At 37.8% G+C, this 60,948-nt stretch overlaps 3 protein-coding genes and 1 pseudogene across 3 annotated transcripts in view; 1 reads left to right on the top strand and 3 right to left on the bottom strand.

Annotated features, from left to right (window-relative positions):
* Positions 1-6,706: 6,706 nt before the first annotated feature.
* LOC128204408 (NXPE family member 3-like) lies at positions 6,707-12,169 on the bottom strand. The gene is made up of 5 exons (XM_052905825.1): positions 11,971-12,169; positions 11,231-11,508; positions 8,653-8,915; positions 7,977-8,140; positions 6,707-6,744 (listed from the first exon to the last, which is right to left on the bottom strand). Exons 1-5 carry the CDS (start codon positions 12,167-12,169, stop codon positions 6,707-6,709), a joined length of 942 nt encoding a protein of 313 aa, XP_052761785.1.
* Positions 12,170-13,517: 1,348 nt separating this feature from the next.
* LOC128204407 (uncharacterized) lies at positions 13,518-14,322 on the bottom strand (annotated as a pseudogene).
* Positions 14,323-32,169: 17,847 nt separating this feature from the next.
* On the top strand, positions 32,170-40,524 carry LOC128204406 (uncharacterized). The gene is made up of 6 exons (XM_052905824.1): positions 32,170-32,247; positions 35,242-35,420; positions 35,693-35,825; positions 36,351-36,533; positions 38,418-38,585; positions 39,491-40,524. The coding sequence occupies exons 1-6, from the start codon at positions 32,241-32,243 to the stop codon at positions 40,522-40,524; spliced, it is 1,704 nt and encodes a 567-aa protein (XP_052761784.1). The 5' UTR covers positions 32,170-32,240.
* Positions 40,525-53,443: 12,919 nt separating this feature from the next.
* Positions 53,444-60,948, bottom strand: part of LOC128205688 (C-type lectin-like) — an 8,399-nt gene continuing 894 nt past the window's right edge. Inside the window, exons 2-6 of the mRNA XM_052907544.1 lie at positions 60,617-60,717; positions 59,565-59,652; positions 58,262-58,363; positions 53,759-53,885; positions 53,444-53,484 (exon numbers count right to left, since the gene is read on the bottom strand). Of these exons, the coding sequence (XP_052763504.1) occupies positions 53,454-53,484; positions 53,759-53,885; positions 58,262-58,363; positions 59,565-59,652; positions 60,617-60,717 (449 nt within the window). The 3' untranslated portion in view covers positions 53,444-53,453. The remainder of the gene's footprint in view (positions 53,485-53,758; positions 53,886-58,261; positions 58,364-59,564; positions 59,653-60,616; positions 60,718-60,948) is intronic.

Below are 60,948 nucleotides of genomic sequence, written 5' to 3'. Positions count from 1 at the left end.
GAGTTTATTGTCAAATAATAACATAATGCGAGTTAATTGTAAAAGGATAATATAATACATGTATATTGTTGTTTTATTTTCAGCTCGTCTTCCTTCTAAGAATCTGCAAGAGATAACAAGTGCAACCAATAAAAACACTCGGAAAAAAGGAGATAGACAGATTGGAGACATGTTTTCTGAGACGAGAAAACTATTGCGGGACTTTTACAGCAGCCACAATACCAAACTCGGGCGGCTGCTGGGCGAGCAGTTCAATTACAATAGAGATGAACAAGGGATGTCTTTTTAGATTTCTTGAAGACACGCGTTTATAGTGTATTAACGGGTTTACATTATTCCTTATTTTTAAGGATTGGTTTATTATTTTTATTATTGTTAATTATTCAACATTACTTGTTGTTTTTTCTACTCGTATGGGCCAATGACAGTTGAGGACATTTTAGGAGTTTTTTGTGTTCAATAATTTCACGTGAGCGATTCCGACGAATGCAACAACAAGTTTCATTATGTATATTTTCAGTCTATTTCCCCACCAATGCTTACTTGTTTAACACGTGTCAGTAATCAAGGTATCATATACTGGGTGTTTGAATTTTTCTGTTGGCTAATGACAATCAAGGATTTTTCAAATTATCTATTCATTAAATTTACGTAGTTTGATTCACTGAAATGTATCAACTAAGTTACAGTCTAAATTTGACAGAAAATAGAGCATTACGGCGCTAAGCCGTAACTCATACGTAGTGTCCAATAAACATTTCAACTTTTCGATGTTTAGGCGCTAAACAATCACTGATCCAATATATATTTAAAACAAAACCACAAAAAGCTGGTGAAAGCTAAAAAACAGAAGAAAAAGGGACTATTTACCGAGTTTCCGCAAAACACCTTGCGCAAGGGTCCAGATGAACCTATCTTACACGAGCGGCTATGGTAGATGCTTTTTCTCCCACCTCAGTTAAACAAAATTAAGTAAAAATGTGTTTTTTGCTTGAACCTTTTTTGTGCTTAGTGAAAATAATTGCGTATGGATATGCGACAATTCGTGGTTGTCATGGATATGCGCGCAGTGATTCAGATTACGTTAATAGTCAAATCGGTCTTTAAATAGTTCGAAGGAGAGTGAAGCATTATTTATTGAAAGGCGCGTGAGAACTGTTTTATGGTGACATTTGAAGCGATAATAATTAATTAGCGTTCTAAATATTGGCACAAGACAAAGTTTCCATGATGCTACAGACGACAGTCTTCAACAAGGGAGGCAATTACAACAGTGTGGTGACCATTAAAAAGGAGTTCCATACGGGCATTTTATCTTCGCCCGTGGGCAAGATAAAAATTTCTAACATGGTTAAATTATTGGATCTACTTATCTGGGGTGGGAGAAAGATACTTCTTTAGTTCCTCCATGGAAGAAGAGATTACACAGAAAATAACATGCATATACATATTCATAATTATAAGTGTGATCACATATCGCGGGCTTAGCGCAAAACGGTTGTAACTGACATTTTGAAAATTGTTCAGGAGAGCATAAAAACTGATTTATTTTCCTAGTTTCTATCATTTTCAACTTGTTTTTTTTTAATTATAGTTTAAAATCTGTGTACTTTTCATGAAAAAATCACAATAACACCTTGCATTCAATTTTTAAAAGAGATATTTGTAAAACAGTCAGTTACAACCGTTTTGCACATAAAATTGAGGAATTTTCTAGATTTATTTTCGCGCAAAAGGGTTGTAACAGTCAGTTACAACTGTTTTGCCTGAAAAATTGAAGATATTTTTAAATACATTTTGCGCAAAACGGTTGTAACTGAATCTTTTTTATTAAAATTTCTTTGATAGCTTTAAGATATATGACTTTTAAGCACCATTTATTACTTGCAATGTAAATTATACTTAAATACATCAACTGAGGATAAAAGCTATGATTGTTTCCACTCTTTTAGGAAAATTGGGTTGTGTATAGAACGTCTTATATTCTATGTATATTTTTGTTAATATACCTAAAACAAACAGGGGTTTGGGTAAAATTTTAGTTTAATATCACATTTATTATAAATAAAACCAATAATAAATTATTATATATGAAAGACAATTAAATAATTAATTTCTTTAAACAACAACAATATATACTGCAATTATCTTGAACATCATGTTTGAAGTTAAAAATCAGCTTTAATTCAACCTGTTATTGATGAATAACAGCATTTTGTTAATATAATTGTGAAGTGAATAGCAATTTCATTAACTAATTAAGATATGCATGTATATTTCTTATATCTAGTTTTTAAGTTAAAATGATATCAAGAAACATTTTTACAAATCACCATAGCATACTAATGACATCAGCTCTTATAATGACCATCATGGTGTTCAAAATATACAAGAACTTGAAATTTAAATAATCATTTAGCACAATCATAGATAATAAATGAAAGCTTTTTTAAAATTGACAACGACCAAATCCGGTACCAAAACATCATATCCCGATGAAATCATTTAAGGGGTAAGATATTTCCAAAGCTCATAAATATCAGACTTCCATCTTCCAGTACTGCTTTGATTTCCTTCTTCTTGGCTTATGAATATCAGAATGACTTTCCATCTACTCTTAAACAAATCACCAACCCCAGCACAATTTCTGTGTTAGCTCATGAAGATCAGAATTACTTTGGTCTAATCGAAAGAAATTATTAACCCAAGCATGATTTCCATCTACTTGGCTTATGAATATCAGAATACTTTCCAACTACTCTTAAACAAATCATCAACCCCAGCACATTTTCTATGTTAGCTCATGAATATCAGAATTACTTCCATCTACTCATAAGAAATTATTAACCACAGCATGATTCCCATCTACTTGGCTTATGAATATCAGAATGACTTCAATCTACTTTAAACAAACCATTAACACCAGCATGATTACCATCGACATGGCTCATGGATATCAGAACCACTACCATCAACTCTAAACAAATCTTTTCAACCTAGCATGATTTCCATCTGGTAAATGGCTCATGAATATCAGAATTACTTCCATCTACTCCAAAGAAATTATTAACCCCAGCATGATTTCCATCTGCTTGACTTATGAATATCAGAATATTTTCCATCTACTTTTAAACCAATCATCAACCCCAGCACAATTTCCATGTTAGCTCATGAATATCAGAATTACTTCCATCTGGTACTCTAAACAAATCAATTACCCTAGCACAATTCCAATCATCTTGGCTCATGATATTCAGAAAGCCTTTCATCTCCTAATTAAGTCATTAACCCCAAGGTGATTTACATCTACTCTAAACAAATTATTAACCTTAGCATGATTTCATCTACTTGGCTCATGAATATCAGAATAACTTCCATCTACTCTTAAACAAATAATAAACCCCAACACAATTTCATTCTACCTGGCTCATGAATATCAAAATGTCTTCAATCTTCTCGAAACAAATCATTAACCCCACCATGATTTCCATCTACTTGGCTTATGCATACCAGAATAATTTCCTTTTACTTGGCTCATGTCTTCAATCTTCTCAAATAATTACCCCCTGCATGATTTCCATCAAGTTGGCTCATGAATATCAGAATGACTTCTATCTACTCTTAAATAAATCATTAACCCCAGCATGATTTCCATCTACTTGGCTCATGAATATCGGAATACTTTCCATCTACCCTTAAACAAATCATTAACCCCAGCATGTTTTCCATTTACTTTGCTCATGAATATCAGAATACTTTCCATCTACTCTGAAACAAATCATTAACCCCAGCATGTTTTCCATCTCCTTTGCTCATGAATATCAGAATGACTTCTATCTACTCTTAAACAAATCATTAACCCCAGTATGATTTCCATCTACTTGGCTCATGAATATCAGAATACTTTCCATCTACTCTTAAACAAATCATAAACCCCAGCATGTTTTCCATCTAATTGGCTCATGAATTTCAGAATAACTTCCATCCACTCGAAAACAATCATTAACCCCAACATGATTTCCATTTACTTAGTTTATGACTATTAGAACGATCAATAGAGCGGCATGCCTCACTGGACATTACGATCATCAACATTATAAAAGCGGTATGTCATAAGGGACATTACGATCATCAACATTATAAGAGCGGCATGTCTTACTGGACATTACGTTCACAAACATCAACAGAGCGGCATGTTTCACTGGAAATTACGTTCATACACATTATAAGAGCGGTATGTCTTACTGGACATTACGTTCGTAAACATCAATAGAGCGGCATGTTTCGCTCGACATTATGATCATCAACATTATAGGAGGGGTATGTCTTACTGGACATTACGTTCATAAACATCAATAGAGCGGCATGTTTCGCTCGACATTACGATCATCAACATTATAGGAGGGGTATGTCTAACTGTTCATTACGTTCATAAACATCAATAGAGCGGCATGTCTCACTGGACACTGCGTTCATCAGCAATACTGGAGTGATATGCTATAAATATCAAAAGAACGGTATGTCTCACTCGACATTACGATCATCAACATTATAAGAGCGGCATGTCTTACTGGACACTACGTTCATAATTATTACTCGAGCGGTATGTCTTACTTGTTCATCAACACTGTCATTGGAACATAACTTATAAAACAATCCATGGTAAATGTTCTATTAGGAATAAAACATGTGTTTTAAGTTGTCAATGATTTTAAATGGTTTTGAAAGTGTTGTGGAACAGCATAAGAATTGAATAGCAGAAAGCCTGAAAGGAAGAAAAATGAGACACACCAAATTGGTTTTAAATTGCATATGTTATGGAAAATAACGAGTAACTGATATCAAAAAGCAAACCTTTTCTCACGTGTTTTCGTAATAAGACGGAAATTTTTCTATTCTTCAAATACTTCTTAGTTTTACATCGTTCAATTTTGACGTTCATTTCATTGAGGACAGCAAGGGTCGATCAAGTCTAAGCGCATTTTCATAAGAATCTCGGCTTGAATGGTCCAAGCCATTTCGAGGCAATATTTAACATTTCTCAGCGGATAAAGTAAAACATAACGTTTCGACCAAAAAATCCTTGTTTCACTGCTAATTGACCGGCGCCTAATGTAAAAAGTCCGGTACGGTTCCAGGTTGAATTCGGTACGAAATCACGGAATGTGTCATTTACGGTAAAACTAATTTCACTTTGCTTCCATCGATAATTTTGTTTAAATACCTTAACGCTTTGCTTCTAAAACTGTTTGCCTACCAGGGTTTCGTCGGCCATTTTTCATTTCGTGAAAATGACGTCATGGTGCACATGCTCGACTTCCATGGGCTATATGCCATAATCGTCCTCACGTGCCGTGATAATCTCACGGGTGGAAACGATAATCAATTTTGCAAAAACGAATTTCTATAGTTAAATGTTACTATATATATATATAGTAGCATGTGTATTGTAAGAGCATCATGCCTTACTGAGCACTTACAAATAAGGTTCTCGTGCTTGCAAGAACGAAAATAAATGTATTCAGATCAAAGGAAGATAACTCTGGATGTCCCCATCTCGTTACTGAACGTTTCCTGAACCGTGTGCTCTACATAGAAAGATCCCCGCCTTCGTATTATTACCTGAGTCTGATAAGGACTTTAGTTTCATCAAACACTTCGACAAACCTGTTTCAAAAATAATGTTTTGATAGTGCTCCGTCAGTCGGCCGTTTTGTGAAAAAAATGTTGAAGTGTTTTAAGAAACTAAACTCACAATCAAACTGTGGTAAAATACTGAAGGCGGGGCTCCGTAAGCGGCGTAGACTGCGCTATGTTTCATTTAAAATGGTTAAGAAATAGGAAAGTTATTTTTGTTTAATGTCTTTATTCGAAATGTTAGCTAAATGTTGCCTTCCGACGTAGCATTTAGGACGCAATCTGTCACGTGATATACACACACTGACTACCGAACGTTACCTGAACCGTGTTGGCTTTTAAGGAAGGTCGACAGAAGTCACAATTTTATATTTTAAGTTGGTCAATATAACAATTGAACCTTCAATTCAACAATATCAAATGCATATGAGCTTACTTGCAAACATTTAAACCATTTTGCATGTACCACTATAAATTATATATTAAGTATTTTATTTCAACGCACATCCGAGTCAGTAAAATATTAATACAGTGCAAATTTCCAGGCATAACAAAATGTAATTTCTTTTAAAATGCAATTTACATATATGTAACAGTATATTCAATTTTGCATCTAGAAAACATTAATGCATAAGAATAGGCAAGCTAATCATTAAATGATATGTAAAAATAAAAAATATTGCCTTAAAGCTGTACTCTCACAGATATACCATTTTTACAACTTTTTTATTTTTTGTCTTGGAAAAAGCAATTGTTTGCGTAAATATCTGCACACCAAGGATATAAGATTGCTGACAAAAAATCAGATCGTAGTTTTTAATATTTCTGTTCGAAAATTAATGTTTTATGGCTTACTAACTGTTTAAGAAAAACTACATAAAACATAATTTTTTGAACTTCAATATAAAAATCTGCGATCTAATTTGTTTTATCAGCAGTCTTATATAACTGGTTTCCATGGATTTTCGCAAAAAATAGCTCGTTCCAAGACAAAAAATAAAGAAGTTGTCAAAACGTTCAATCTGTGATAGTGCAGCTTTAAAATATATTATGAAATATTTTGATATTACTACATAACCGTGGAAGAGTAGTGTCGCTTCGATCGGCCTAAAGAAAATGAATAAAATGTAACTTCCAACATTTTAATGGGAGTTGTGTCCCTTTCGCCGGCCTAAAGTCGACAATAAAATACTAACAGTATGAGTGCCGCTAGCTACATATCGAGTACCCGGCTTCATCAATGAAACCGTTATACTTAAAATGTCATATGCATGCATATGAAAACATTTGGTCCACCATGGCTAGTACCACATATGGTGGTGGATGATTCGGTTTCAATTGAAGAGCGTCCGAACTGTCCCTGTTATTGAGAAAGACAACCTTGTCATGGAGCCCACGGAATGTTTGATATAATATGTTTGTATACAGGAATCCGAAGAAGTCGTCTAGCCTTGCCCCTCCCCATGGGGTATCGAGGAAAGTGTGTGGTGCTTTAAGAAATACCTTGGCCTTTGGATTTCGGTTCAATAACTTTTCGACACTTCTTTTTATTATTGCCATCCTTTTTTGGAAAACACCATGATGGTATGGCACCATGTGCATAAACAAATGAATCACAACAAATGTTTCTTCATTGTCAGGAATATCATCAATATGGCGGGCAATCGAGTACAAAGTATAGCTGTTCTCGTCATCGTCTGCAAATATCGGTTGAGAGGGTATAAACCAGCTAGCACTGAAATTCAGTTGCTTGTTCCTGCATGTTGCTGGCTTGAGCCATTTTACTTTAGTCCAATCCTCACTCGTCGGTTGACATTCGAGGTTTTTTAGTACGTAGTTTAAATACCATTGGCGTAATGTTGAGTCTCCTAGTAGGTACATCGTCTTGTTTTGTATGCATCCCGGAATTTGAGTCCTGTTTATTCCTGAAATCGAAATATAATTTGATGTGAATCAATATCGTAAATCCTGGCAAATACTATGTTTATTCTTAACGGGATCATCAAAATGACCATATCACGTGGTTTTACGTAATTTGTTAACAGAATGAAGATGTTTATTTCGAACAATTTCCAGCAGCACATGAATGTTTTTTCTCTAACCATTATTGCCCAAATAAATGGCCAATGCTACACAACCCATTCTCGTTCACCAGAGTGATGATGCTTTGCGTACCACAGATACCATTATCAAACCCCTGATGATTGAGAATTAGCGCAGGGCAAATAGAAATTTATATGAGTACAAGTATGCGTCCAATGCCATTAAATAAGGTAGTTCAAAAATGAACGAGCCTAGGGTGTTGTAAACCGTGTAACCGTTGTAAGATCTAAACATACCTGCACATTGTCTCAGATGCCAAATTCCGTTGAAGAAGTATCCCGTGGGCTGTCGTTCTCTCCAGAGTTCACGGAAGTTCCTGCGGGAACAAGGATTCTTGGCCTCCATCTGCCGATTTCCCGCTACTTGAAGGGCAATGGCTTTTGAGATGGGAACAACACCTCTAAACAAGAAAGGCTTCACTAGTTGCATAATACTGTGCGACAATAACATGGCTAGATAACAGTAAACTATTTTCTCAAATCTTATTTGAAATACCAAAGAAATAAGATTTGTTCTATAATATAATAATTGTGGGTTATCCGATATGACCGAATTGAAGGCATCGATACCATAATCAGCTGATTCTGAGACAAAAACTAAACGAAAATACAAAATTGTCCATATGTGAGGGTGCAGCTTCCAAAATTGTGACGCTATGATTTTTTTTAATCATTTCACGAAAGCGTTTTGTTTACACGTTCAACCCCAAGCCAAATAACGTGATAAAAAATTGTTTTAAAACCTTATTACATGAGAAGATATATTTATTAGCTTCATCGTTCTTAGATCCAATTGAGACCAATATTAAATACCAGCCATGGTCTATTATTTGTAGTATCGTGCAAATATGAATTTAAAACACGTGCTTTTAATACATAATATTTTACTAATAAGTCCTCTACGTAAGCGTACCTTGAGATAATCGTGTCTTCTACTTTGGTGATAGGCAAGGGTGGAAATGCCTGTGTTTTGACCGCATGCCAGTCTTCACACAGCAAATGAATGTCACGTGGTCGCCCACAGTACCATGGCATCCCAGAATTGATGTATGTAAAGTTGCAAAAAGCACTGTAGTTCTTCAGTTTCAATAAATGTGAAATATTTGGATGGCAGTCAGTTGTTTCTTGATATGTCCTACTGCTAAATGTGGCCTGAATAACCCTCGTTGAAAGTATCTACAAAATAAGTAACAAAGGACAGGAGTATTGACTGCTAATATTGAACGTTTTTAACAGTATTTAACACAAAATAATACAAGTAGGCTAAACATTCAATTTGAAACATTCTATGCATTTTTGATAACTGACAAAGTTAATATTAAAAAATTATGGGCAATATTTAATAAATGCTCAACAAATTTACTTGGCAGTTGTTCCAATAAAAGATCAAAAGGTCAAAATTTCTTAAAATATCCTAGTAAATTGCACCAGTCAATTGAAACCACGGCCCCCAGGTCCGGGGAATGGTGGTGACTTTGACTTTCGGTCCAGTCAAGCCCGTGTAAAATCCGGGAACGAACTCCTGTAAAAAAAAAGGCCAAATGCCCCGCACACCTTAGGTAAGGCCCATTGACCGATATTTTGGTGCGAAGACAAAACCACCGCATTCACCTGGCACTGCGGGGCCACCTGGAAGGTAAACACATGGCCCATTTCCCCGGCTATCTCCGGTATACCCTCGGACCTAAGGGGGGGGGGCGGGTACAAATGACTGGTGCATTACTTTAGTATTAATATATTAAATTACTTTAATTCAAAATGAAGAAAAACAGTACCACATTAAATTTATCAAGTAAACTCCTTGCTCAGTTTTTGTTCAAGTATAGTCCGAAAATTTGTATTTACATCTAAAAGTCTGCAATTCCATGCACGGCAATTGAATGGAAAACATATCTTTATCCAAGAAGAAGATGATGAGTTATTGCATGTTTACATTTTAATACATTCTTAAACATGCTGTTCGTCGCATTCATTGTTGTCTGAAGTATTTCGGACCTTATTTGTAAAGACTAATTTAAAAAAATAAAACGTTAATGCCTCTTAAATTTTTCTGGTTTTAACTGTAAAATAATTCGTTTGTAATCATTGGCATATAAGTTGTAACTTTGTTATCAAATGTAACATAAACTAGTCGAAAAAATGAAAATATTAATGGTATATACAGTAGCATTAATTTGACAAAACTGTTGCGCGGTATACACATTTTGTTATTTTGGGTACTATTTTAACCTTTGAAGGATAGATGTTTTCACTGAAATATTAATGTAATTGCTCTATATGTTTCTACTAGCGGATCCGGGGGGTGTATCCGGAGGGCGTATCCGGCGTGCGCAACCCCTAAAATCGCCAAAGTTCAAAGTTCACTTTTTTATTTTAATATACGGTATAACAATTAATGAAATATTCCGAAATGCACCATTCGGACAATAAAGAGGTTAAAGTTTTCTTGGAGAGTACCAAACCCCACTGCCGACACTTTTAAACAAATAAATTTTGGTTCTGAAGGAGGGGCGCAAGTCAAAAGGTAACGTCCCTAACTTACGCCTCCTCTAATGTCAAATCCTGGGACCGCTCCTGGCTCCATGTTCTCAACATCTCTTAAGCTTAACAGGCTTAAGAAGCTTATTTTAATAAGTCTAAGTACTTACTTAAATTGAATTTGATGAATGAATTGCGGTTTGTTGTGATAAATATCAAGATAAATGATATCTAAAGAATGAATTCTCTTTAAGATGTTAATATTACCCAATAATTGAAAAACAAAATTAGTGAGCTTACATGTAGTTTAATCTCGTTTCAATGGACTTAAGAAGTTTCGAAATATTTGGGCCTGGTTTCTTAAACGTTTCTGTCGACGTGTTCGCTTTAAAGTGACACACTTATTTAAAATCAATACACACATATGTATAACATAACTTTTGAATGATATACCTTCAACGTCTTACTAATTAATGCATTTATAAAAGAATAATAATTACTCATAACGAGATTATAACGGCTGAAAACGCAAAAATATTAAATGATTGGATAATGCTAAAAAATTTACTGCGATCTACTATCGTCTCATCAATCAGAAAAACGTTGTTGTCTGCACCTTCCTTTCATATTCAACTCGGTATCCTGAGAACCACTCATTCCGACGTGTATTCATCCTTTTTCGTATATTAAAACAAGTGTATGAATTGTGGTAAATCTTTTTTGGAGTAACCATGCAACTTTAAGTGAGAAGGTCAAAAAACAAGTTTTAAAGAGGTCTAATGCTAATAATTCATATCTTTATTTGTAAATATAAACCAAATCACACGTCAAAATAGAGTATTTTTTCTATGACTATAGATTTGATTCATTCCCGAGGTTTATATTTTACTAACCTTCTCTTCCACGGTTGATTGTATCGAATGGGACTTCATTATAACATAGTTTGTATATGTATCTGAAATGAGACACAAATAGACACAAAAGTCATTATTACAAAGTAGTAACCAACTCACCTCTCTCCTTATTCTATATAGAGCAGCTATGGCTTGCCTGCTGTAAACCAGACTAGCAGACAAGTTTGATTTGCCAGCCCATAGTGCCTCTATTTCCGCCGTGTAGCTTCCGTTACCGTTGTCAAGCACGTAACCAGTGACAGCCGTATTTGTAAGGTCACTTCTGGTAAGGGTGACTTTGACCAACTCGCCTCCACTAGACTTCCGGTTCCCAGCATGGTCGTAAAGCTCTATCTGTACTTTGATTTTGTCGCCAAGTGTATACACTTCTTTCCTGTCTTAAATCATAGTAAATCATATCAAAAAAGAGTTTCAAGAATACATGTACATTATATAAATATTACTGCCTTGGTGGTAACAGTGCATATTGTCAACATGAGGAAAATGCTGTAGACCGAGACGAAGCCGAGGTTAACAGCGTTTTCCGAAGGTTGACAATATGCACTGTCGCCCTCAATGCAGGCAATGTCTATTTGATTATACCGAACAAAAACTTTGATAATTCGATTAATATTAACATGTAAATCAAGAGAGAAAACAATCTTAAAACTGTAAATTTCATGACGTCAGAGGGCAAGAGTGTGGTAGTTGACGATAGTGTGGGATGATAGTCGAAAATATTGCCCTGGCATATTTGCACTCTATAAATTAATTAATTGATCTCGAAGAAATACTGATATCTGTTTTGGTTTATTTCAATTAAATGCAATTTGACGCCTTACAAATTAAGTATGATTTACCAATTATTGTAAATGTTGATTTTTCTGCTGAAGACACATGAGTCAACTCGTTTGTGGGTTCATCTGATATTGTGTCCTCCTCAGTCAAAAGGTGTGGGAAAGGCAAAAAGTCATCTTCGTTTGTGTTTACATCTGATAATGTATCCTCCTCAGTCATAGAACATATGGAAGGAATAACACCCCCGTCATGGGAGTCCATAACACTGTGCACTTGGAACCGTTCGGTCCTGTTTTAATACAAAATACACATTAATGGGCCTACCATTAAAGAATAAAGATGCACTCTCACTCCCAAATAAAATGCACCACAATTAATAAAATGGTTTTTAATTACCGAAAATGATGAAAACATAACAAAAACAATGGTTCTTATGAAAGATACAGTGATTAATTGGAAAGAAAGGTACAGGAGACAGGGTACCTTATGTGAAGATCGTTGATCACTGTAACTTTTAGGGCACACCAGTATTTATGCTTTTTCAGCTATTTAAACACGGTTACAACCTTGTAATCAATAATTACTATGTTCGATAAATGCATTCTTTAGTAATTAGTTAAAGGTTTATCACTCAACATGTATGTTTGTTGTACATGAGTATTTATTGATTAAAAAACGAGTGTCACTTTAATATTTTGCTTGAATGGAACTATATAATATACTGATGTTTCCTCACATGTGGTCTAAAGGAATATTATCATATCCTTTGAAACTTATCACAGAGTAACGGAATATATACTATCAAATAAATGGACTATATTTGGTTTGAAGTCCTGTTAGACTATTTAATGTTCAAAATGTCAAACTTCGTTCATAAATTTCATTATAACGTGCGTAACAAGAATCTAATTAAAGCGTGGTTCATATTCAAGTTCAAACTGATCACGTGTATACAGTTTCTGAACGATCACTCATCAACTCAAGAAGTAATTCGCTGTGACGTTAGGATAAAACAGAACAGAAAAGAAGTTTATTTCGACTTATGCAACAAAGCATCTCGTCAAACAAATGTAAAGAGGATATGTGTTTATTTCAGTGTAAGATCGTATTTTATTTCATAAGTGTCATAGAAAAACATATTTTCACGAGTGGCGAAGCCACGACTGAAAATATAGTTTTTCTATGATCACGAGTGTTCTGTTTCTTTAATGCTTATTTACGGAGTTTTATTAGTTTTTTTTTATTTATTTATTATTAGGAGATTGATATTTACGACGCTACCCGTGGGACGCCCCTCATGCAAATTGTGTGACCGCATTTTCCATTTCCGGTTCACCGAAAAAGTAGTTATCCAAGTAATTATGTTGCAGTTTAGTAATTACTAATGTTTCAGTGCAAACTTTAAAAAAGTATTCATCAATGAACTTTTTATTTATGCATTTGTTTCAAAATAAGAACAGTTTATTAACAATACAATTAAAGAGCACATTAATACAAACCGAATTACACGCTTCGGCGTTTACCGAATGGAATATTTTTAGTCCACAGTGTCATCAAAACAAATGGGGATTTACAAATAAAAAGACAGTTGTTTAACTTAAATACTTGTTCAATCGCTCTCGCTATTAGATATCAGCAGGATTCTCTTGTAGATAGGTCGTTTCTTCCCCTGATTGAAACATGGAGAAGGAATTTGTGGATTTCTGTTCACCACATGCTGCTTCTGCGAGAGAGTGTTTTGTCCTTGATTCTTAAAATTGAAAGTGACATTTCCTATGAAATTGGTCTTTACAAAGAAACAACGGAACATGTTCGTAGCAGCATCGGCTGCATGCATGTTTCTTCTGGATGCATTAGTTGGTCCACCATTGGAATTATCATTCGACAGAATATCCGAGATCTCCATAGACTGGTTTGTGTTCAATTTACTGTAATTATGCAGGCTGTTTATATTCGTATGGCCTGAAATTTGGACGATTTGGTTGGAAGGTATACCTTCATCGTTGAGCTTCTGAACCATTCGTTTTCTGGCCCTGCAAAAGAACATCAACATATAACAACGTGCATACTTGAAACTAAGATGAAATGAAAAACTTTCAAAGTGTTTGAGCAATGTTTTGATGTTTGAAATGTATCTATCCAAACGAGAGCCAATGTTTGACACTAGCAGCAACAAAGGAAAACAACTATGGAAAAAATGACGCAAAAAACTTGAGGATGATATATTTGTTATTGAATAAATTGCTGTTAATTATACCTGTAGGGAGTAATTCTCGCTTCGTCTATGCCAGCATCTGCTTTCATTCTATCCATGATGTTATACAGTTTGTTGAACCCATTGCAGATCTCTTGAACCATCCACCCTGACGTGAAGTATAAATGCTGAGGGAAAGCGGGGTGTTTTCCTGAAGCATTTCAGCTGGGCTTGTATGTGTATGTTCTGTATAGATGAACAGGACCTGTTGCAGGATCTGCCAGCACAGCATGAGCTCTTAGTTGGCTTTGTCTCTTTAGGGGTATGGTCATTTGTTCAGAAATAATAATTATTGGTACAATTGTGTTTTTTGTGGGGTTTTTGTGTGTGTTTTATATTTAAATCAAACTCTCATAAGCATTTTGTTACAAAAAGAAATATATATATTTCTAAGCTTTAATATTACTGGCAATGTTATGTAAATACCTTATGTCGCGTGCATTTGCCCCATTACAGGTCTTTGTTTGTCTTTCTTTAGACAGCTGCAAGAACTCGCGTCCGAAGCCTTCATCGAGACTAACAGAAATATCAACCCACTTAAGAGTATGGATCTCAATGCCAGTGCACATCCCGATGGAAGTAACTCATATGAACCACATGGAGTGAACAATGATTTTGCTGGTAAATCTCATTGGGTTTTTGCTTCATATTTATTTTCAATGTGCTGATCTGTCAGGGATTCTGCGGCCTTTGGTTTGTTTCCAAGCAATTGCCTTTTCAGAGATTTGTCTTTGCTTTTTATGTCGTTTTACGATGCATACTTTTGATTGTGATACCTTTCAGTGTCTGTCGATAGAACTGAAAAAGCTTCTCAAACTTGTCGGTCATACTCTTCCCCATTTTTTTGTTACAGAAAGCTAACCATTACAGACCAAGTCATTAAGTTGATCAGGCGGAATTAATTAATGTTGCGGTGTTCTCCTTTGTGAGAAAGAAACACTTTATGACCACTTTTTGTTTAGCACTGTATTTTTGTTTACATTTTCTTCGAGAAAATGATCTACATTCACATTTCTAAATTTTCTTCCACATACTATTTCTGAAATTTGGGAATGTTCTTCTACCATAGATCTGGCAGCATTGTTTTAATTATTTTGTAGTAATTCTGTTGTTTCTCTAGCTGTGTGTTCATCAAATTGCTCAATTTCAGAATTGCTATTTAAAAATGCATCCGCATCAAAAAGTGTCCAAACAAGAAAACTAAGACATTTTCGTTAATATCATCCATATTTATCTTTTTTTTCTGTGTTAATTATAAAATAAATCACATATAAGTATTTGTTTTTACTTTTTTCTGTAGTCAAAAGTGTCGCAGACGCAACTTAGTGTACATGTATTTTTAAAAGGAAGGTAATTCAATTTAATTGAGATCCAAGGGAAGTTACTACAATTCTTGAAAAACAGTTGTCCCAAAAGTTGATAATTTCACTGCAGGGAAGGCAATGCAATCACTGTTGTTATTTCACTGATAAAACTCCATATTTCATCGAAAAGCATGAAAGAAATGCAAATAAACACAATATCCATGCATGTGAGCATCGTTACAAAGTAGCCAATATCAATAACAATTCAAGTATAGCTTAAGAAATATGGAGAATGTTTTGGTATAGCAATATTGTGAAAAAGAATAGATATAAACAGCTGTATAGCTAGTTAATCAGGTCTACATATGCACATGGTAATCGTTTCTTATTTAAAATGGCAGTTTCAATGGCATTATGTAAAACTTGTATTGCATCTTCAGTGGTAGATCACTTTCGATAACAGAACTTGGCATCCGACAGCAATTTATTTTCTGTAAACCACTTTTTGTCTCTTTTAGTGGGCACACGCGTAATTTTTTTTCCTAGATAACTAAGGTTGAACGGTCTTGTGTCCGTCAAACAAAATTTACCGGTCTAGAGTCCGCCATAGAAAGTAAACCGGTCTAGCGTCCGCCATGGAGAGTTAGCGGGTCTAGCGACCGCCATAGAGTGTAAACCTGTTTAGCGCCCCCAATATAGTGTAAACCGGTCTAGCGCCCATCATATAGGAAAAACCGCTGTAAGTCCGACAAATAGAGTAAACCAGTCTAGTGTCCGCTACACAGAGTAAACGAGTCTATCGAGATTCGACCGGTTTACCGTCCATCATCGATAGTAAGCCGGTGTACCGTCCGCCATAAATAACAAACCGGTCTAGCGTCTGCCATTTAAAGTAATCCGGTCAAGAGTCCGTCATGGAAAATAAACCAGTCTTGCGTCCGTTAAGAGAGAAAAACGGTCTAGCGTCCATCATGGAGAGTAAACTGGTAGTGTCCTCCGTACAGAGAAAACCAGTCTAGCGCATAACATAGAGAGTAAATCCGTCTTGCGTCCGCCATGTAGAGTAAGCCGGTCTACAGTCCTCCGAACATAGTTAACCAGTCTAGCGTCCGCCATAGAAAGTAAATCGGTCTAGCCTACTTTATAGAGAGTTAAACGGTCAAGCGTCCTCTATTCAGAGTAAAAAAGTCTTGCTTCAACCATAAAGGGAAAATCGGTCTAGCGTCCTTCATTTAGAGCAGCCGGTCTAGCGTCCTCCATACAGAGTAAACTAGTGTAGCGTCCGCCATATAGAGTAAAAACGGTCTAGCGTCCGTCATGTAGAAAAAGGCCTTGTGTCCGCCACAGAGTAAACCGGTCTTTTGTCCTTCATTCAGAGTAAACCGGTCTAGAGTCCGTCGCGAAGAGAACACCGGTCTTGCATCCTTCATGGAGGTTAAACCGGTCTCATATCCGCCATAGAGAGTTAATCGGTCTAGTGTTAGACATAGAGAGTAAACCGGTCTAGCGTCCGTCGTGAAAAGTTAACCGGTCTCGCATCCATTACGGGGAGTAAACAGGTCTCGCGTCCGCCATAGAGAGTTAATTAGTCTAGTGTACGCCAAAGACAGTAAACTGGTCTAGCGTTCGCCATATAGAGTATGGATGTCTAGCGTCCGTTTTGGAAAGTAAATCGTTCTCGCGTCAGCCACAGGGAGTAAACCGGTAAAGCGTTCGCCTCAGAAAGTAAATTGTTCTAGCGTCCGCCATAGAGACTGAACCGGTCTAGTGTCCTTCATACAGAGTAAACCGATCTTGCGTCCGTCGTGAAGAGTAAACCGCCCATAGAGAATAGACCGGTATAGCGCCTGTCTCTGAGGGTAAACCGGTCTAGCGTCCGACATCGAGAGTGAAAAGGTCTAAAGTTTGTCATTGAGAGTGTACGGGTCTAGCGTCCATCATGGAAAGTAAGTCGGTCTATCGTCTGTCATCTATGAAGTCGTTGGTTTCAACTCATGTAGAAGTACGGCGATGAGCTCTCATAAAGGTTTACGGGTACAAGCCTTAGTTTCTCGTTTATACTTATGTAATTACCCAAAAAATAACGGAATTTGTATTTTTTTAAATGATTTAGTTAACAATTTTGACCAAATATTGCTTTAGAACGATAGCTGTACTTGAGTAATAACTCAAACATATTAAGTTCTCCTCATTTTGTTTTAATTTAACATTTTAAAGGAAGGTAATAATGCACGCAAAAAGGTAACAAAATAAAACGATATCATTTGTATTTTATGAATACCATCCTAGTTCTCTACCATTGAGCAAATAAAGCAAAAAGTTAAACATACCTTTTGTCCTTGTTTGGATATAAACCCGTGTTTTTAAGATTTATCGACATATGTCGCGCATCGTCAACCTTGATGTTATAGAAAACAAGCATTGTTATGGCTACCACGACCACAAGTTTGTAAAAGCGTTTCCGAACCATCCTGTCATCTGTAATGATATTTATCTAGATTATTGAACTAAGGTCACACATGTGGAAATTATATATATAAATATAATATAACATTTAGTGTTTATAGGTCGACCAAACAGCATTACTTCCCTGTATTTACAAAACCATAAAACTACACAGCATTACTTCCCTTTATGTACATAAGCATAAAACCACACGACATAATTGTCCTTTATTTTTCAAATAATCATTCAAAGTATTTTCAAAAAGTGAAGGAATTGTATTTTTCTTTAAAAATTAAACAATCTTGGTGATTTCAGATACGTCAAATGGTGCTTGCTATATGATATAGACTCTGATACTGGTACTTCTGATATTAGGCAATGTAGTGGATTAAATGAGAATTTTCTTGTTGTTATAATAATGATCTAAGCCCAGACATATTTGTCAATAGAAAATGTGATATCCAAGATAATAAATCTCCTGTTTCTAGTCATGCTTATAACTTTTCTCCTATTTCCAGTCAAGATGTTTTTCATAATGAATATATTGATCTCAATGCAACTGTTTATATTGAAAATGCTCAAACATGTTATAATAACACTTTATTCAGTTAAAGTAAGCTTAGTCATTTCCTTAGTATTAAAAAACATATGTTTGATGTTAAAAGCTGCATTGTAGGTGACAGACCATATGTTGATTCTAGTCATGATGAAGATCTTGATGTAGCTGATCATAACTATTGTGTAAGCTAAAAAATAGATGAATCTGACCAGCCTCATATAGGTGGGTTTACTTTTAAATGAGTATATAGAGACGTCTGTGTAAAAAGGTCTGAAGGTATTGGTGTATTTATAAAAGATAACATTGTTTATTGTTGTGTTTCTCTTTTACAAACAAGCCATGACAATTGTGTATGGCTTTGTTGCCATGATTCAGAGACCGTGTTTGGAATTGTATACATCCCTCCTGAGGGGTATATTTATAGCTAACATGAAATTTTTGACAAGTTAGAAAGTAACATAATTGATATAAAATGTTTGTATGCTGATCCATCTTTTATTATAATGAACGGTTTCAATTTTCAATGCTCGCAGCCACACTTCTTTGTAAAAATTTTGATTTTGTCTGTTCGCAATTTTACTGATCTTTTGTATTCACTAGAACGCTTTTCTAATGATAATACAGTCAATAATTATGGTCATAGATTGCTTGATTTATGTACAACTGCAGGATGTTTTTATTGCAAGTGAACGTTGTGGTAAAAACATGTATGTTGTAAAAAGTACACGCAACCGTGCTAGTATAGTTGATTATGTTTAATTGCAACCTTGCAATTGTCCATGTTTTAAAGACTTTGAGAGCTTAGATGTTGATCCTATTCTCTCGTATGTTCACTGTGCTTTAAGTTATACGATTTACCTGAAATTATTGTTGACGGTTTAAGTCATGGTGTTAAATTAGCGACTACTGATGATGATATGATGATTTGTAACATAGAGAGTAATTATGTCACTAAAATTACAATTTGGAAAAGTTCTGCTTGGAGTAATTCTTGGAGTCTTTTGATAATACTGTTATTGCTGATTTAAAACAACAGCTTGATAGTATTTATTTAGAGAAATTCCATTCTAGTGACTTGATAAATAACATCACTGGAAAAGTGCCAGATATAATTACTGGTGCTGCTGATAATTGTAATATCTTTGTTTTAAAGAAGCAAGCGATTTTGAAAAAGAGAAAATAAATGAAAAAAACATGGTTTGATAAAGATTGTTTTAATGTTCGTAAACATTATCAGGTTTCTAAGAACAAATATAGAATACGATACTATGATCACATGATACGTTCAGTGATGTGGTAAGTAGCAGTAAAAAGTATAAAAAGATTAACAGTAATCTAAGAGCTTACCAATATGATTTAAATAAAAAATAAGGGTTTACGTTCAACTGTTTACAATACTATGTGAAATATTACATGGGTTGGGATTATTGAACAAATCTTATTGGAACATGTTAAATTAATATAGTAGTGAAAGGAAAGAAACTATGTTTAAAATATCAAGACTTAGTGTAGTTTTCAATGAGCACTTTGTTAAACTTAATCAATTGGTTCATATGGATGATACATTATTTAAGAAAATTGATGAGTCTATGTTTCAAATGCACCATCCGATGTATCTTAAATCAAAAAATTGTTGAACTTTATAGAACAATAAAAGTCCTTCACTGTTTGATAATATTTTAAATGATAACTTGAAATATTGTAATAATCCCAAATTTATGCCAATGGTTAAAGTCATACTAGAGTCAGGCATTTTTCCTGAAGTTTGGAGTAAAGGCATTATTTTACCTATATACCAAAATAAGGGGGATAATAATTATCCTGATAATTACGGTGAGATCACTATTTTAAGCTGTTTTGGTTAATTGTTTACTTCGCCTTTAAATAATAGACTTTACTGTTTTCTTGAGAACAACACTATTGTACTGTTGATCATATATTCTCACTGAAAATAATTGCTGATTTTACCATTTTAAAAAAATAAGAAAATGAATTGTGCATTTATTGATTATAAAAAGGCGTTTGACTCTGTTAATAGTCTAGCTCAATTGAGGAAATAACTGAATACCAATATCAATGGAATATGTCTCAGATTTATATAGAATATGTACTGTGTTGCAAAATCATGTCTTAAAGTAGATAGTACACGCACACGGGCTCTAGACACTACATGTTCATTCAGCACAATTGGTGGGGCTTTGAAACAGTGGGTGAGGCATCCCAACAAGCAGGGTCTAAACACTACATTTTCGTGCAACAGAGTGGGTAGGCCCTCCCAACAAGCGGGCTCAAGATGCAACATGTTCCTGTAGCACAGTGGCAGGGGCCTCCCAACAAACGGACTCTAGCCATAACATGTTTGTGCAGCACAGTGGGTGGGGCCTCCTAACAAGTAGGTTTGGAATGCAATATGTTCGTGCAGCACAGTGGGTTGGACCTCCTAACAAGTAGGCTTGAGATGCAACATTTTCGTGCAGCACAGTGGGTTGGGTCTTCCAACACAGGGACTCTAGACGAAACATTTTCATGGACCACGGCTGTGGGTGGGGGGGGGGGGCTTTCAACAAGGGGACTCTAGACATACCATGTTCGCGCAGCACAATGGGTAGTACCTCCCAACAAGCAGGCTCGATACGCTATATGTTCGTGCAGCAAAGTGGGTGGGGCTTTCACTCAATCGGGTTCGTCATAGTACGTGTACGTGCAGCACAGTGGGTGGCGCATCCCAACAATTGAACACGATACGCTACATGTTCGTGCAGCAAAGTGGGTGGGGCTTCCACACAATCGGGTTTCGTCATGCCACGTGTACGTGCAGCACAGTGGGTGGCGCCTCCCAACATGTGGACTCGGTAGGCTACATGTTCGTGCAGCAAAGTGGTAGGGGCTTCCACACAATCGGGTTTCGTCATGCTACGTGTACGTGCAGCACAGTGGGTGGCGCTTCAAAACAAGTGAACTCGAGATGATACATGTTCATGCAGCACAGTTAGGGGGGGGGACCTTCTCAACAATCTGTCTCAAAATTCTATATGTTCGTGCAGCACAGTGATTGGGCTTCCCATCAAGCGGGCTCCAGATGATACATGATCGTATGGCACAGTAGGTGGGTCCTCCTAACAAGCGGACTTCAGATGCTACATGTTCGTGCAGCAGAGCGGATGGGGTTTCCTAATAAGGGGACTCGAGACGCTATATGATCGTGCAGCACAGATGGGGTCCCAACGAGCGGGTCCGAGGCGCTACATGTTCGTGTAGCACAATGGTAGGGGCATCTCAACAAGTCAGCTGAAGAGGCTACATGTAAGTCAAGCATAGTTAATGAAGCTCCCAAACAAGCGGGATCGACACGCTACATGTTCGCGTAGCCCATTGGGTGGAGCTGCCCAACAAGCTCACTCGAAACGCTACATGTTCGTGCAACACAGTGGGAAGGGCATTCTAACAAGGAGTTCAAGACGCTAAGGGTTCGTTCTGCACGGTAGGTAGGGCCTCCAAACAAGCGGGCTCGAGACGCAAAATATTAGTGCATCATAATGGGTGAGGTTTCCCCAACACGCGGGCTCGACACGCCACATGTTTGTGCAGCACATTTGGTGGGGCATCCCCAACAAGTTGACTAGACACTCTAAATGTTCGTGCAGCACAGTGGATGGGGCTTTCTAACAAGGGGTACGAGACGCTTCGTTCAGCGCATAGGTTGGGGCCTCCAAACAAGCAGGCTCGAGACGCAACATTTTCCTTCATCTCAGTGGGTGGGGCCTCCAAACAAGCAGACTGGAGGTGCTTTATGTTCGTGCAGAACAGTAGGTTGGGCAGCCCAACAGGCAGGCTCGACACGCTTCATATTCATGCAGCACAGTGGGTAGATCAGTCCAACCAACGGGCTCGACACGCTACATTTTCGTGCAGCACAGTGGATGGGGCTTCCCAGCAAGCTTGCTCGAATCGCTAAATTTTCGTGTAGCACAGTGGGTGGGGCATCCCATCAAGCGGGCAAAACAATCTACATTTTCGTGCAGCACAGTAGGTGGGCCTTCCAACAAGCTGACTGGAGACGCTACATGTTCGTCACGCACAGTGGTTGTGGATTCCCATCACCCGGGATATATAAGCTTCAGGTTCGTGCAGCAGCAGTTCGTGGGTGGGGCCTTCCAACAAGCAGGCTCGAGATGATACTTGTCGTGCAACACAGTCGTTGGGCTTTCCAACTAGGGGGCTAGAGAAGTTACATATTCGTACTGCACTGTGGGTAGGGCCAAACCAAAAAGCTGGCTCGAGACGCTGCATCTTCGTGTAGCTCAGTTGGTGTGGCCTTCCAACAAGCGGCCTCGAGACACTAGATGATCGTACAGCCCAGTGGGTGGGGCATTCCAACAAGTAGGCAAGATGTTCTACATCATTGTGCAACACAGTGGGTAGGAATCCCATCAAGCGGGCTCTATATGCTACATGTTCCTACAGCACCGTGGGATTGGATTCCAAACAAACGGGTTCTAGAAGCTACATATTCGTGCAGCACAGTGGTTAGGTTTTCCCAATTAGGGGGCTGGACACTCTACATGTTCGTGCCGCTCAATGGGTGAGTCATCGGAACAAGTGGGCTCGAGACGCGACATGTTCGTGTAGTACAGTGGATGGTCGGGGCTTCCAAATAAGAAGGCTCGACGCGCTACTTTTTCGAGCAGCTCTTTGGGTTGGGCATCCAAACAAATTTGCATACCATCTTTGTTATTTCTTGCTGACGTTCAGTAAGATGAAGAAATTATGGAACCTTTCTCGAATAATATTATTTGTGCAAAGGTCAACTAAGTCAATTTCCTTTTGATAAGAGGTATAGTAGGTAGTTTGATGTCATATAACATGCTGCAGATTCAGGCCTGATCAATGCTCCTCCCATCTGTCTTGTTGTTTGTACAGCTATTTCTAGAAATGATTCCAGGTGAAATGAATAGTTCTTGGGTGACGATTCCCTACTTGAATTCATTAAACATGCTGCCACTTAAAGCGCTGACCTTGGGTTGACACATTCAGGTTTGGACAGTATTTGTTCGCACATGTCTTGACGTCTACCACATGGTTGGATTTAATTGGAGCCTCAACATTAGGGTTTGTCTTTCAGAGTACTCCATTGTGAGGGAACAAACACAGCTGTTGTTTTTTGCTGTTTCTATTTTTGAGTGAACAGCATCACATTCCATTTAGAAATGTCCTGTCAAGTGATTTGAATTGTACTTGTGAAGTGCGTACAGAAAGAATGATGTTACATACTGGTTTCTAATTTGTCAAGTACACGTGTCAGAGTCATTCACCACTCTTGTCCATTACTTTAAACACACTGACATAGTATTTTCATGATACATGTAGCTATCTCGGAAGAGCCACGTTTGCACTAGGTCTCGCCCAAAAGGTGACAAAATACTTGTTTATCTCTCAAGGAATAAATGGTCAAATTGTATCAGCATACTTTTCTACAGATGTGTATAGTTGACCAATAAACAAGAAGCATTTTTAAGCGCTGTCTGCAAGTCAAGCGTTGCACCGTTAATACTACTGTCAGCTTTTGATCTCTCTTTGTCCTTTTTGTTTTTGTTGCTTTTACTTTGTTCAACTGATGTTCTTCGTGTTCGTTGGTAAATTTGCCATTTATATTACCGGCTGATTGCTTTCTGTTATATAATTTACTCTAAGGAAATTGATCTTCAGTTGGCCTGTAGAGACAAAGATTGTGAGATTGTTTTAAACTTTTTAGTTTCAGTTCTGAACTGCCCTGAAACTCAGACAAGGTCTGTGGTTTTGCTTGATCAAAGTGAAATATAATGTTCACTTTTTTCCGACATAAAACTACAGAGTTTGTTAACGTATTTCTGATATGTAATCAGCAATATAATTATTTCCACTTAATCTTACTGTATCGAAACAGCAGCTGTCATTTCAAGGGACTTTAATTCGCTTGGTAGCTGGTAAGCAAGTTATTCAGTGGTGATATGTGTGACTGTCATAAAATTATTTGCACTGTATGCAACGTTTTACTCATATGCTTTGCTCTTTCCAAAGGGGTGCAAATCACTTCTGTCTGTTATTCTATAAGAGTTTTATTCCGTTCATAACATTTTACCAACATATCTTTGTGTTATTTCCTATTTCTCTCCTTTTCGATTCTTCCTTTGCATGGTTTTGATATATTTCGGAATTTTCATCCAATCTTTGTTCTCGCTGAAACCTTTCCGTTTATATTTTCTTTATACGTCATTTTCTATTTCATTAAAAGTAATAGCATTCTTGCTCGATGTGTAGGTTTTTATCATGACAAATCTCATTGTAATGTTCTTCACATGGATTTATTTATTTTCTTCTGACAGGTAACGTCATTCATTGACGCCTTTGTTTATTTGCTACTTAGTAGCAGGCCCGCCGTGAATACTGATGCTTGATGCTATAGTATCTGCATATAATGAACTATGTGTTATACAACTTGAAGCCGCAATTGGTGTGTCAAAGTAGATATCCTTAAATCTGACCATGTAATGTCGCATTCCTTCAACATTAGTATGATATGATTACCTTACTATTACTTAACTATTACCTAGCTTAATTAACAGAACTTATCTAGATGTATGTTACACTAAATACACTGTCCATAGTACATATTGCAATGAAATATTAGATCAGCTAATTTTAAAATACCGCAAGATAACAGAAAAATAATATGTTCAGTTACATAAACAAGACACCCAAAATTTTGTTTTGTAGTTTATAGAAATTCAGTACTTACATTTCTTTATGTATCCATATTTCCCTTTTAAATCACTCTTAAAATACATGTCTTGACTGTGACGTTACAACAGCTTGCTGTATATAACTGACAAGGAGTAATAATTTCCTCTCGGAAACTTTATTCGTATATGAACGCATTAATTACGCATACATAAATTATGCAGTTTTGATTAGTTATGCAAACGCAATCCATATATCACTTGGTCACTTATTGCATACTTTTTGAACTGATATAGTTAAACTCAATTGATGCAAGAAGGTTCCTTTTTTCATTAATCAAAGAAGTTTCACTTGATACTACACTGCAAGAACCCATATCACAGATAATTTACAAGAAATAAGACAAGGTAGGATATGCTAAACTTTAATTAGCGATCAATTTGGGTCAAAATGGTACCTTTTGCACCAATAGGACAAGTAGATGAGGCATACAATCAAGCGGGCTCGACACATATTCGTGCAGCTAAGTGTGCTGGGCAGCCCAAAAAGCAAGCTCGATACGTTTCCTGGACGTTCAGCACAGTTGGTGGGGCTTCCCTAAAAGCGGGCTCCACACGCTACATGGTCGTTGAGCTCAGTGGTAGGGGTATCCGAAAAAACGGACTCGACACGCTAGATGGTTATAAAGGAGTGAGTGGGGCATCCCAACAAAAAGCACACCGGGCTTGGCTTCCCAATAGGCGGACACGAGACGCAACAAATTCGTTCAGCACAGTTGGTGGGGCTTCAAAACAAGCTAGCTGTAAACGCTACACATTCGTGCATTACATTCGGAAGGGCTACCAAACAAGCGGGCTCGAGACGCTACATGTCATTTCAGCACGCATGGTGGGAGGGGCATCTGAAAAAGTGGGACTCGAGACGCTTTATGCTCGCGCAGCACATTTGTAAGGGCTTTCCAACAAGCGGGCTCGAGACGGTACATGTTATTTCAGCACGGTGGAAGGGGTATATCTACAAGCGAGTTCGAGACGCTTCATGTTCGTTTAGCAGAGTGGGTTGAGCTTCCCAACAATGGGCTCGAAACGCTAGATGTTCGTGCAGCACCGTGGGTGGGGCTTCCCAACATACGGGCTTCCGACGCCACATGTTTGTGCAACACGGCTGGTGGGCTTCCAAAAAAGGGAGCTCTAGACTCTACATGGTAGTGTAGCTTAGTATGTTGGGCATCAAGATAGCGGGCTCGAGACGCCGAATCTTCATGCAGCACAATGGGTGGGTCTGTAAACACGTGGCCTCGAGACGCGACATGTTCGTGCAGTTCAGTGGATGGGGTTTCCCAACAAGCGGACATAAAACGTTACATATTCGTGCAGCACTGTAGGTAAGGCTTTCAATCAAGAGGGCTTGCGACTCTACATGTTCGTGCGGCACAGTTGGTGGGGCTTCTAAACAAGTGGGCTCGAGACGCTACATGTTCGGGCAACAAAGTGACTGTAGCTTCCCAAAAAGCGGGCCGTGGACTCAACATGTTCGTACAGCACATTATGTGGGACTTCCCAACAAGCAGGTTGGAGACTCCACATGTTCGAGCAACACTGTAGGTGGGGCGTCCCAACAAGCGGGCTAGAGACTCGTCTTGTTCGTCAAGCACAGAAGGTGGGGCTTCCCAACAAGCGAGCTTGGGACTCTACATGTTCGAACAGAACAACGGGTGGGGCTTCCCAACAAGAAGGCTTGTGACACTTCAGCTCAGTAGGTGGGATTTCCCAACAAGCGAGCTCGGACTCTACATGTTCATAAAGCACAGAAGGTGGTGTTTCCCAACAAGCGGAGTGTAGACCTTACATGTTCGTGCCTCACTGTAGGTGGGGCTTTCTAACAAGCTGGCTGTAGACTCTTCATGTACGTGTAGGTGGGGATTCAAATCTAGCGGCGTCGGTACCCTACATGTTCGTTCAGCACTGTAGGTGTGGCTTCCAAACAGTGGGTGGGGCTTTCCAACAAACGGACTGGAGACGCTACATGTTCGTGTAGCATAGTTGGTGGGGCTGCCAAACAAGCGGGCTCGATATTCTACATGTTCGTGCGAAAATGATGTCTGGATATTCGCCGCTTTAAAGATATTGAAGAGTCTGAATTTTTAAAGCGGTCTAGCGTCCGTCATGTATAACAAACCAGTAATGCGTCCGTCATAGAGAGTAGACTGGTCAAAAAATAAACCGTTTTTTTACCGCCTGTCGTTGAGAGAGAACCGGTCTAGCAACAGTCATGGAGAATGAACCGGTCTAGCGTCCGTCATAAAGAGTACTCTGGTCTAGCGTTAACTGCATTAAGAAATTGAACACTCAATTGGATAAAGTAATATGTTTCATAACATTTCATTTAAATGAATCGTAGATGTCTGTCTAAGATTTGTTTTCATTATATGGAATTTGGACACTGGGACTGCATATGGTTGAAGCCAATGAAAAAACTCATGTAGTCACAAAGAGTAAACCGGTCTAACGTTCTTCATAGAAAGTATATCGCTAGCGTCTTTCATAGAGAGTGAACCGGTTTAGCGTCCGCCATAAAGTGTAAACCGGTCTTTGGAGAGCAAACTGGTCTAGCATACGCCATAAAGAATAAACCGGTCTAGCGTTATCTATAAAGAGTAAACCGGTCCATCATCCGCTATAGAAAGTGAACCGGTCTAAGGTCCTCAATACAGAGGAAACCAGTCAAAGGTCCGGTATAAAGAGTAAACCGGTCTAGCGTCCTTCATAAAGCGTAAACTGGTCTAGCGTCTACCATGAAGAGTTGACCGATCTAGCGTCATCCATAAAGAGTAAACCGGTCTATCGTTCTCCATAGGGAGTAAATCGGTCTAGCGAACTCCAAAGAGAGTAAGCCGGTCTAGCGTCCTACATAGAGAGTAACCAGGTCTAGCGTCCGCCAAAAAGTAAACCTGCGTAGCGTTCGCCATCAAGAGTAAACCGGTCTAGTGACCTCCATAGAGAGTTAACCGGTCGAGCGTCCGTCATAGATAGTAAATAGGTTGATCGTCATTCTTAGAGAAAATCGGTCTATCGGCCATTATAGAGTGTAAGCCGGTCTATCGCTTTCACGAAGTTTAAAACGGTCTTGCGTCCTCATATAGAGTAAACCGGTCCAGCGTACATCATCCATGAAGTCGAAGTGAAGGTTTTAACTCATGTAGAAGCACGCCCATAATCTCCAATCAAGGTTACTACCCTTCTTATCCTGTAAATATTGACGTTATTACTCAAAAACTAACTAAATATATTTATTTTGGTTCGTCATAAAACGTAGTTACGATTATTACCATATATGGTGGTCATGGTCAAGGTCGTTCCGACCATTGCAATATATGGTAATGGTCAGTGAGCTTACATAAGTAAACGGCTAGTATAAAGCCGTTTAAACACATGCATTTGTCTGCCCAGTTACCTCAATCGGTAGAGCGTTGGACTGGGAATCGGACAACCCGGGTTCGATTCCCGGGCGGACCAGGTCACTTCTTCTGTGATTGGTTATGAAATCCTTTCTATGACCATTCGCACTGTACCACTTCTCCTGGCATGTACAAAAGTTGTCAGTTCCTTGCAGAGGTGAAGGCACCTTATACTGGTTAACCGCCTGATAATCCGCCCAGGTTAGGTGTGCGGTAGTTAAACTGTCACTCTGGGACCCTTCAATGTGCTCACGCCGTGACCCGGAGTATAAACTACTAACACCACCGCCACAACCACCAGCATTCGTCATTCGAGGTTATACCGGGCAGTAGACAAGAGAAAACTGGTAGTTTTTCAAACCCACCCACCCACCCACTTTTTTAGATTTTGTATGGGTGTATATGAATCATCTAATGTCTAGATATTGTTGAATTTTAAACATATTCATAATGTTTAATTTTAGATAATCGATTTTTGTGTCGTCCTGCAAGTTGGGGGAGGATGACAACGTTGTATAGAGTGAATGAGGCGGTTTCAACTTTTACAGCAGTCGCTTTGTGCAACGTGCTGTTTTTTTTATTTTGTTGATGCTATGTTTAAGTGCATGGACACATATTGCTACACGAAGTAACATGAAACCATCGAGAGAATGATGATTATTATTTGTATTGTGTGTTAATAAATATACTTGGCTGGTATAGACTACTCCTGTACAGTCGTTGTTTTATGTTTTATAATGTTTATACATAAATAACTTATGTTTGGCTGAATAAAATGAAAGTAAACATGAACTCTTGTCATTTTACTGAATAACTTGTTTAAAACTACTGATGCTTTAACACTATTGTAATCATATAGATTTCTGTGAAGTATTTTGACCGAAAGCTGTTTTAGAACGATCGCTGTACTTGAAATTATTCAAACATTTTATATATTTTGTGAATAACGTGTCAGTACTCTAGCAGCGCGCAAGTAAATCCAAAAGTTAAACATACCTTTTGTCCTTGGTGGATCGTCAACCTTGATGTTATCGAAAATCAGCATTGATATGGCTACCAGGATCAGAAGTGGGCAAAGGTGATTCCGAACCATTGTTCCATATGGAATGTTATTTAACTAGATTATTGAACTAAGGTCACAAATGTTAAAACATACTTTAAATATCTAAAGGTCTTGCTTTCAAATTTATGCTAAACAATCATTATTCTGTAAAATCATATTTTGAATTACACATGTGAAAGTCATGGAACAGAGTCGAATATTATAGATCCTGCTTACTTTTTGTATGTTTTTTGTCAGTAATTTTATTTTAAATTAGTTCATGAAACCATATTATATCAACTTTGTTTATAAAGATCCAAACTCTCAAGATATATATCGAAAAGTAATGAAGAGTTACGATTAAATATGTTCAGGCCATACCAAAAGAAATCTACTTCATGACATTCCAGTAGCGTCAAAGCAAGAAAACATATTGAACGATTTCTCAACATTATTTATTAGAATATATTAGTTCGATCATAATCGAACATCCTGAGTTAAGCATAACGACCTCATTTCTGCCCTTGATACAACAGTACTTCTTTTGACCTCTAGTAACTTGTTGGTTAAATAAGCAGATATCATATAGTGTTTAAAATCATAGAATTACTCGACAATAACCGACAATAACCACTATTTCACCATCTATTTCTCAATTTAAGGAAGGCTGTAATAAACAGCTAAGCAGTGCTTAAGTAATATTGGAAGAATTACTAACACAAAGTAAGATTTAAATTTAGTCTATTGTGAGTTTGTCAGCGTTTCCCAGCTCCGTCTGAAATCACAAAATAAATAACCCCTCCCTGCGTCACTTCCCTGTTTCAAAGGGATGGTTTCTATAAAAGGCAGCAATGAAGAGTCTCAGCGAAACAAGGGCAAACATATAATACACAGTCGAACTCTGTTGGCTCGAGCTCGCTTTGCTCGAATTCCTCGTTGGCTTAATCTTGATGTTAATGACCGATTACTGAAGGTAGGCATTCCCGCCTGTTTCGAATTCCCCAAGGCTCAAAACTCTTTCGCCGGTCCCTGGCAGTTCAAGTCAACTGGATTCGACTGTTTACAAGTGCTACAACTGAGCTTAATCATTTTCTAGTTGTATGATGAAACATTTCATATGACAAATATAAAACCTTTGTCCGACGAAAGAAATCAGTTGTCATTAAATGATAATTTAGAAACATACGTCGGCACAAATTTATCTTTAAGGCCTAAACCCATATGAATAGTTTATGAGAATGGCTTGCTCTATTATGACGTGAATGTGTGGATACAGTCCTGACGCAACTCGCAATGAATGCCTTATTAAACTGTTCCTTATAATTAAGTTTGTAAGACAAATTAAACCTCCTTACTTTTGTAACACATTAAGTCTTAGAAAAATGTAATGGACCACCTTACAGTTTGAGGTCTTAAATTAAAGTGACGCTTTTATATCCAACATATTGTTGTTTTAAAAAGTTAAGAAATAACAGGAATCTTCGACATGTCTCACTCAGGCTATCAAAACTTGTCTAGCTAAGCCCTTGGCTTAAAGATTATCTAGGACGTAAAATAATAAAGGTGTTAAAATCATAGGCACAATGTAGACACAAGAAATAACAGTTTGTTTAAGAATAAGGAACCATAATGAAACCCTTCAGATATTAAAGGAAGTAAATACATGTATGCAATATTACATATAATTTAAAGGTTATATGTTATACAGAATATAAAATAATTCCTCATAAAATCAATTTCATACCAAATATGATATATTTTATATGAATTAAAGATTTACATCTGAACTACAGGAGAGACAATAAGTCCATCAGACTTATAGGATAGAAACATTAAGAAATATCAAATAAAAGAAAACAAATATTACGAAGACAATTTGACACAAAATTGCTTCATAATAGTTCTACTGAATCCAACCATTGAAATAATCAATTGGCAGTCTTGTTCCAAATGTGTAGATTTTGAAACTGCCATCGTTACTTCCAACAATACATTGTTATCTCGGGTATTTCTTTCCGATGAAAGTAAAACAAATACTTTATAGGTTTAAAATGGTTTTTACCTATTGTTATGTTATCTTGAGCTTTTAAAGTATAAATAATAGTACAATAAAATATACATGGACAAGCCCTTTAGTCGAAAAGTAAAAAAAATAAACGCTATTTAAGAGCACAAAAATAAACCCTGTTTAGGTGCACACGGTACCCATGCTGGTTAAGAAACACCTGAGCAACTTGTCATTCATGATACAGGCTAGTGTATTAGATAAAGTTTATTTTAAAGTAAATACCATTTGCAAAAGAGCAACTGCGGTATTTGAAGTTCACATAACCTACCAGTGATATAATCAGAACGGTCCTATATCTTACTCATTTTGAAAACGAACGAACAATTTGCAATTTAAACACAAAACGACGGGACCTTGCTTCACAGAGAAATTTAAGACGTGCAACGTGTTAACTTAATACTTTTCGACTGTCTTATTATAGGATTTATAAGCAGGAACATATTTTTTATCTTTGAGTTTCCGGGAAACCGGCTCCGCGACCATGGAATGCTAAGTATATTAAGTCTTCTATAATAATAATGATATCATTAATAATAATAATAATAATAATAATAATAATAATAATAATAATAATAATAATAATAATAATATTAATATCATTAATAATAATAATAATAATAATAATAATAATAATAATAATAATAATAATAATAATAATAATAATAATAATATTAATAATAATAATATCATTAATAATAATAATAATAATAATAATAATAATAATAATAATAATAATAATAATAATAATAATAATATCATTAATAATAATAATAATAATAATAATAATAATAATAATAATAATAATAATAATTACTTTATTTCATGAAGAGAACACATTAAGTTACATAAGTTTCTTCTTTACAATGTTGTCTTCAATGGATTATACAAATGTATGAGTATACATTTCTCTATCAAACAATAACAAACACGACGACATGCAAACACAACATATACAATATTCAAAATTATGAGACAAAAATTAATCGCATTTCAACAAACAATTTAAACAAAAAATCATTCGCTAAAGTTATTGTTTGTCAAAAGATGTCAAATTTTTTTAATTGTGTTTTAAATTCAAATAAAGATGATGAATCTCGAATAAAAGGCGTTATAGAATTCCATACAGATTAAGCAAAAAAAGTAAATGACTTCTTACCATAGTTAGTCTTGTAGCAAAGGGAACTTGAATCATTACGGGTTGCACTCCGCAATGAGTAGTTAATTTTGTGTTATTGGTAATGAAATTACTTCACTTAATGCATGAGACCATGCAAACATTTATAGATGATAAGTCCAATATTAAATTTGCATATATCATCAAACGATAACCAGCCTAATTCCTTGAACAATGGACTGGATGATGTTTAAATTATTTTTGCAGCTTTTTCTGAATAATAGATATGTTACATGTGTGTGAATGTATACATCTGCTCCATATAGAACAACGATTGTCCATTGTGGATAACATAATATACGCATTGTAAAATAGGTCCTTGCATCTCATAACTCAAAAGGTAATTAATTAGTTTTAGAAGTGCTATTTTAGAATTAAGTTTCTTACAAACATTGCAAACAAGAAGTGTATGGCTTGTTACTTTTTCAGCAGTCGTTTATTTAATAGAATGTCAGGGAGATGGTTTTGATTCGTAACCTTTGTTAATCAACATGCATTTTGATTTTCCTGAATGAAATTACATGTTCTTGTTAAAGCAGCAAGAAACTACTGAATCCAAATCATTTAGCAATGTTTTTTAAAACATCTGTCAATCTATAACCCGATGTGTGGAAAATGGAATCATCCGTAAAAAGGTCAATATATAAAGATATATATTACTGATGTAAATAAAAAAGAGAAGAGGACCTTGTGGAACACCATTTTTAACAAATTGAAATGTAGCTTTTCTATCGCCTGCATGTACGCATTGACGACGCATTAGTAAATATGAAGTTATAAGCCTAAGGCTGGAATCAGAGAAATGATATAGTCTCAATTTGTGCAAAAGAAGATGCACCAAATCGAAAGCTTTAAGAAGATCTAGAAAAACAGCTCCAACAACGTTACCAGAATCAATATATTTCAGCCAAGAGTCAACTAATCGTATAAGAGTTGTTCGACATGAGTGTACGCTGGAAATACAAGGCTACTATACGCTTGACATACATAGTTACTATACGCTGGATTTACAGGGTTACTGTACGCTGGACACGCAGTGTTACTGTACGCTGGAAATACAGGGCTACTATACGCTACACATACGGAGTAACTATACGCAGGGTAACTGTATGTTTGACAAGCAGGGCTACTGTACGCTGGACACGCAGCGTTACTGTACGCTGGACATACATGTTAACTGTACTCTAGACATACAGGGCTACTGTACGCTAGACATACAGGGTTACTATACGCTTGACACGCAGTGTAACTGTACGCTAGACACACCAGTTAACTGTTTGATGGACATACAAGATAACTGTAGGCTAGACATGCAGTGTAACTGTAGGCTAGACACGCAGTGTTACTTTACGCTGGACATGCAGGGTAACTGTACGCTGGACCTACAGTGTAACTGTACGCTGGACACGCAGGGTAACTGTACGATTGACATACAGGGCTACTGTACGCTGGATACACAGGGTAACTGTACGCTGGACACACAGGGTAACTGTACGTTTGGCATACATGGTAACTGTGGGCTGGACATACAGGGGTTACTGACGCTGGACACGCAGGGTAACTGTACGCTGGACATGCAAGGTTAGTGTACGCTGGACACGCAGGGTTACTATACGCTTGACACGCAGGGTTACTGTGAGCTGGACACGCAGGGTTACTATGCATTCGACATACATGGTAACTGTACGCTGGACATACAGGGTAACTGCCCGCTTGACAAGCAGGGTAACTGTACGCTGCACATACAGGGTAACTGTACGCTGGACTCACAGGGTAACTGTACGCTAGACATACAGGGGTAACAGTACGCTGGACACGCAGGGTAACTGTTCGCTTGACACGCAAGGTAACTGTATACTGGACATACAGGATAACTATACTCTGGACACATAGGGTTACTGTACGCTGGACATACAGCATATCTGTACGCTGGACACACAGGGTAACTGTACGCTAACCACACAGGGTAACTGTATGTTGGCACACAGGGTAACTGTACGCTGGACACGCAGGGTCACTGTACGCTTGACACGCAGGGTCACTGTACGCTGGACACGCACGGTTAGTAAAGGCTTGACCTCTCACGGTTAAGAAAATATGCTGGCGTTATTGACTACACATAACAACATCACCTGTATGTCACATCACCATGGAGACAAGCTACACAACGTATAATCGTTCCCGCTATATAAGGATTACAAGATTCCAGAACGAGGTTGAAAGCAAGACTACGAGTACGGCATGGGATGTAAAGCATTTCTTTATAATCAGTCATATATACATGCGTGTCAGATTATAATATGTTCACTTCAGATAACCGCGGAGAGCAGCTTCCCACGCGCTACGTTCCCACCATGGAGTTTGAGGTTGACAAACGAGACTATAGCGTTGCAGAGTTTCATGAGACATTCCAGGACAACCTGCCACGCATCGTGATGGTCTCCCAGGGTTTCTATGGCGAGATCACGGAGGACACGTTTGACAGGGAAATGGTAAGGGTTGACGGCTTGAGGAGTATCAAAGCCTTTATAACAAGGACATAAACATTGACAATGATGTTGATGGTAATGGTGGTGTTGGTGGTGGTGCTTCTGCTGCTGCAAATGCTACTGATGGTGATAATGATGATGATGATGATGATGATGAGGAGGAGGAGGAGGAGGAGGAGGAGGAGGAGGATAATGTAAAGACGACGGTTTGAATGGTATTGAGTAATTATTAACGCACATGGCCATCCTTAATTTTATTTCTTTTCCTACTCCAGATAATCCGTATCCAGACCGTGTCCAAGCAACAGCGCGTGATAGCGCGGTCGGAGTACCTGAACTATACCAAGCTCATATCCATACCCACTGTATACCAGGAGAAGATGTGCGTCGTCAACAAACACAACAAACGTAACACTTTTTTTTTAAAAAAAACCCTGTTTATTTCTTTAGAATTATTTGGGAGTTTCATTAGGCTTGAAAAAAAAATGAACACGCGTCATTTTGGTACAAGTCGTATGGAACATTGTGTTTGGTGTCCGAGTTCAAGAGCAAAGTTTAAAACACACAAAAGGCGAAGTTGCTGTCATTGAAAAACACGTAGTATTTTGCGACTAATATTATGCATAGTCTATGTTCATCTTGATTTGGAAATATGACATCCAAAAATAAACAAATACTGACTTAACATGAGAACAGAAAAAAGAAAGTTGAAAATATATTAGGATTATTAGTATTGCATTTTGATCCGAACTCGAGTGGATTCTTCCGCAAGCCGAGTGGAATCAAAATCTGCCAAAAAAGGCCACGGGAGTCGAATACGACATTCCGGATCAAAATGCAAAACTAATTACCCTTTGATTATATAAATTAAAAGTTAAATTAATAAAAAGGCACATCTTTTCATCTAAAACCAATTCGATTCCTCTACCACAGTGCGCAAAGAGAAGACGATGTCGGCCATCTTGAGCGAGTACCCACTTCCGGTGTGTGTGGAGTTTCCACGCGATCGCACGATTCACGTGGACGGTCAACAGATAAGCACCAACCACCTTCCCAGACTCGACCTCCTCCAGAAGTTTGACGAGATGTTTCTGTTAGGAAACTTTATAACAGACGGTAATGAGGCATATTTGGCCGATTCTAAAGTTAACAAAAGTTGTTAACGTCATCGATGTTAACTTTCAAATCGTTACTGCTTCAGAAATTTTATAAATCTACTTGTGGTCTGCCGCATTTCTAGCAAGATTTGAGGCAACTGTTCAGCTGAAATTGTTAATATTTAAATATGTGAGCATATCATGAAATAGGTCACGTTTGAAAGTTAACAAAGTTCTAAACAATCGAATTGATGTTATAGTTCAAATTTAAGAAAATACCAAAGAGGGGTGATATTTTACCTTAAGTGAAAGGAGGCGTTACTAGGTATCAGTATTAAATGTGCAAATAACTTGTATTATCTTTTTTAAATAATTTCAGTGATTCGATTAGCTGATGATTGTTAATACAGAAAAACAGCCAGGGGTCTGCTTTAGTATAAGGGGAAATGGCCCCGTTTGAAATTGTTTCCAAATTCATGTATTGTTTATTTCAAGGTACTTCCTTCTGTGTTGAATACAAATGCGCAAGCAAAAAACGTCTGTTAGTTAAAGCTCTCTCAATGTTGATTTTAGGATTAATACCACGTTTTACAAAAACATGTTTACAGTGCAAGTTTGCCGAGATATTTAACTGCAGATATTATGCGCTGGAAAAAGTCCTCTTTTTGCAGAGAAGGAAGTAGGGTAATATTGTATTACAATTCAGAACAGATCATCACAGTATTTACATAAGATAACGAAAACAAATATCACAGTTTCCAATTTTGTTGTAATCCACCGTCGTGCACATTCTTTAGTAGTCATTCATGTGTATCATTTAATCCGCCCAACACCTTCCCGAGGTAATAAACTAGATGTTATCATTTAATGCCAATTTCAAAGCCGTTTTAGGCTTTGAGTTTGTTAAACTTTTGCATGCAAGCTCTGAAACAATTCATCCGGGTAAACTTAAACTTCCTCAATGATGTCTACAGCCAATTTTATAACTCTGGATAATAAATAAATAAATAAATAAATAAATAAATAATAAATAAACTCATACATGTACATCTTTAGATAATATGATATCAATTCTATTCCATCAGTATGGTAAAGCAAATAAATCAACGCACGCACGTACGCACGCACGCACGCACGCACGCACGCACGCACGCACGCACACACACACACGCACACACACACGAACGCACGCACACTCATCCTAACGCAAAATGTGGGACCCCCCTCCCCACCCACACAAACACATCCACAGCAAAAAACCCACCTCTAAAACATGAATGCACGCGTTTCAACCACACCGTTAAGCACAATCACACACACAAACACGCACACACACACAAACGCGCGCGCACGCACACACGCACGCACACGACAGCGATGTCCCCTACACTTAAATATTTCTAAAGATAACCTACAATGGAGATTTTATTGTATTAAAGATCTCGAAAAAGGGATCGTATATATTACGAAATCGTTATGGCTGTGTGTGTCTTTTAATAATTGTTCACGTAAATTTCAGTATTTCCCAAATTTTTGTGGGCCTCGTACTTTTGTATATCGTACTAAATGTCACTTTCTTCGACAAGAACATTGTTGGTTTGGTTTGTCATGCTCACATTGGCACAAATAACTCAGAAACTTAAACACTTGCCTGATAAAAATAAAACCTTTATATGGCTTTCGCTTAAAATGTTTTATATTTACTCGCCTCCCTCTACCTGGTTCGAGTTGGCTTCAGCACATGCGTGTTCTGTAGATTGTCACCAAACGGGAGATAGGCACTCTGGTTTCCCAAACTTCATAGTACCACACTCTAGTGTTACATTGTGCCGACGGTAGTCAATAATACAATTTCATAAATTGTTTCACCATAAATGAGATTTAAATAAACCTCGTTTTCCAGGCGTGATGGACCCGGATGTGATCCACGTGCCTCTGTATTTGTCCCAGCTCCGCCTGGCGCTGATTACCGGCATAAAGGGGGTCGCGAAGCAGAAGTGGGCTAGCTACCAGGAGGAACTGGACAACGCCAGCTCGTACATCGAGTATGACCTCTCCTTTGGGAACCAAGGTACACGTACTTTAGACCACAGGGGTTTCTCTCGATTTCTTTACCCTATATAAAAAGTATAATGTATTGACAATAGATTATATATAGGGTGAACGATTCTTGAAGGAAACACCTGTGCTTACGGACGCACTCTTACTCCCAAATAAGATGTAACGCAATTATTACAATTATTTTGATTTACATAAATGGTGAATAAATACCAAAATCATTGGTTCTTATTAAGGATACCGTGTTTAATTTGAAAGAAATGTGCAGAAAACACGTTAGTGCAACTTTCTGAGACGACAGTTGATCACTGTATTTTTAGCACTCACCAATCATTTAATATTTGGCGTTTTAAGCTATCAAATACAGGGTTACAATATTGTTATCAGTAATTAATATTTTCCATATATACATTATTTACTAAGTAGTTAAAGGTGTACCATTCAAAAATTATGTATGTTATACATGTGTATGTATTGATTTTAAATACGAGTATCATTTTAAGATCATTGAACGGTATACGTTGTACTATTCTATACATATACTTGAAGACCAAGTATACTTCATGAATTAACCATATTATGCACAGCTGGTCACTCACTGATTCGACATGCTGCATATATTGTAAAGTTCCTATTGTTATTTTTTTCTCCGTACATGTATACACGGCCATTGGATTTTCTTTCCACGCGTTCAAAAATGAGCGCTACCAAGTCATCGAAAGCCTGAAAGGCACTGAACGTATCCAATTTAAAATGCTGTTTTAAAGTAATGACTCAAAGTTATGTTGTATTATTGTTATGTATTTAAAAAGGATTCGAACAAAACATTTAATATATCATGTATTAATTTTGACCGTCTGTCTCGACCAAATGCTGGGCATATCTTTTATTGGCGATATGTGTATATGTATCCGGCAGGTATCGGCCAGTACGATCCATCCGCAGTTCACTCGGGGTCCTTGTACTCGTATGTGGAGCCGCGGGTCTACTCGAACCTCGCCAAGGTGTTCCAGACGCCGCACGTACGTCCAAACGAGACCATCAGCGCCATGGATGACCCCGCCTACACCGTTGAAAACACTAACGGCGACACGTGCAAACTTTTGGAGTCGGAGGGGACAGTCTATGACGAAATCGGTAAACAACGCTCTAATGCACCTCCTTTGTCCATCTTAAAAAGCAAACCACCGCCACCGTCTGCACCTATCGCTAAGGATTCAATGCAGACCGTGAACAAAGAGAAAGAATCACCGAAAGTAACAAGAGGTATTGCTGCCGAGTTTAAAAAAGCTTTAAAGGCTAGGCAACACCCACCGGCGGAACCTTACCAATCACCGGAAGATTCGTCTGCTTCTGGTAAGGGGCCGCCTCCGGTCACGCTCAAACCCATGCGGCCACCGCCGGCCATACCGGAAGTGAATGCTAACGAAACATGGAAATTACCAAAACAGATACAATCGCGGTCGGTAACAGAGACACCGCCTACTCGACCTTACACTGTGTCCAAAGAGTTTGCCTTGTATTCCAACGACGTCCCTCGAACAAGCATAGCACCAATGCAAACACATGTTGAAAAGAAACAGACTATGCCTGCAAAAACCCACCATAAAACTGAAAACATTAAACCAGTCCGGCCACACAGAGTAACTTCCAGTTTAAAAAGTACTCAACAAGACGACAGTCTACCAGAGGTAAATTCTGCAGACGATGTTAAAAAGTTGAAAATAAGTGAAGTATGCGCGTATCTAAAAGTGTTACGACTGGAAAACTATGCGGATGTGTTCCAAAATAATTTAATCGACGGGATGACGTTAAGTACCCTGAGTAGCGAAGATATCCAGCAGGAGTTCCAGATGAAACCCCTAGAGGCTATGAGATTAACAAACTTCGCACATGAGGTCACGTGCCGAAATGAACATGAACCCGATATCCATTTAAACATTGTAAATTGAAAGTAATATTGATTTAACATCTGGGTTTAATTTTGACCAGAGTTAAACATTTTTGTGCAAACCGGTTGAATGTGAACTTCAAAACGGCTTATCCGGTTAATATTGACCGGCATTTAACATTGTTACCAGTAGTTGACCGGTAATAGATTGGCCTTTTTTACGCCAAGCTTTTAAGCGATGGTGTTCTAATAATTTACTTATTATGAGTTGTTTTTTATTATTGATTTATTGCTAAATGGTTTGTATCTTTTCGAACAATGGCCGACAAATGGTGCATATAAATCAAACGTTTATATGAGTTTTTAATGTGATTTGAGAGAATCTTTCAATTATAATAGTAATATTTTAGTTATAGGAAGCTAAATCATGTTTAGTTCAAACCGAAGACTCAAAACTACAAGCGAGTATGCTAGCCACTGCGCTTACCGGACAACCAAGAAAACTACCAAACTTGGTGAAACTAATCAACTAACTTTTCAGAATAGCATCACTTAGAGCGAACATTTATTCATAGAAACTGAGAACAAGTTTATGTTTGAAGTAGGTCAATATAAACATTGAACATACATTTCAACAATATCAAATGCATTCGTTTCAATATGAGGTTCCTTGCAAACATTTAGATTAGTGTACATGTCACAATACATATAAGCAAGTATTTCATACAACGTACATCAATGTCAGTAATATCTTAAAATAGTTCAATACTTATGTGAAAAACTACAGAAACAAGCTCAGTATCAAAATATTATAGTAAATTTATGCACCAGTCAATTGTACGCACCCAATAAACTTGACTAAATCTCTTTGTTGAGCGTACAACACGACCAGAATGGAAAACATCTTCATCCAAGAAGAAGATGATGAGTTATTGCATGTTTACATTTTATACATTCTAATACATGCTGTTCGTCGCATTCATAGTTGTCTAAAGCATTTTGGACCCTATTTGTAAGACTAATTTAAAAAAGAAACTGCCTCTTAAATCATTGTGTTTTTACTGTAAAATAATTCGTTTGTAATGCAATGATATAATCAAATGTAACATATGTGAAAAACAATAATGTTATATACAGAAACATTAATTTGACAGAAATGTTGGGCGGTATACACAATTCGTTATTTTATTTTGGTGACTATGTTAATTTTCGAGGGATAGATGTTTTACGGAAATATTATTGTTATTGTTCTATAAGCGGATCAGAGGAGGTATCCGGCGTGCACTACCCCTAAAATCGTCCAAGTTTACTTTTTATTTCAATATAAGGTATACCAATAAACCAAATACTCCGCAATGCACCATAGGATAAAATTTTATTCAAGGAGTACCAAACCCCACTCCTGATACTTTAAAACAAATCAATTTTGTTCCTGAGGGAAGGGCGCAAGTCAAAAGGTTACGACCCTAACTTACGATAATAAAATCGTGTATTTAATAGCCGAAAACGCAAAAAATATAAAATGATGTGAGAATGCTTTACTACGATCTATGATCGTGTCATAAATCGGAACTACGGTGCTTTCTGCACCTTTCTGTCAAATTCAACTCGGTATCCTACATAAGAACCATTGTTTTCGACATGTATTCGTTCTTTTTGGTATATTAAAAATGTATGAATTGCGGTAAATCTTATTTCGGAGTAAGCGTGCATCTTCAAGTCAGAAGGTCTAAAACAAGTGTTAAAGAGGTCTAATCAACCAGTAATTCATTTCTTTATTTGTAAATATAAAGCAAATCACACTTCAAAATTGGGTATTTTTTCTTTGGCTTTACAATAGATTCCATTCCCGAGGTCTGGATTTTTAAACTTCTTTCTTTCATGTTTGATGTTATCAAAATGGACTTATCTATACCATATTTTGAATCTTTATCTGAAATGAGACACAAATAGACACAAACGTCATAATTACAAAGACGTTGCCAACTCACCTCTCCCCGTATTCTATATAGAGCAGCTATAGCTTGTCTGCTGTAAACCAGACTAGCAGACAATTTAGTGCCATAGTGCCTCTATTTCCGCTGTGTAACTTCCGTTACCGTTGTCAATCACGTAACCAGTGACAGGTGTATTTGTCAGGTCACTTCCGGTAAAGATGACTTTGACCACCTCGCCTCCACTAGACTTCCGGTTCCCAGCATGGTCGTAAAGCTCAATCTGTACTTTGATTTTGTCGCCAAGTGAACATACTTCTTTCCTGTCTAAAATCATAGAAAAGCATATATAAAAGAGTTTTAACAATACGTGTACATTATTTAAATATTAACTTCCTTGAGGTAACAGTGCACATTGTCAACAAGAGGAAAATGCTGTCGACCGAGATGAAGCCAAGGTTGACAGAATTTTCAAAAGGTTGACAATATGCACTGTCACCCTCAAGGCAGTCAATATCAATTTGATTATACTGAACAAAAACTTTGATTTCTAATTCAATTAAAATTCACATGTAATTCAAAAGAGAAAATAATCTTTAAATTGTAAATGGCATGACGTTAGAGGGTTACAGTGTGGTAGTGGTCGAAAGTGCGGGATGGTAGTCGAAAATATTACCCTGGCGTTTGTACACTCTATAAACGTATCAATCTATCTCGGAGAAATACTAATAGCTTTCTTGGTTTAGTTTAATTGATTGCAATTTAACAGTCGGTAAATGCCTTTCAGATTGAGTTTGATTTACCAATTATTGTAAGTGTTGATTTAACTGTTGAAGACACATGAGTCAACTCGTTTGTGAGTTCATCTGATATTGTGTCTTTCTCAGTCAAAAGGTGTGGGAAAGGCAGAAAGTCATCTTCGTTTGTGTTTTCATCTGATAAAATCTCCTCAGTCATAGAAAATATGGATGGAAGAACACCCCCGTCCTCGGAATCCCTAACACCGTGCGCTATGAACGTTTCGGTCCTGTTTCAATACAAAATACACATAAATCGTTCTTCCATTGAAGATCCACTCTAACTCTCAAATAAGATGTACCAGATTTATTTAAAAAAAATAACCGAAAATGACAAACACATGTCGAAAACAATGTGACGATAATTGATCACTGTTAATATTTTAGGACTTACCAGTAGTTTTGCTTTTTCAGCTATTAAATACACGGTTACTACCTTGTTATCAGTAATTAATATTTTCAATTAATGCATTATTTATTAAGTATTTAAAGGTTCATCACTCAAGATGTATGTTTGTTATACATGTGTATGTATTGATTTAAGAAAAGAGTGTCACTTTAATATTTGCATGCATGAAACGATATAATTAACTGATGCCTTCTCACATATGGTCTTTGAGGCATATTGTCAATATTTCTTAACTTGTCACTGAATAACGGAATAATATACTTTCGAATAAATGGAAAATATCTGGTTTGAAGCCCTGTTAAATGTTTTAAATGTCAAACTTCGATCATAACTTACATGATAACTTGCATGACGGGAATCTAAACAAAGCATGGTTCATATTCAAGTTCAATTTGATCACGTGTATGCAGTTTCTGAACGACCACGTATAAACTCAAGAAGCAGTTCGCACGTTAGAACTGAACAGACCAGAAGCTTATTTCGATTCATGCAACAAAGCATGACATACAAATATATATATACAAAAGTCTAGAGTCCGCCGTGGAGAGTTAACTAGTCTAGCGTCCCTTATGGAGAGTAAACCAGTCTAGCGTCCGCCATGAGAGTAAACCGGTCTAGAGTCCGCCATGACAGTAAATCAGTCTAGCGTCCGCCATGAGAGCAAACCAGTCTAGCGTCCGCCACTGAGAGTGGACCGGTGTAGAGTCCGCCACTGAGAGTGGACCGGTCTAGCGTCCACCATAGAGAGTAAACCAGTCTAGCGTCCGCCACTGAGAGTGGACCGGTGTAGAGTCCGCCACTGAGAGTGGACCGGTCTAGAGTCCGACATGACAGTAAATCAGTCTAGCGTCCGCCATGAGAGCAAACCAGTCTAGCTTCCGCCACTGAGAGTGGGCCGATGTAGAGTCCACCACTGAGAGTGGACCGGTCTAGCGTCCACCATAGAGAGTAAACCAGTCTAGCGTCCGCCACTGAGAGTGGACCGGTGTAGAGTCCGCCACTGAGAGTGGACCGGTGTAGAGTCCGCCACTGAGAGTGGACCGGTGTAGAGTCCGCCACTGAGAGTGGACCGGTGTAGAGTCCGCCACTGAGAGTGGACCGGTGTAGAGTCCGCCACTGAGAGTGGACCGGTCTAGCGTCCACCATAGAGAGTAAACCAGTCTAGCGTCCGCCATAGAGATTAAACCGGTCTAGAGTCCGCCATTGAGAGTGGACCGGTCTAGCATTCATCGCTTCGATTCAGTGTTCATAACACATCTAACATTTTTTCATGTCTTAGGTCATTTGTTTTCCTTAAGTATCTCTCCTATACGTATCTAGATACTATAATCAACTTTTTACCGTCATTGATTTGTCAGAGTAAAACACACGTTCATATTTTAAACCATTTGACTTTAAACATTTAAGAAAATTTACATAAGTTAAGAAATAACTTAAGATATTTTATTAATACCATCCTAGTACTCTACCAGCGCGAAAATAAAGCAAAAGTTAAACATACCTTTTGTCCTTTTGTTTGATTTGAACCTGTGTTTTTAAGAAATATCGACATATATCGTGCATCGTCATTCTTGATGTTATAGAAAATCGGCATAGATAAGGCTACCACGATCACAAGTGGGCAAAGGCGCTTCCGAACCATCGTGTCAATTGTAATATTTAGCTAGATTTTTAACTAAGGTCACAAATGTGAAATATATATATAATATTTAGTATTTATAGGTCGACCACACAACATTACTTCCCTTTATTTACAAAAGCATAAAACCACACAGCATTATTTTCCTTTATTTTTGAAAACCATTCATTCACTTAAAGGCAAAAGGCAAATCATTGTACGTTGTCAGGTGCCAGGTACACCTAGGGTCGAGCATTGCTTTGTAAGGGACGGTAACGTTTACTGTATATATCAGAAAAAAAGTACCATGGCATTATGTCGCCTGAGTTGGCGACTACCTTTAGGAAGACTGGGGGAATGGGAAACGTGTTTATTATACAATTTGTTCCTTTTGGAAACGTTATGGGTTGATTTTATTCAAACTGTTTACCAAATGTTCATGAGAAGAAATATACTTTTTATATCAAAACATTATTTATGGTAAAAAGGTAATGAACATAATAGTTGTGTAAATACTGCCATAACTGGTACTTCTGATAGACAATGTAGTGGATTAGATGAGAATTTTGTTGTTGATACTTCAAGTCATATTGTAGATCTTGATGTAGCTTATCATAACTATTGTGTTTAAAAATAAGATGAATCTGACCAGCCTCATATAGGTGGGTTAATTTTTAATATAGAGACGTCTGTGTAAAAAGGTCTAAAGGTATTGGTGTATTTATAAAGTAATAATATTGTTGATTGTGTTTCCCTTTTACAAACAAGCCATGAAAATTGTGTATGGCTTTGTTGCCATGATTCAGAGACCGTGTTTGGAGTTGTATACATCCCTCCTGATGGGTCTATTTATAGCTCACATGAAAGTTTTGACAAGTTAGAAAGTAACATAATTGATATAAAAAGTTTGTATAATGATCCATCTTTTATTATAATGAACGGTTTCAATTTTCAATGCTCGCAGCCACTCATTGCCTCACTTTGTAGAAATATATAGGTACTTTTTAGATAGTATTCTTGGTGCAAATGGATTTTTCTGTTCGCAATTTTACCGACCTTTTGTATTCACTAGAATGCTTTTCTAATGATAATTCAGTCAATAATTATGGTCATAGATTGCTTGATTTATGTACAACTGCAGGATGTTTTTATTGCAAATGGACGTTGTGGTACAAACATGTATGTTGTTAAAAGTACACGCAACCATGCTAGTATAGTTAATTATGTTTAATTGCAACCTAGCAATTTTCCATGTGTTAAAAACTTTGAGATTTCAGATGTTTATGCTATTCCCTCTGATGTTCACTGTGCTTTAAGTTAAACGTTTTACCTGAAATATATTATTGACGGTTTAAGTCATGCTACTAATTGTGCGGCTACTTATGATACATGTAGAAAAGAGAGTAATAATGTTACTAAAATGCCAATTTGGAAAAGCTCTGATTGGAGTAATTCTTGGAGTCTTTTGATAATACTGCTATTGCTGATTTAAAACAACAGCTTAATAGTATTTATTTAGAGAAATATCATTCTGGTGACTTGATAAATAACATCACTCGTAAAGTGCCAGATATAATAACTGGTGCTGCTGATAATTGTACTCTCTTTGTTTCAAAGAAGCAAGATATTTTGAACAAGAGAAAATAAATATAAATAACATGGTTTGATAAATATTGTTTTAATGTTCGTAAACATTATCAGGTTTCTATGAAATGATGCGTTCAGTGATGTGGTAAATAGCAGTGAAAAGTACATGGGCTGGGATTAACAACAAATCTTATTGGAATATGTTGAATTTACATAATAGTGAAAGGAAGGAAACTATGTTTAAAGTATCAAATGTCGTTTTCAATAAACACTTTGTTAAACTTAATCAATTGATTGATACGGATGATACATTTTTTAAGGAAATTGATGAGTCTATGTTTCAAATGCACCATCCGATATATCTTAAATCAAAAGATTGTAAAACTTTATAGAACAATAAAAGTCCTTCACTGTTTGATAATATTTTAAATGATTGAAATATTGTAATAATCCCAAGTTTGGAGTAAAAGCATCATTTTACCTATATACCAAAATAAGAGAGATAATAATTATCCTGATAATTACTGTGCGATCACTATTTTAAGCTGTTTTGGTTAATTGTTTACTTCGCCTTTAAATTATAGATTTACTGTTTTCGTGAGGAATTCACTATTGAACTGTTGAGCATGTCTTCTCACTGAAAATGATTGCTGATATTTACCATTCTAAAAATAAAAACAACGTATTGTGCCTTTACTGATATATAAAAAGGCGTTTGATTCTGTTAATAGTCTAGCTATATTGAGGAAATTACTGAATACCAATATAGATGGAATATGTCTCCGAATTATATATAAAATGTACTTTATTGCAACATCATGTCTTAAAGTTGATTGTACACGCAAACGGGCTCTAGACACTACATGCTCATTCAGCACAATGGGTGGGGCTTTCAAACAGTGTGAGTGGCATTCCAAAAATCAGGCTCTAGACACTACATTTTCGTGCATCATAGTGGGTGGGCCCTCCCAACAAGTGGGCTCCAGATGCAACGTGTTCGTGCAGCACAGTGACAGGACCCTCCTAACAAGTATGCTTAAGATGCAACATGTTCGTACAGCACAGTGGGTGGGGCCTCCCAACAAGTAGGCTTGAGATGCAACATGTTCGTGCAGCACAGTGACAGGAGCCTCCCAACAAGTAGGCTTGAGATGCAACATGTTCGTGCAGCACAGTGGTTGTGGATTCCAATCAAGCGGGATATATAAGCTACATGTTCGTGCAGCACAGTGGGTAGGGCTTCTCAACAAAGGGCCCAGTTACTCTGCATCTTCATGCAGCTCAGGTGGTAAGGCATCCCAGCAAGCGGGCTAAACACACTACGTGTTTGTGCAGCACAGTGGGTGGGGCCTTCCAACAGTAGGCTCGAGATGATACTTGTCGTGCAACACTGTCGGTGGGCTTTCCAACTAGGGGGCTAGACAAGTTACATATTTGTACTACACTGAGGGTAGGGAAAAAGCTGGCTCGAGACGCTGCATCTTCGTGTAGGTCAGTTGATGTGTTTTTCAGTGGTAATATGTGTGGCTGTCATAAAATTATTTCCACTGTATGCAACGTTTTCTCATATGCTTTGCTCTTTCCAAAGGGGTGCAAATCACTTCTGTCTGTTATTCTATAAGAGTTTTATTCCGTTCATAAGTCTTTGACCAACATCTCTTTGTGTTATTTCCTGTTTCTCTCCTTTTAGATTTTTTCTTTGCATGGTTTTGATATGTTTCGGAATTTTCCTCCAATTTTTTTTCTCGCTGAAACCTCCATCTTTTAATACGTCATTTTCTAATTCAGTGAAAGTAATACCATCCTTGCTCGGTGGGTAGGTTTTATCATAACCAATGTCAGTGTAATGTTCTCTACTTGGATCTATTTATTTTCTTCTGACAGGTATCCTCAGTCCTTGACGCCTTTGTTTATGTGCTATTTAATAGCAGGCACGTCGTGAATACTGTTGCTTGATGCTATAGTATCTGCATATAATGAACTATGTGTTATACTAAATACACTGTCCATAGTACATATTGCAATACAATATTAGATCAGCTAATTCTAAAATACCACAAGATTACAGAAAAATAATATGTTCAGTTTCATAAACAAGACACCCAAAATTTTGTTTTGTAATTTATAGAAATTCAGTGCTTACATTTCTCTATGTATTCATATTTCCCTGCTAAATCACTCTTAAAATACATGTCTCGACTGTGACGTAACAACAGCTTGCTTTATCTAACTGACAAGGAGTAATAATTTCCTCTCGGAGACTTGATTCGTATATGAACGCATTAAATACGCATATTTTTTTTATATAAATTATGCAGTTTTGATTAGTTATGCAAAAGCAATCCATATACCACTTGGTCACTTTTTGCAGACTTTTTGAACTGATTTAGTTGAAATCAATTTATGCAAGAAGGTCCCTTTTTCCATTAATCAAAAGAAGTTTCACTTGGTACTACACAGCAACAACCCATATCAACAATAATTAACAAAAGAAATAAGACAAGGTAGGACATGTTAAACTTCAATTAACAATCCATTTGGGTCAAAATGATACTTTTTGCACCAATAGGACAAGTAGATGGGGCATACAATCAAACGGGCTCGACACATGTTCGTGCAGCTGAGTGGGTTGGGCAGCCCAAAAAGCAGGCACGACACGCTACCTGGACGTTCAGCACAGTGGGTGGGGCTTCCCTAAAAGCGGGCACGACACGCTGCATGGTCGTAGGTCAGAGAAAGCGGGACCTCCCAACAGGCGGACTGTAAACGCTACATGTTCGTGCAGAACAGTATGTGGGGCAACCCAACCAGAGGGTTACACACGCTACATATTCGTGCAGCATAGTGGGTGTAGCTATGCAACAGGTGGACTCGAGACATGACATGTTCGTGCAGCACAGTGGGTGGGGCTACCCACCCAAGAGGTAGACTGGAGACACGACATGTTCGTGCAGCACAGTGGGCGGGGCATCCCAATATGCGGGCTCGAGACGCTTTATGCTCGTGCAGAAAAGTGGAAAGGGCTTCCCAACAAGCGGGCTCGAGACACTTCATGTTATTTCATCACGGTTGGAGAGGCATCCCAACAAGCGTGCTCAAGACGCTTTATGGATTTGCATCACAGCGGGAAGAGCCTCAAAACCAGCGGGCTCGAACCGCATCATGCTATTTCTGCACGGTGGGAGGGGTGTCTCAACAAAGGCGTTCGGGGCGCTTCATGTTCGTGCAAAACAATTGGTGGACTTCCAAACAAGCGACTCGATACACTCCTTCGATAACATGCGGGCTCGAGACGCCGAATGTTCGTGCAGAACAGTTTAACTTTAATCGTATTTTATTGCTTCATAATTGTACACATTTTGACAATGCATGCAAAAGAAAACAGACAAAACATAAATCTAAGTAACATGAAAGGCAAGACATATTTTACTTAGTCAAAAGCAAAAGGGTTGGGCCACAAGTTTTTACAACATTAGAAAACGGCCCTCCTCTAAGAAGGGGAACAGTGAGTGGGACCTTCGAACAAGGGGGCTGTAGATGCTACATGCGTTTGCAGCAAAGTGAGTGAGCCATCCCAATAAGGTAGATCGAGACTCTACATGTTCGTGCAGCACAGTCTGTTCGACATATAAACAAGCAGGCTAGAGAATATTCGTGCAGCACAGTGGGTGGGCGTGACAACAAGCTGGCTCGAAACGCTACATGTTCGTGCAGCACAGTGGGTGGGCCTGCCCACAAGCTGGCTCGAGACGCTACATGTTCGTGCAGCACAGTGGGTGGGCGTGACAACAAGCTGGCTCGAAACGATACATGTTCGTGCAGCATAGTTTGTGGGTCTGCCAACAAGATGGCTCGAGACGCTACATGTTCGTGCAGCACAGTGGGTGGGCCTGCCCACAAGCTGGTTAGAGACGCTACATGTTCGTGCAGCACAGTGGGTGGGCCTGCCCACAAGATGGTTCGAGACGCTACATGTTCGTGCAGCACAGTGGGTGGGCCTGCTCACAAGCTGGCTCGAGACGCTTCATGTTCGTGCAGCACAGTGGGTGGGCCTGCCAACAAGCTAGCTCGAGACTCTAAATGTTCGTGCGGCACAGTGGGTGGGCCTGCCAACAAGCTAGCTCGAGACTCTAAATGTTCGTGCAGCACAGTGGGTGGGCCTGCCAACAAGCTAGCTCGAGACTCTAAATGTTCGTGCGGCACAGTGGGTGGGCCTGCCAACATGATGGCTCGAGACGCTACATGTTCGTGCAGCACAGTGGGTAGGCATGCCAACAAGCTGGCTCGAGACTCTAAATGTTCGTGCAGCACAGTGGGTGGGCCTGCAAACAAGATGGCTCGAGACGCTACATGTTCTTGCAGCACAGTGGGTGGGCGTGACAACAAGCTGGCTCGAAACGCTACATGTTCGTGCAGCATAGTTTGTGGGTCTGCCAACAAGATGGCTCGAGACGCTACATGTTCGTGCAGCACAGTGGGTGGGCCTGCCCACAGGCTGGCTCGAGACGCTTTATGTTCGTGCAGCACAGTGGGTGGGCCTGCCAACAAGCTGGCTCGAGACTCTAAATGTTCGTGCTGCACAGTGGGTGGGCCTGCCAACATGATGGCTCAAGACGCTACATGTTCGTGCAGCACAGTGGGTAGGCCTGCCAACAAGCTGGCTCGAGACTCTAAATGTTCGTGCAGCACAGTGGGTAGGCCTGCCAACAAGCTGGCTCGAGACTCTAAATGTTCGTGCAGCACAGTGGGTAGGCCTGCCAACAAGCTGGCTCGAGACTCTAAATGTTCGTGCAGCGCAGTGGGTGGGCCTGCCAACATGATGGCTCAAGACGCTACATGTTCGTGCAGCACAGTGGGTAGGCCTGCCAACAAGCTGGCTCGAGACTCTAAATGTTCGTGCAGCACAGTGGGTGGGCCTGCCAACAAGCTGGCTCGAGACTCTAAATGTTCGTGCAGCACAGTGGGGGCCTGCCCACAAGCTGGCTCGAGACGCTACATGTTCGTGCAGCACAGTGGGTAGGCCTGCCAACAAGCTGGCTCGAGACTCTAAATGTTCGTGCAGCACAGTGGGTAGGCCTGCCAACAAGCTGGCTCGAGACTCTAAATGTTCGTGCAGCATAGTGGGTGGGCCTGCAAACAAGATGGCTCGAGACGCTACATGTTCGTGCAGCTCAGTGGGTAGGCCTGCCAACAAGCTGGCTCGAGACTCTAAATGTTCGTGCAGCACAGTGGGTAGGCCTGCCAACAAGCTGGCTCGAGACTCTAAATGTTCGTGCAGCACAGTGGGTGGGCCTGCAAACAAGATGGCTCGAGACGCTACATGTTCGTGCAGCACAGTGGGTGGGCCTGCCCACAAGCTGGCTCGAGACTCTAAATGTTCGTGCGGCACAGTGGGTGGGGCTTCCCAACTGGTTGAGTGGCTTCCCATCAGGAGACTAATGCAAATCACTGCTCCTCGAACCGCACTATATTGAAGAATGTGTGAGTTGGTGATAAGTATGCAGGAATAGTGTTTGTTAATCAATTGTTTTAAAGTGACACTCTTATTCAAAATTAAAGCATACACATGTATAACAAACATAAATTTTGATTGATAAAGCTTGAAATGCTTAATAAATAATGCATTTAAGGAAAATAATTATTACTGATAATTAGTTAGTAACCGTGTATTTAATAGTTGAAAACGCAAAAAATGATAAATGATTGGTGAATGCTAAAAGATTTAATGTGATTTACTATAGTCTCATTAGGTAGAAATACTGTGTTTTATGCACATTTCTTTCAAATTGAACTCAGTATCCTTCATAAGAACCATTATTTTGTGAAATGTGAATACTGTCCAAATACATCCGAGGTTGTTTCCGATAAAAATGGCCGAGGAGCTTCGAATGGTTTCAACTATTTGGATCGATTGGTAATTAATTATAGACAATCTGGTTTAATCCATACACTTGTTATCGCTACTCTATGGTATGTCATATTATCTAGTTATGTGATTGACTTTATAAATTTGAGGTCTGGATATTCGCCACTTTAAAGATATCTGAAAGAAGTCTGAATTTTAACATTATATGTAATTTTACTGTTTTCGGCATACAGTTAATTACTGTATTTGAATTAGATTCGAGTATCTAAGACTGTTTTATTCTTGTTTTTGCCTTGTTGGTTTTTCTCAGAAAATTTCCCTTTTCTAAACCCGAGTGTACCTGTTTATTACAAGAAACTGAAGAGAATCGTCACAAAAGTCCGGACTATAACAGTGCTTGGCCCTTCACTGTAAGTAAATAATGTGTTGCTCCCTTTCACGCAGTTAAAAAGTGTTTAAGTTTATTAAAGGGATACAATATAAGTTGGTGCAAAACAAAAATTACAAAATAAAAATCAATTTTGAATCACTTTTTCAAAACGAAAGGCGTATGATTAAAGTAAAGATAAAAATATATTAGCGAAATGTTGGCGCTTTTTTAACTTGGTAATAGTGGTCACGTAGCTATTGATTAATAAAACAAATATGTATTAAGGCCAAAACATTTATTTTCAAGTCAATGCAATATGTCCATTTATTTTTTAAAGGCTTATACAAGTGAATAATCACATTCAAAATTCCAAATGATAAGTGTTCCTTTGACGAGACATTGAAATATGTTATCCAACGATTCCGAGCTCTGTCTCCGGACTGCAAAAAAAAGAACAAGGTAGATACACATTGTATTAAAAAAATGAGAATAAGCTATTTTTGTTCATGTTTAGGACTGAAGAATTTACTTAAGTTTTATTTTCAGAGTATGCATCGAAAACAGGGACTGAATAAAACAATAATAATGTTTTATATTTCGCTCTAACACACGTATAGTCGCGAAAACTCGCGAAAATAAACAACCTACAATAATGAGATAATATTGAAATTTATTCACTGAATACTAACCAAAAAACCATTTTAAACTACATACTTCTGCTCACATATGAACGGTTGGCGTTCTGTACAAATGTAATCGTTCCAATGCAAGTCTTTGCCACTGTATATGTGCACACAGTCCTCGTGGTGCCCAACGTCATTTGGTTCCCCTACAGCCCAGTCTGAAAATACCCGTTACACTTGCTATACAACGAATAAACATTATTCTAGGCTTATATCTAATAGACCAACTCATTATGAACATTCATGTTCGTTCCATTGTATTCTGATGCCTGCTGTGTTTTACTAGGTTATAACCCTAAAGTTTATAAAATAATTCCTGGATCAACATATACACCATCTTCTAAATCAATTTTTGCACTTGTTCTTGCTGTGTGTTTTTTCAGTCGAAAAATAATGTATTTTTTTATTATAACACGAGTTGTAAACCAGGCTGGATAATATTGTTATTTGTACTGCGTTTGATCCGGGAGGTTGTATTCGACCCGAGCGGATTTTTGCAGGTTCGGATCAAAATCTGCAAAACAAACACGAGAGTCGAATACAACATTCCTGATCAAAACACAGTACTAGTAACCCTTTTATTATATACATTACTGGTTACACCACTTAAAAGCCGCATGTTTTCATAATAAATGTCATTTTAACGATGCAACATTTTCTTATGACGTCATTGAACATCGCGAATCGATACTTGTTATGACGTGACGTTACAAGAGTGGAATATGGCCGTATTGCACTGCAGTGGAATACCGACTACCGTATTTTGCGATATGTATTGCGTGTGGGTTTATGATGGATATATAATAAATAAGCATACTGTCTCTACACGGCATGTAAACGCCAGCTCCACCACTTTACGGTGGTGCAAAGAAAAAGAGCTGTCGACACTCCCGTGATGGCGCTGTGCCCTATGTTTACATGAACAAACGTGAGTACGATTTATATTTTATTTGATAATTTCATTTAACGGACATATTTTGGAAATCGGAGAATGTGGTACCGTGTAAGACGAGTGTGTTTTGCGTATGAAGTAATATAAAAAGTTAACGCTTTTGGAATAAATACTTAAGTTGCTATGTTTATCATCCATTGAACATTATGCTGGTTATGCATACTACTTGCGGAAATGAAACTCTGCGAATTATCTTAACCTTACTTAAAACTATTTCGAAAACAAACAGCTAGGTGCTGTTAATTTTACCATAGAACTATAAGTATCTACCATGTGTGTCCGGTATGGATGGAAAAATCCGACCCGAATGCACGCTCGTAAGCCGGTAACGAGGCTTGCCGAGTTACAGGCCACGCAGCGTGACCGAAGGACGGATTTTTCGGTCCGGACCGGAAAAACATGATTGATATTTTTTCTTGCAATTCTAAAATTATCAGTTTGTGTAAGAATTGACGTAGAAAACGCACTTTTGTACATTTTACCAAAAAGCGCGTGAAACCCTGACGTCAAAAAGCGCAGTAATTTTAAATCACTATTGATGTCAAATAGTAACTTTTTAAATCGCGTTTTTACGATTATTCATTATCTGTTTTAATTAAATGCATACTTATTTATTTGATTGCGCTTTATTGAAATGAAATAATGTACTTTTCATAAACCATACAATAAAATAAATAAGAAAAAGCGCGTTGTTGCGCGTTTTTCCAGCACTGGACAAATGACCGGAAACACACGTCCGGTATGCAAGAATACCTCCCTCATAACCGGACACACATGATAGATACTTATAATTCTATGTTAAAAATTAACAGCACCTAGCCGTTTGTTTCGAAATAGTTTTAAGTAAGGTTAAGGTAGCTCGCGGAGAGTAGTATGCATACCAGCATTATGTTCAATGAATGATAAACAACTTTTATATTCATTCCAAAAGCGTTAACATTTTATAATACTTCAAGAGCAAAACATACTCGATAGCGCCACCACTACTCGACAGCGCCACCACTAGGGCAACAGCGCCACCACTTTTATAAATATGTGCATTTTTCCTTTTTAAGAAGTGCTTATTAGTTTTGTTGTGTTCCGGCATAGGTATTATACATAACAGTTATGTTTGCATGCGTGAGAATGTTCTTACGGGGTGTGTAAGCACCGAAATGTACTTGCTATGCAATCAGATATCAAAATATGCTCAAGTCTGATTCGGGAGAAAAGCTCCTGGCACCACAGTTTGCACAATATTGAAACAACATAGTAACCAGCCTACAGTAAAAGTGTTCTTACACGGTACCACATTCTCCAATTTTCGAAATATGTCCGTTAAATGAAATTATCAAATACAATATAAGTCATACTCACGTTTGTTCATGTAAACATAGGACACAGCTCCATCACGGAAGTGTCGACAGCTCTTTTCTTTGCACCACCGTAAAGTGGTGGAGCTGGCGTTTACAGGCCGTGCTCTAGTAACATGTGTTTTAAAGCTGCACTCTGACAGATTGACAGTTTTGACATATTTTAGAACAAACACTTCAGATTCAGTTTTTTTGGGGACCCAATGCCTTCAATTCAGTCATATATAATATATTTTTATAAAACATGTCTCAATAGATTTTAAAACGGCCGAAAATATTTTTTTCTTTAAGCTTTAGTAACGCCTTTAACCATAAAACATCATTTTTTGAACGTAAAAATAAAACACTGCGATTTGGTATTTTTGACCGCATTCTAATATCACTTCTATCCATACATTTGCACAAACAAATGGCTCGTTTCAAGACAAAAATAAATCAAATTAAAAAAAGTTTTCAAAACGGTCAATCTGTGAAAGTGCAGCTTTAAGTTTCATTTCAATTTCTTAGGCAACTTTTAGTTATGACCATAGTTAAAGATGCGCTCTTACTCCCAAATAAGATTTGCCACAATTAATAATATTATTCTAATATTCCAAAAAGAATACCGAGTTTAATTTGAAAGAAAATGAGCATAAAGTACGGTATTTTTACCTTATGAGATTATATTAGACCACAGTAAATATATAATCATTCGCCAATCATTTAATATTTGTCCGCATTCGGCTATTGAATACACGGTTACAATCTTGTTATCAGTAATTAATATTTTACATAAATGCATTATTTAGTAAGTAGTTAAAGGTTTATCAGTCAAAATTGATGTCTGTTATACATGTGTATGTATTGATTTGTGTCACTTTACAGATTATGCACATCAACGACGCCAACGTCAACAACATTAAGACCACCACAAAATATCGGAATTTGACCTTCGGTAAGAAGATAGGATAAAAACTTATAAAGCACTGGTACCACAAGTTAAACAAAAGTGTGTGTGTTTCAATAAGAGAAGTGACGTAAACGCGTCCGTGGTGTGATTTCTAATCAACGTCCGACACATAACGCAACCGCACCGGCTAATAATGCACTTGTCAATTGTTACCACGGCCCCAAGGTCCGGGGATATACCGGGGATAGTCGGGGAAATGGGCCGTGTTTTTACCTTCCAGGTTGCCCCGCAGGGCCGGGTGAATGCGGTTGTTTTGTCTTCGCGCCGAGAATAGAGGGGGTGAACCTTACCTAGGGTCCCTGGGGTGCGGGGGCAGTTGGCGGGGATTTTACCAGCAGTTCTTCCACGCAGGGCGGGGATTTTACCCGGGCTTGGCTGGACCGAAAGTCAAAGTCCCTGGTATTCCCCGGACCTAGGTGGGGGCGTGGTTACAATTAACTGGTGCATAAACGGTATACAATTAATAGTTTTAAAACAAATACTTTAACAATGGAAAAACATCTCGTGCCGCTATTAAGATGTGGGAGAAATTTAGGTTTCTCGAACGCAAGTAGGAACGGGTTCGAACCCAAGAACACGGATGCGAAACAGCCGCACCAGGTTGTTTTTTTATTAGTTGCATAGAAAAAAGAGCCAAAGACACTTTCGAACAAGGGGCAGAGAGCTGATATCATGATAAAAAGTAAGCATGACTCGTTAGTTTGCCTAATACAACGATGATAGGGCTTATTTGAGAAATCGAGGAATGCAGTGCTATATAAATATGTTTTATTTTCACACATCACTTTGCTTTTTTTGTAAAAAAAAAAAATGTTTACGGAGTAATTAAATCGCTTCTCCCTGTTTACAAGACCTGTGAAGACCTTGGGAGAACATTTTGACAAAAATGGTGATGATAGTGAAAATGTAGGATTTCAGTTTTGTTCGAAAGTTTTTTATAAATTTTCAGCTGAATTTCGCTAAAGAAGGTTTTTAATATACAACCAGTATTATCGACTTTTCTATTTTGTTGGAAATAATTACACCGCCTGTTCACCGGAATAAGCGCGTTTACTTGATCCAAAAGACAAAGGTTGGAGGCTGAGCCAATACGCTGTATAATTATGAAAGAATCGATGAGAAATTTCGTCAAATTTCGAACGCTATTAAAACCTTCATATGGGCATTTCTACATAGACCGGTTGTAACCAATGTTATAACGTAATACTGTTTAAGTTTAAGAAATAAGCGTTTGGTGAATTCGACCTTTTAAAGATGAGCATAATAGTATGTGTAAACTACCCGTATAATCTTCCTGGGTGAGTATATCGTTTGTGTCCGTCCATCTGTAGACCTTTTCAACCTCCTCGTCCGTCAGACCAATCCACCAGCCAACTGCCGCTTCTTAGAAAGAGAAAATGGCGTTTTATTGAATCCAAAAGCGGGTAACTTGAAAGTTAATGAAAAGCGGAGGAGGAAGTCAGAAAAACCAGAATAATGTTAATTATTTCTCAAAGCTGTGTTCATAATTATATGCACTGCACTTCACCCAGTTTGTATTTAACAAGTGCGCTAATCTTACTATATTTTTATTTCCGTTTTTGACTCCAGTTATTTGTCAGTCTATATTAAACATAAAAAATGTTATGTCTTCGGTTATAAATTGTGTCATTATGCATATATATTATAAGTTACGGGGTTAGTAGGTGTTCGCTCTCACCCGATATTGTTTCCTTTGCCCCGTATATCACATATCGGGTCACCTACTAACCCCGTAACGTATATATCAAGTCGACAACCGGTTTACATGTTTAAATGTTTCATTCGTTCATCGGAATCGGAAAATAAACGCCATTTTGGAACGATATACATTTGGTAACACAATATGGAAAAATATGGGATCACCGCGTGACCAGTCCTGAACCAATGACGTTGCGTCATTTATGTTGGAGACGTGATATATATATATATATATATATATACGAGACACACACACGCACGCTACCAACAGGGTACTTTTGAACTGGTACCAAAACTTCGCTCTCGTATGATATGAAACCACTGGGGGTGTATATCACCCCCCCCCCCCCCCCCTAGCTACTAACAGTGTAACCAATAATACTGCGCCAATACTATTACAATACCTCGTTTTCGCTTTCTTCTGATGTTATCCAAGAATTTACATAAATGGTGAAAAGTTCTACCATGAGTGTAATAGATGACTTTAAATAGTTGCTAGATTCACATCCCACCCTCCCCGTCTAATTTTAAGCCGCCCTTTGATTTATTGACTCAAATAAAAATGTTGACCTTGGGTCTGTATTTGCATATCGGACCGGTACTGTCCGGTGTGTCGGTGTGTAACACTCGTATGTAAAAAACGGAGAAGTGTCACGATCGTGTTCTTGGTTCGTCTAGTAACACATGTATATGGTTCCTTGTACGATAAGAAAGAGCATGAACACATACCCAACGGTAAAACGTTCACTTTAGAAAAAATGAGAAAAAAAAACGTCAATCCCCGGCCCATTTGAAATAAAATGGATGAAAATCAAGAAATTGATTTATATTGGCTATACTTATTCACGAGTGAAAATTAATTTACTTCGTTCTTGTATCTCATTTCTGAGGAAACTGTTCTCGATGTCATCATTCACGTGCACCAGGTGAGCTCTGTGGTTCTGACAGTAGTGCTGAAATGTATTACTGTCCGGTTAACGCAGTGGTTTGCACACTCGCTTCTCACTCATGCGGTCCAGGCTCAATGCCCGACCTGGTTGGTATTCAACATACAACTTAAGTTAACCTTATGGCCATTCAGTATTGACTTCATTCACACTATAAGTCAGTTATTAATAACAATCTATCCGATTAGCTACATCGTTTCTACATCCAATTAAGACCAATATTGAATTCCAGCCCTGGGCACGTGTGAGTTTGTTTTGTGGTCGCCGTGTCAGACAAGTGGGTCTCCTCCGGCCTCTCATATTCCAACCAAACCACAAGACCATACTCTCGCGTAAAATCGTGCCAACGAGAGTGATTGATATAATGTTGACATAACTTGCTTCACAATCGTTGTAAAATTAATAAGTTTAAAATATTGGAATACATATTAAGCTGAATGTAAATATACACGTCTCAACAATCAGTGTGTGTATTCCACGTGAAAACTTACGTCATCAATGCTACGTCGGACGGCAACATTTTGCTTCATGTGAAGATTTTAAATAAATATAACTTTTCTTTTTCTTCACCATTTAAATGAAACAAAGGTCATATATATATATATATATATATATATATATATATATATATATATATATATATATATATATGACCTTCGCTTAATTGTCATTCTGTTGAAACAAAGGTCATATATATATATATAGGTATTTATTAAAAATTATAATGCAAGTAACGATAGATAAGGTCTCACTACGAGATTAGGTTGATTGTGTTGTCATGATAGCTTTCATTCTATTATCAAATATAATTATTGGTATTGTTTAAACTTATTTATTTTTTATAATGATTGTGAAACAAGTTATTTTAACATAATATTTATCACTCTCGTTGGCACGATGTAACGCGAGAATGTGATCTTGTGTTTGTAAGATCGATCGGATTATTTAATTCTGATGTACGAACACGTACTTCTGCCTCGGTGAATGTTGCATTATGGGAATGAAAGGAGTAACACGAGCCTTCGTAGGCAGTCCAGTCATCCGGGCATGGCGTTATAGCTTCAGTCGCAACTATAAAAGGAATATATGGAAGGTCAAGTTCAAATCAGTGATCAAAATTTATTAAAGTTAAACTGAGTATAGAATATACAAAACTGTATTTGAACTAAATAAAGGTGTTATTAGGGCAACAATAGTTCGGTTAGCGCAGTGGCTAGCCCACTCGCTTTTCACCAAGGGGACCGTGGCTCGATTCCCGGCCTGGGCACATGTGAGTTTGGTTAGTGTTCAAAAAAAGCCGGA

This window comes from Mya arenaria, chromosome 10 (genome assembly GCF_026914265.1).
Source record: "Mya arenaria isolate MELC-2E11 chromosome 10, ASM2691426v1".
Classification (NCBI taxonomy): Eukaryota; Metazoa; Mollusca; class Bivalvia; order Myida; family Myidae; genus Mya; species Mya arenaria.
This window is presented reverse-complemented; position numbering and strand designations above follow the sequence as displayed.

Excerpts from the sequence above, each read along its gene's own strand:
- LOC128204408 (XM_052905825.1), bottom strand. The coding sequence starts at position 12,169 with ATGGACTCCCATGACGGGGGTGTTATTCCTTCCATATGTTCTATGACT. Across the intron at positions 8,916-11,230 it reads TATATAGAATAAGGAGAGAG|ATACTTTCAACGAGGGTTAT; the intron begins GTGAGTTGGTTA and ends CTTATTTTGTAG. Across the intron at positions 8,141-8,652 it reads GAAGACACGATTATCTCAAG|AGGTGTTGTTCCCATCTCAA; the intron begins GTACGCTTACGT and ends TTTCTTGTTTAG.
- LOC128204406 (XM_052905824.1), top strand. Across the intron at positions 35,421-35,692 it reads ACACGTTTGACAGGGAAATG|ATAATCCGTATCCAGACCGT; the intron begins GTAAGGGTTGAC and ends TTCCTACTCCAG. Across the intron at positions 36,534-38,417 it reads AGGAAACTTTATAACAGACG|GCGTGATGGACCCGGATGTG; the intron begins GTAATGAGGCAT and ends CTCGTTTTCCAG.